Source organism: Felis catus, chromosome A2, assembly GCF_018350175.1.
Source record: "Felis catus isolate Fca126 chromosome A2, F.catus_Fca126_mat1.0, whole genome shotgun sequence".
NCBI classification, from domain to species: Eukaryota; Metazoa; Chordata; class Mammalia; order Carnivora; family Felidae; genus Felis; species Felis catus.
In genome coordinates, this window is record NC_058369.1 from 45,645,024 (window position 1) to 45,717,112 (window position 72,089).

Consider the following 72,089-nt stretch of genomic DNA (forward strand, 5'->3'; position numbering starts at 1 on the left):
TGTATGTAGTCAATGTGCAGAGACGTTTACTGAATCAAATACAGATGAAATCAGTCCCTAACAAATGGCAAGAGCAATCTTAAATAGTTAAAGACGACTCAGGGAAGTAGGGACGATCCATCTCTATGTCTTGGTGATGGTGGACGATGGTGGGTTGATTGCACATTTATGAATATCATGTCTCTCTTCTCTGGAAAATCAACTGGTGGAACTGCTTTTCCTCTCCTTGGGCCACAGCCTCCCCAAATCACTGCTTGGCTGCCAACACCAGTTGAGCTTGCAAAGGACAAAAAACCAGTGTATGTGTCTTGATGACTATACTAGACAACATTTCTTATATCCCAGGGAACATGCCGGTAGGTTATCACACATTATCCCATTTAATACCTGCAACATGATGCAGTTACTATCATTATTCTTATCCTGTAAGTAAGTGGAAGCCCCTAAAGGGGCTGAAAGCAGAGCCCAAGCTCTTGGGCACAGAGACATAGTACATCTTTAGTTACCATGCACTTGATGAATATACCATGTCTAATAATATGGTATCTCACTGATTTCAGATGTCTTTAGAGTGCCTTGATGATAACAAGAATGTTATTTTCTGGTCATTGAGAGATGTTACATTGCAACAATTATGTAAACAGATATCTGTACAATTTAAGGCAGCTTAAGTTTGCTTGCTCTCTTCTGATTATTGCAACTTTGTGCTTAGATTCTGTAAATCTGAACTTATGCCAACACTGTAAGCGTTTTCCCTACAACTGCATCTGCAAGTACTCCCAACTTAAAAATGCTTCCCTTGAAAGTCTCAAAATACACCCTTCTGAAAAGAAATCTTACATATCTTTGTCAAATATTCTCCTTTTTTTTCCTCTTACTGTTTCCTTTCCTTTTGTGTGAATTGGATGTTCTTAATCCAATGGATGGATGGATTGGATGTTCAAATATACCTAACTGAGGAATTCAATGAAAATGCAAATGTACATGAAGCTATACTCTCTGGGTATAATATTCTTAACTACTAATAATTACAGAGAGTATCTTGGAATTAGCCAAGCCCTATAGGAAAATACTTCTTTAAGCACCTCTACTTTAATTTAATCTTGGAAATGAATAGAATCAAGGAATTTTAGCACTAGAGAGAATCCTAGAAAAATCTAGTTTGGTGGTTTTCTAACTTCAGTCTACAGAGAGCTGGAAGCCTATTTAGTGAATGATTAGCCAACCTGGCCCCATTATCATCAAGGAACAGGGACAAATGAAGGTTGACTGGGAGTTCTGGCCATCTTAAAGGAGCACTGATGGCACTCACTGATACTGTGAGTTGGCCCACTCAGCACCCAGTCCAACCCCTTTCTCAAGATGGCTTCCTGTTCAACACAAGGCCTAGGTTCAGTCAAGCAACACATAGGTACAAGTCAGCTACATGAAAAGGCAGCCACAGGCTGGGGGTTGAAATCTGGCAAGAACTAAGGCAGCATCTAAGAGAGGGCTGTATAGAGTTTCTAGATTCCAAACCATAGTGTGGTAGGTATTAAGTGATGGACAACAGTGACAATGGTGCTTCCTTCTACTAGAATAGGTGCATGGTGGTAGGGCATGTTCTCTAGCTGCTTTGTTCTTGGTTATGCAACATGCATGCCCGTCCTTCCAGCTCTTCCAGAGGCTCAAAGACTAAGTAGTACTTTTTAATACTACCCAAACTACCTAAAGTAGATTTGGTTGTTGTAACCAAGAACTCAGACAAATTTGCTTTTATGTCTTCATGTGGTATTTCCTCAAGATCTAATTTAACTAAAGAATTCTGAGGGGAATAAAATGTATGAAAACCACACATTTTATCAGCAACCTCATTTTCCACATAAAGAAATTACACATAAAGAAATGGTACCTAATAGGTAATAGATACCTTTACCTATTAATGGTAAAGCTTAGACTAGAATCCATTCTCTCTATAAGCTCACTAAGTGATCTTCCAGGAAGTGACCATGACCCATCCTTGGCAAACTATATCCCATATGATTGCTCAGCCCTTCAGAATCAACTAGGTGGCCCATGCTGGCCCTTCATACATACCTGTCCAAAAGCTCCAGTGTTACAAATTGAAATTTCATTGCTTTTTACATTTCAATGATTTTCAAATCCCTTGCTATGGACTTTCAACTCTTATTTTGTGAATGTCATTGTTATTCTAACAAAATCTGAGTAGTGTTCCTCATATTCTTACTTTCTGAAATATTAAGATATTTGGAGACAGTTCCTGGGATACTACTTCAGTCTGTTTTTTTTTTTAATTTAAAAAAATTTTCCCAATAGGTGTGTTTATGTCAATATGATGAAATGATATAAGCCTTTCAGATTATACTATTATAGCATAGATAGGATTGGACACTATGGATTATACTATAGCTAAGAGCAAGAGCTCTGGTGTCTGGGGCAAGAAATCTACCTTTGTTAATATCACAATTACTTTACAAAAACAAGAGTGATAATCATACCTCCCTATCTCGTGGTATTGTTGTAAGAATTACATGAAATTCATGCAAAAATTGTACCATGTAGCTACATTTGTGGTGAGAATAGCATAATGCATAGAGTTGTTGAATTACTATGTTGTACATCTGAAATTAATATAACATTGCATGTTAACAATACTTCAATAAAAAAATAATAAAACCAGCCTAGCATATAATACCTGTTTAATAAGAATTAGCTGCTATATTTATTATTATTATTGTTTCCTGACTTCCAATGCCAGACTCTTTAGAGGCATCAAGAGAAACTTTTCGGTAGGACATTTAGCCAATGTCTCAAAGTCTACTGGTACCCTGTTTTCTGCCCAGAAATGAGGGGGATGTTAGCAAGTACAGGTGGTCAGTGTACTCTACATTACACAGCACTCACATCATAACGGCTGTCACAATCTGTGGGACCTTCATTCTGGAAACCCATCTCTCAGAGAGCGTTTCCCTATCATACCATCATGAAAACATGGTCTACATCATAGCTTGCAAATTACTTCCTTGAATAGTCAATTTGATCCAGAAAACAACTCTATGAGGAGGCAAGTAAAGGAGGCAAAGTAAAATGTCTTTACTCCGAATTTTCAGGGAGTACATTAAAGAGAAGGGGCAGCCGATGGCACACTGAGAGGCACATGAGTAGGCAATGGTACACTCATATCTTCTGACTTTGGTCCGGGGCTCTGTACAGATTTGTACACATATAATGCATGACTCACATATATGAATAGCCAATGTTGAATCAATTTATTAATCAGAGGTTGCACATTCAAAATCATACAGATAGGTAGCATAAGTGTGTGAATCAAGCTGGGTATAAGGCAAATAGGCAGGGTGTGACTGAATCATCTAAAATTCCTTACCTCCCTAAAGGCATTTACCTTCAAGAGTTTTTAATGTGCAAGCCAACTGGTACACTAACACACTGTTGGTAGGAATGAAAAACGGTACCAACTGCTTTGGAAAGCAGTTTGGCAGTTTCTTAAGAAGTAAAACATATACCTACCATATGATCCAGTCATTTCATGCTTGGATATTTACCCAAGAGAAATGAAAGCAAATATCGAGGCAAAGACTTGAACACAAATACCCAAAGCAGCTTTATATGTAATAGACAAGATCTGGAAACAGCCCACATGGCCATAAATGGTGAATGAATAAACATATGGTGATAAAGATATACAATGGAGTTCTAGTTAGAAATAAAAAACAATTAGTATGCACAACAACATGGATGAATCTCTAACAATCATGCTGAATGAAAGAAACTCTAAAAAATACATATTAATCTATAATTACAGAAAGCAGGAAAGTTTACTGAGTCTAATGATGGACAGAAAAGAAAAGGGCATGGCAGGTAAGAAGGAATTAAGTACAAAAAGGCACATAAAACCCTTTAAGGATCATGGATATGTTCATTATTTTTATTGCAATGATGGTTTCACAGCTATATACAATCAAAATTGCATATTTTGTAGTATGTGTAGATATGTGTAATTTATTCTATAGCAATTATAAAAGTTTACTGCAGCAGCTATAACAGAGTACTTCAAAGTGAGAAGCTTAAACAACAGATATTTCTCACTGTCTTGAAAACTAAGTTGGAGATCAAGGTGTCTGAGGGCTGGTTCCTTCTGAGGGCCACGAGGAAGAATCTGCTCCATGCCTCTCTGCTAGCTTCTGGCAGTGGACCAGCAATCTTAGGTTTGGTCCTTGCTTTGTAGAGCTTCACCCTGATTTCTGCCTGTGATTTCACATGGTGTTCTCCCTTCAGATGTATGTCTGTGTTCTAAATTTCCCCTTTTTTATAAAGATAGCTGTTATATTAGATTAGGGCCCACCCTACTCCAGTAGGACTCAACTAATTACATCTGCAAAGACCCCATTTCCAAGTAAAGTCACATTCTGAAGTACCGGGGCTAAGACTTCATCATATGAATTTGTGGGAGACACAATTCAACTCATACTGGCAATTACACTTAAATAAAACTATTTATGAAAAAAAAAAACCTACCAAACCAATTAAGCCCAAGTTCAATGGTCAATTTCATGTAATAGTTGAATATTTTTCTTTCTTTTTTCTAAAATTAAGTCATCTCTTGGGATGCCTGGGTGGCTCAGTCGGTTAAGGATCCGACTTCAGCTCAGGTTATTATCTCACTGCTTATGACTTCGAGCCCTGCATAGGGCTCTGTGCTGACAGCTTGGAGCCTGGAGCCTGCAGCCTGCTTCAGATTTTGTGTCTTCCTTTCTCTCTGCCTCTCTCCTGCTCGTACTCTGTCTCTCTCTCTCTCTCTCTCTCTCTCTCAAAAATAAACATTAAAAAAAATTAAAAAGAACAAATATAAATTTCTTATAGCAACCCACCAGACTCTTTTTTTTTTTAATGTTTATTTATGTTTAAAAGAGAGAGAGACAAGGTACTAACAGGGGAGGGGTAGAGAGAGAGGAAGACACAGAATCTGAAGCAGGCTTGAGGCTCTGAGCTCCAAGCCGTCAGCACAGACCCCCATGTGGGGCTCGAACTACAAACTGTGAGATCATGACCTGAGCCAAAGTCAGATGCTTAACTGACTGAGCCACACAGGTGCCCCAACCCACAAAACTCTTGAGAGTATATCCACAAACTTCTGGAAGATCTGAGGATCCCAGGGAAGGTTACACAAATATTAGAGAAAGATTCCTGATCTGAAAATCAAGAGAACTAGATTTTAGGCTTGGTTCTCCTATTAACAGGCAGTATGACCTTGAGTAAAGGTTTAAATCTATGCAAATTTCCCAGATACTTTCAAGTACATGGAAGTGTTAGTGTTTTTGAGACTTGGATTTGCTCATCTGTAAAATGAAAGAGTTGAGTCAGATTATCTCTAAGGTTTTTTCAGTCCTCAACTCTGATGGTACTTGCTAAATTGAATTGCAATATGGACTTGCTTCTAGTGATTAGCATAAGTCACCATTTAGATATCACATATCTTTCTGCAGCTTTTCTTTCTCTGAAAGTCACAAAACTCAAAAGCTAAGTCCTTTTTCCAAAAGACAGCGTGCATCCAGTGCAAGGTTTTGGCCAGGGACAGAGTCAAGGGCACAATGTGAATCAAATTTAAGAGAATAAGGATTCCAACAGATGATCAGTCTGGTAGATGGGTACTTAGTTATCCATGAAAATGGAATTTGGGCAATGCTTCACTTAGAAGAGACTGTTAACATGCTCAGAGATAAAAAATAAAAGTGTGAGTGTCTCCATTATAAAAATAAAATGAAATGAGGGCAGAATGCAGACAAACCTGACAGAGGAAGGTGTTAGATGAAATGCAGGGAAAATTCTGTGAGCTTCAGTGTTTCTGCAGAACGTATATAAATCAGTTGTATCTACTCTACCTGCCAATCTTTGTTTTATAGCCTGTTAGGCCCCTAGGACCAAAAGTAAATGTGGATATTAAATTTATGATAATAGGGGCACTGAATTCCAGTGCACTAGTCTCTAAGCATTTTCTTATGAGGAAAGATTCTGAACTACCTTAAAGTTTTATGATTACTGAAAGAAAAAGGGTATTACTGAGAGAAAAAGGAGTAAGCTGCTGATGGGGCAGCTAATGGTCTTCCTCTCCCTCCTTGAGGTCTTTGGGAACTTTAGGAAGGTAATGTGTGATGGTATTCAGGTTGGCAATCACCCAGGGACAGTTTTAAAAGGAAGTGATCATTGGAAAGCCCCGCCGGGTAGTTGTTTCAAGCATATTTTGTTTGCTATAATGATAGCCTCTTACTTGCCGTATGACTCTGATCCAGTCATTTCCTTCTGCCTACCTTATCAGACTTATGATTAGGATGAAGGAAGATGAGAGCCACAGAGGAGAGATAGGCATATTTCTTACGTATGTACCTGTATTTTTACTATAGATCATAATACATCGCAAGATTTCCTCCTCTCCCTTTCAGGCATACACATGGTCTACATTTCCCATGTTCCCTTGCTCTTAGATGCAGCTATTTCTCTGAGTTCTTGCCAGTAAAATGTGGATGGAGGCAATGTAAGCCATTTCCTAGCCTAGTCCATAAAATTTTCCCATTTGGTCCCTTATTTCTCTTTCCCCAGCCTCTGTGTGAATGGAAAGAAAGTCTGGAAATAGAGGAGGAAGAACCAACAGATGGAAGCAGCCATGGCCCTGAATGATCATGAGGAGTCCACCCAGCCAGGAACACACTCCTTTACATGAGTGCAAAATAAACTTGCCATATTTAAACCACCAGGGTTCTTTGGTTGATTTGTTCCAGCAGCTAGCATTCTAGTAACTAATTCGTTAATATCTAGTGAATGCTTGCTATATGCTGGGAGAATACCCATCTCTTTAATTCTCACAAACCCCATGGTATAGATATGTTACAAACACAGAATTTAACTTGTTAAAATTCACACAGCTGTGTCAAGCTGGCATATAAACCTCAGAAGCACGAATCAAGGGCCCTAGCTCATTACCATTGTACTGTACTGCCTATCTCAACATAAGAAACATTACTTAGTACCCAGTACAAAGTACTTAATTTATGTTAGCTATTATTATACAGAGAAAAGAGAAATCAAAATGGAGAGCAAATAACTGAAAAGAAAGAAACTTGACTCTAAAATTTTATCAACTAAAATCTTTATAAGAGCAAAAAACCCAAATGACCTTTTATTTTTTATTAAGGTCTGCCTGTCTAACTATAAATAGTAAGAAAAATAGAAAAAATTGAATGTTAAATCGCTAATCCAAACTATTGTTTATGTATCTATAGTTCAATAATTAAAATAGACATTTCCTACATGTATGTTTATTATAATGTGTTATAGCAAATAATTGATAAAGCTCTTATTTCTCACCAACAGAAGATTGTGGAATTATACGGTCATTAAGCATTATAGTTTCAAAGACTTTAATGATATGAAGAAAATGCTTATGATATAATGAGCTCCAATCACATAAAGACATTCATTTATTTAATTTATTAAATTCAGTGATTGAAAAATGTTTAATGAGTACTTAATACATGCTGAATGCTGGGCTAGGAGTTAGCCATCTGGTCTCTGCCTTCAAACAGTATACAGTCTAGCTTTCTAGTGTAGGCTTTGTCAGCAGACTGGCAGAGCTCTTTCTAGAGCTTAGTTTCCTTATCTATAAAATAAGGAGGTTGAATTAGATAATTGTAATGGGCTCTATAGCAATTAAGTTCTACAAGTGGAAACAGGATTCTTGATCTCATCCCTCTTACTGATGCTAGAACATCATTTGTTGTATCTGCAAGGTTATAATTCAACTAAGATTGCAACAGTACCATATACTTCCTAATGTGAGTTCCATTTAGGACAAAGAACCATCTTGGTTTGCCTGGAATGAGCTGTTTCCTGAGATGTGAGACTTATAGGCCTATTTCCTAGATAGTCCCAGGCAAACTAAGATGACCGGTCACCTTAGTTCCATACCAAATTATTAGACTTAAATGCAAAAAAAAAAAAAAAAAATTACAGAAACCTCAGTTTTGTGGTGTGTTGGAATGATATTGTGTTGGAATGAATTGGTATGAAGAACAAAACTGGAAGAATAGGAATTATATATAGTAAACCTACTCAGTTGTCAAAAATTCTTAGGGAAACAACACATTTGGTATGAAATTTAACAATAATCACAGCAGTCACATAATTATGAGCTGTAGAGTCATCATTCTCTAAGAGCTTGGTGGTGTTTGTTTTAAAACTATAATATTAACTCAGAGCCTTGACTCCAGCACTCTATTGATATTTCAATTAGAGAGAAACATATTTTCAACTTTTAAAAATTGTGGTTTTAAATGGCTTATTATTACTTTATTCTCAAAATACAGATGTTCTTTTAAAGATTATTCTAATATGATCACCATCTAAAGTCCCATCTTTCTTTTTTTCCCCCTCATTTACCACATAGATCAGTGCAATTAGGCTAATACCAATTATAATGTTTCTTGAAACCAAAGCTAAAGAACCTCAAGGGGAGCTTGGGGGGAGCCCAGAGGGATCTGTAGGGTCCCAACATGGCCAGCTCCAGGGGCAAGAACTCCTCCTTATAACAGTAGAAGGATCTGGCTCTCTTGGGAACTCTTAGGCCCTTCTATCCATTTCTACTGTCCTTCAAAGCCTCCAAGTTCTTCTACAATGGCCCAAATAAATGAGTATTATGATAAGTCCTTTTCCACTAATAAATTTAGAACCCCAGGACTGGGTGAGCTCACTAGGAGTAATCCAGACAGACTTCTAAAAAATAAACAAGTGAGTTTGGTTTAGTTATCCTGGGCCATTGAGTAGCTGCTTCCTCTTCATTCATCCCTACAGGTAAAGAGTCACAAAATGACAGTTTCTAAAATTTGGACCAGTTAGCCATCCAGGCAATTTATTAAATTTTCCAACCACTAGACCAAATTTCAGATTTCTTGGTAATTGCTCTGCCTACATTTGTCCTCTTCTGTCCCACAGCAATCTTCCCCAAACCAAACAATCCCTGTCCTCCTGCTCAAGTCCCCTTCCCATTTCTTCCTACTGACAATTCTCCTTCTGCCTGGAGCCAAGTAACTGCACTGGTCAAGTAGAAACTGGCAGAGCTTCCATTCTTACTCTTGCCTTGGGGAAGAGGGAAATACGTTTAAATAAAAGATACTGTTTTTAAAAGAAATGAATTGAAGAGTTGGGAGACAGTCTGTTTCTCTCATTGGAAGTGCTAATGCCTTTAAGATATTCTGTCACCTGTGTGACAGTTTTGTGAATTAATTATCCCATCTGTCTGAACTGATGTTTGGCTTTCGTCTTCACTACCTGGATAATAATGCCTACTGCTTCCATTTGCTGACTGCTTACTATATACCAAGAACTGCACCAAGAAATTTTTGTGCTTACACTTTCTCATCAGCACAACCCTTTGGGACAGGTACTGTTATTAACCCCACTTTATAGCCAAGGAAACTAAGGCTTAGAGAGGTAAAGTGACTTGCTCCCAGAGGGACATATCTCATAAATTGCAGTGTTGGGATTTAAAGCAATGTTGGCCTCACACACTCATGCCTGAATTGGTTTCTTCTTAGCTGGGCTTCATACCATTCTCATGAAGTCTCTTCCCAAACCTGGAGGCTGTTATCCATCCTGCCTCCCAGAAAGAATAATTCCCCATCATCATTAATCGCTTCAACTGCCCCCCTCCCATGACACATCTCTGTAAAGCCCCACAATGCAGGGTTCAGCATCAACTCCCCTCCTCTCCCAGAAAGACAGCTGGAAAACCTAAGGGAGACTCCCTAAGAAACCTGTGTTCTATCTTTCCCTGATGATTCACCAGAGCCCTGCCTTCTTTCAGACAAACTCTAACCTGCGTATAACCAGTATCAGAAGGGGGGAAAGAGACAAAAATGTGAATCTTGAGAAAGACTCAACTTGCTTGGAAAGTTCTTAAATCTTATTCACTTAGAGGCAGTACTCTCCCACCCTAGTTGCAATGAGCCTTTTTGCATAGCTCTTCTATTCTTTACCTCCCTTCTGCCCACAATCCTAATATCTTCTTTCCCTAAAGGTTCTAAGGCACACTGTGACCCACTGGAAACTACATGATAGTTTCAGGATAACATAAAGGGGATGGACATATAGGAGCATTGTATTTATCAGACATCTAGGAAAGACATCAAGAAATGCAATAAAGACCAAGATATACGATTATTATTAAATTTACACTATGTCTTCACGGAATTCAAAAGATAGATTCTGTAATAATGTGTCCTTCCAAATTCCCCACAAATTCTAAGCTTGAGCATGATGAGGAAATGTTACCACATTCGCACCCAAAGCTGTTCAGTAATGAGGGGTTAATAATTGCCTAGCTTAAAGCAGATTCCTCAGCAACAAGTACCAAAGGCTTTTCTGGAGCCTGGTTCTAAACCGGACTCGGGAAGTTGAGATTCAGGTTCACGTGCAGTTTCCAAAGACCCATTTCCACCTCTTGCTCTCAGACACCCCCCACTCCGAATACACTGCATTCCCAATCGGTTTCACACGTAACAAATCAAAAGGCTGTAATTAGAAAGTTTCAGAATCATTTTTTCTGGAGCCTCCTTAAATCGGAAGTGGCTTCACCATTCATTTAAGTGTCCGCAAATACTACTTCCCGCGACAAGGGCACCAGCCAGTTGCACAGCCACCTAGGTAGGCAAACACACAGCCCAAGTAATCACCATGCATTTTAAGACGAAGGTCAGATTTCATACTTTAACTTGGCTCTCTCTCGGGTTGAATTTTGTCTGCTTCTCTGTCTCTGAGCCCAAGTTCTATGTTGCGCAGAGATTGGGCCCCATTGTACCTAACTGGTCTCCCAGCAAGTGCTTTTTTTTTTTTTTTCTTTTTCTTTTTTTGGTGTTTCTTTTGCTAAGAAACGGCACTATGCTTTGCCTCCCTAACCCAGCCGCAGCCTGCCGTCCCTCAGACAAAAAGCGGCGGCCCACTGCTCCCTGCAGCGGCCGCGGCGGCGGCGCAGGGCGGCCGGGCCACCCGAGACCGGTGGCGCTGCGCCTTTGTTGGGCGGGCTACAGATGGTGCCCCAGCAAGGGGCTGAGCCGGAGGCTGGAGGCCAGGAGGGGGAGGCTAGGAAGGGGGTCGGGCGGGAGGGGAGGAGACCGCGGAGCAGCCAATAGGCGTGCAGCCCATCAGCTGACCGCTTTTGCTTACACCAGGTGCACGCCGGCTGCGGGGAGCACAAAGCGGGGCGCACCGAGGGCGCCGGCAGCGAGCCGGAGAGCTAGGCGAGGCCCGTGCGCCCGCGCCTGCAGCGCCCTCCGCGTGGGGAGAGGGGCTGGTGGCGTTAGCCCAGGCGGCGGCATCCGCGCGGTGGCATCTCTAGTTGCCCCGGGCGCCTTCTTCGGGACCTGGCCTCTCTCTGCCTCGCCCTCTGCACCCCACTTCTCCTGCCCTCCTTCCCAATCCTGCCTGCTTCTGCCCCGACCCCCGAGAGTCGGATTGAGCCCAGGCCCGCGCAGCAGCTGTTGCTCGTGTCGTTGCCTCGCCTCCTGTCTTGGTGCTCTGCTGGGAGCCCCCCAAGGAGCCAGTACGCGCTGCGGGTTGGGAGGGAGGCGCCGCTCAGCCGGCAGTCCTCCTCCTCCTCCTGCTGCCGCGGCGGGTCCGTGCGCACCCCACAACCCCGCCAGCCGGGCCTCGGGGTAAGTGCGCTCGCCTAGCCGGGCGGTGGCGGAAGGTTTGGGCGGCTGCAAAGGGGAAGTCGAGGCAAACTTGGCGGCGTGGCGGGCCCCACAGGGTATGGGGAACTGCGGGATAAGATCGCGGGCCTACGGGGGATCAGGGGGCGCGGCTCATGGAGCTGGAGAAAATGACCAAGTCGGGGAAATGGCAATCTAGTAACCCTTTTCGCATCTTCCCACCAGCCCCCCTCCCCAAAATACCCCACAGGGATGGGGGAGAGTAATAGTTTGGAATGAAGGCGAGGCAGAAATGGGCAAAAGGCAGTGACAGGAGGCGAGCCCGCTGAATTTCAGGGACCAGCGCGGGGGAGGGTGTCGCCCGGCGATCCACAGGAAGGAGGACTGCTGGGATGTGAACGGGTAAGACAGCTGGGGCTGGAGAAGAGCGCGTAAAGGGGGTCTGGGGAGTTGGAAAGAGAAAGGAAGAGATGGGAAGGAAGGTGGCAGGTAGTGGGAAGAGCTAAGAGGAAGCATGTCTTGGTGGTGGCCTTGTTGTTAAAGGGGCAAGGGACACAATTCACAAAGCACTGAAGTGTAATGAAGCCCGAGCATTCGGAAGGACCTACCCAGTTGTCGGGCAGTATAATTGGGGGAAAGACCTTACCCTACATATTTTGAGTCCAGAAGGGGTAGCAGCCTCAGGAGGCTTGTCAGGGATGCTAAAATGTCAGGGAACCTCGGTCCGTTACAGGAACCAAATAGGTGCTGGGTTCCCGCTCGGCCGGGGTCAGAGCAAGGAAAGTTTGCCAGCGAGTATCCTCTGTGCTGCGTGGAGAGGGGTGTGGGCAGCCCCCCACTCGGCGTTTCCAAGGGACCTGCTGCGACCGCCTCCCGCGCTGGGAGTCCCTGCCTGGCAGGCTGGGGTGGTGAAGAAAGATCCAACCGCGGGAACGGCGCCACGCGCCCAGGACTGGTGGAAAACCCGTCCCGGGACCCTTTCGAAGGGGTCGAGGTAGATATGCGGAGTGAGAAACTCGGAGGTGGTACCTGTTCTGGGTGAGGGGGATCTTACCTGCTACGTTCACCGCTGTATCCCCATGGCCAAATACAGTGCCTGGGAATGAAAGAATGAATGCATGAATGGCCAGGGTGTGAATAGTTTTGAGGCATTTGAACTACACAGGCAAAAGCCAAGAGTCCGAGAAAATGGATCCTTCCCTAAATCTCACGTCACCATTAGCATTTTCATTTCCAGACCTACATAGTAAAGGAAAGGCTAGATTCAATGCGGGAACAGGTATTGCTGATTTGGGCTTTTGCTTGTAGGATTTTCTGAAAGACGGTGTGTTGTTTTGTTTGGCAGTGTGCTTTGGCACGATAGTCTAAATAACATTACTCAAATATGCTTATTACTTCATTTTTAAGAGCTAGAACTAGAGATGTTGAAAGTTCAGGAAGGCACTTTGATCAGTATAAATCTAGAGTAAAAGTGGTGTTGTTGGCTTCTTGGCCATGTGTGTCCCGAAGTCTCTGATTTGCATGCAAATGTGAGCGAATCCTGGCAGATGTCTGGCCTCATCCATTCACATGAAGGAATTTGAAAAGACAAGGAGTCTTTAGTTAACAATAGACCTTAAGAAAATGGAATAAAGGCGCAGTGTGAGTTTTTCTGTTTAGGAATTCCATATCTTGCTGACACCTTCAAGAGCCAAATTCTCTGAGTGCTATTGTGTTGAAAGCTCAAAGTACTTCTGGCTCTTTACCTGGCTGTGTATTTTTGTGCAACATTGAAGCTGCATGTTCTGAGTTGGATAGTGAGGAAAATATTTATATGAAGTAGGCTGTAACTTTAATCCACTTCTGGTGGTTTGAGGTGATTACTGAACTGCCCTTTCAACTTTTAGAGTTTCTTTTCTTTTCCTTTTAGTCATTTTATCTCCAGCTCACATTTGCTCTCCATCCTCAGAGCTAAAACAATTAGGAAGAGACAGTTGTAATTGACATTCACTAGAATGTTCACTGTTCAAGCAAAATTATTTTAGTTCTTAAGGCATCAAACTTGTAGAAGTGAAGGTGATGAAACCGGCATGATCCTAGTCACCTGATGGGTTTTCGGGCCACAGGACAAAACCATGAGTGGAAGGCAGTCCAAACTAGGGGAATCTCTGCCTTGTTTAACATTAGCTAATAGACCACTGCTTGCTCACCTCCTAGAGTAGTGCGACTACTGAACAAAAGGCCAGCGGTGTGGGCTGCACGTGAGCCCTGGGATTATACCTACTGACAAGCCAGCCTCCTTGGCCTCTTCTTTTGTCAGTCTGAAACATTGTTGAAGAGAAAAAAGAACCTATTCACTAAACAGTGCTTGCCCAGTATTCTGTATATTCACTGAAAGGGACATTAAAATCCACCCCCCACCCCAAGACAACATTGTTTTCAGGGCTCAGTGTTTGTGGGGGAGGGGTGCACAACAGATGTTAGTCTGCTATTTTACATGTTTCCTTTAAGTTATTTTTGCTGGTTCAGTGACTTTTACACATAAGGCAGTTTTTTTCCCAGGAGGGGAAAACTGAATTGAGTCAAATTTAAGTAAGAAAATGTTAAAGCCAAGATTTCATTTTATGTCTTAATGCTATCAAGAAGTCAGAAAGTAACAAATCATTAGAATACACACATATGTGACTTAAGCCTGAGATTCGGTCTTCATTATGGACTTGAGAGTTAACTATAAAATACAGTTGACTTTTCTAAATTAAGCTGTAAACTATTTTACTGTAAATTATCTAGGTATTTTTGAAACAAACCTGGTAACTTTAAACTGACCACAGCCTCACATTCGTAAGAAATTCTCTTTGGTTATTATCCTGCCTATGTGAAATCTTTGCCAGTCTAATGAAAGGGGAGACTAGAGCATAGTCCTTGGCAAATAAAAGTAATAAAGTACTTATTATTGTAAAAAAATCACTGTGCTAAATAAAATCTTAGACCAGATCTAACTGCAGACTCTGCCGCTGAACAATAACACACGGAGCTCTGGATAGTGTCTGGAATTCAAAAACAGCAAGAAAAAACTCACCCATTGATCTCTCTCTGGTTGGGGCCTGCTAAGGCTAGCTTCTTGACCTGAATTGCTAGAGCAATTACCACATATCCTAAAGCAGTGACACTCATGGCAACAAACTGGTAGGTACTAAAGAAAATCTGCCTCCACAGAGTTATAGTGCTACTTTCTAAGCCAGTTGGGTATGACTATAAATAAACAGAATGGTGGGCTTTTTATGCCACCATAAATAATCATATATCATAAATAAAATATGGTAAATTGCAGGATCTGCATGTCACTTTTTGCTAGACTTTCATAATGCTTTCTTAAAATTTATTTTAGGCTACAAAATAATAGTTCTTTGAATGATTCACTTGAGCACTAATGTAAGGTTGCTTAACTATTATATTTAATTTTTCAAAATTATTATGCTGAATATCTACTTGGGGTTAAGCCAATCTGGAGATAAAGCAAATTCCATTTTAGAATCATATTTTGGTTTCTGGGAACAATGGAAGTTTCTTTGACTCATGAATATAGCTTTGATTAATATTTTATTCAGGGTGAAAATATAATTATATAGATGAAGTCAGGAAAACCCATATTCTCTCTTGTTTTTGGCTTAAAATATAGGATAGAAACAAAAGTTAAACCCTATATGTAAAATTCAATAGTTACTGTCCAAGGGAACCCTTTGCTCTAGAAGTCTTCTCAAATGAAATTTGTTTTTTTAATTTTTTCCTTTAGGATATTACCGTTCACCTATTTTATAGATCTGTTACAGACTGTGGCCTCCAAGTGTTAAACCATAGACAGACATGTAATAAATAGTTCATTGACATTGCATTTACAACACGTGATAAAATATTATAGTATATGTTTCCAGAGCCATGGCACCTACAGAACTGGTATCCATATTATTTAATAATTAAAGTCTATACTATTTTGTGGTACACTGCTTTTTGAAAAAGAAACATGTAGGCTTACATCTTTTTTACTTTTTGAATATTCTCCAAAGGTCTAGCAAAGGTAGAATGTTATCAGCAATTTTATTAGTTATTTAGCTGGGAAACAAGCTACTGTCTAGTCACAGCTAGGTTATCTTAGCTGTTTCTTAACCCTGCCAATCCTGTAACGTGATAATGTTGAGTGAATAGCTCTGGAAGGACTAACTTTCAGTGAAACTGCTAAAGGATTTGAGGAAGCTGTGCTTCAAATGCCATAACTAACAAACATTGAACTTGGATCGAACCACTGTACTTACCAGACTGACCGTCATCCCTGACATGCAGAGAAACTCAGCTTAAACTTTCAGTGATACACACTGAAGTTCCATCATTTTGCACTTAGGATGCTGGTGCATCTACTTACAACACTTAGTTTTGAAAGCTATGGGATGAAACTGCTTTTATGAGGCTTATTGCCTTCCATTTACACTCTTTATAGCAAAGGGTTTGGAATGTTATTTGAAAGCTTCGATTAATATAAATGAGTCGTAATTTTCCGACCCAGGCCATCCTGCCTCTCATCTATTATACCACTGGCAGACATGTGGACTCCACAGCTGTCCCCTCATTTGTGTATGAAACAGACACACTGGTGGCATTTTTTGGTTCCCATAGTTACAGTAACAATATACATGTGACATGACGCCCTTCTACGGGAAAGGTTTTTGTGTTTTGTAGAACTGGGAGTAAAGGACAACGAAGTAAAGTTTGGGGGATACATAAATTAATCTGCCATTGTTTTCTGGAGCCACTTGTTTCAATCACGGGAGGAGAGCTGTCCCTCAGTGGTGTCCAGAAAAGGGCAATTGCGAGACTTCGGCTAACAAAGATTTCCAAGGGAGGCATTTCCAACAATGCCTAACCTCTATAGGAGAATGTCCATTAAATATTCATTTCAAAATATTTGCTCTTCCTATTTATGACTGCCCTTTGTGAGATAATGTATTAGCGTAGTCATTTTCAATTCATACAGGAAAAAAAGACAGCACCAGTATTAGCATCCATCTCAGTAAGACCTAAGAGACAAAAAATCAGTTTGCACTATTAAGCAGTAAGCACAAAGAGAGAATCTTCATTTAGGAACACTAAAAAGCTTTACAAAGAAAGAAAGGTTGCTTAATTGGTTTCATGCCTATAATTTTCCCCTCTAGAAAAAAATGTTAGTGTGGCAATAAAGAATATCATTAACCTGCATTGTTATTTCACAATAGTAATAAGTCTTAATTTGCATCCATAATAATCACTGTAATCAAGTACTGTCCAGGGAGTCAGGAAGGCGCAGGCTCATTTCCCAGCTCTGACACTAATGCCTGAATGTGTGACCTTCTAGATGTCCTGCAACCCGCCTGGTACTTCATGTCCCTAACTGAGTTGTTGCAAAGGATGCAGAAATGCTAGAAGTGTCTAGTATTAGCACTGCAAAGAGTTTTATTTCTGCCCTAAATGCCACGATTGGACGGAGAGCTAAAGGTGTGGGGAACATAGCCATGATGCTCTTTTCTGCAAGGTATTTTTTCTGGCTTCTAATCTCACAGCTAAGAGATTTTTTTGTTGTTCTTTTAAAAATTTTCTCCTCCTAATGTGATAATTCCCTATCACCTCACCTGGGTCTTCTTGAGGGAAATAATTTTACCTGGGATACAGGAAGCTGTTTATGTTCTTGGAACACTCGTTCACCCAGTGAATATATCCTGAGCCCCAGCTGTGTGCCAGGCATTATAGGAGGTACTAAAACCAAAAGAAATTAGCTTGATTTTTCTGCAGCTTGTACATTAAATCCATCAGAAGCAGTTTGTTTCCATCAGTCACGTATTCTTCTACAAATAGTTATAGAGTGAAGAAGGCACTTTGCTAGATCTAGCACAGGGGTTTTTAACTGGGGGTGATTTGACCTCCCCACCCCACCCATCCCTACCTCCAGGAGGAACTTGGCAATATTTGGAGACATCTTTGGCAGTTGTCACAACTAAAGGTGGGGGATGCTACTGGCATCTAATGTGTAGAAGCCAGGGATGCCGGTAAACATCCTAAAATGTATAGGATGGTCTCCCCACGACAAAGAATTATTTGGTCCAGTGTCAATCGTACCAAAGTTTTGACAAACCCTGTTCTAACAGACATTGACTCTGCCCTGAGTTAATGTCTATTTGGTGTTATAGAAAGGAGAATGACAAGTACAATAAAGTATGCTGTGATGGCAAAAGTGTGAGCTACAAAAGTACAGAAGCAGGAGCGTTAATTCAGATTTTGGCCATTGGGAAAGGCTTTAAGAAACCTTCTGGTTAATTTACAGAACAGGCTATCACCTGCAACACAAGTATTTGGCAGGAGACCATTTTAAATCTAGTCTCACTGAACACCAGTGAGTGGGATGGTTGCTTTAGAGAGGGTAGACGCCTCTGAATTGGTTAGAATTCAGAGTGTCTTGAGCAAGCAGAAGAGGAGGCTAGAAACAGAATCAAAGTCAGTTGCAAGAAACATATAACAGCACATGCTGCATAAAAAGAAGATGGGCTGCACTGACAAAATGAATAGTGCCTCATGTTTTACAACTTCACATTTTGCAGAGTCCTTAAATATGTATCTCATTTGACCTCTACTATTCTGAGACACCAAATATCATTCTTTCTCTCTTTTTTCAATAACTAAGGGACCAGAGCCATGGAGCAGTTTAGTGTGACCTTGGACAAGTCACTTAATACATTTCTAAGTTGTAAAAGAAAAAGGGGTGCAATTTTCTTTTTCCTAGCTTAAGTTGAACTTGTGTAAGATCATACATCTAGGGTAAGACTGGATCTGGGATAAGACCTGAGGCTCCTTGCTTGTACCAAGCCTGTTTCCTGAACTGTGGTGACAGAACAGGTAATATGACAGTGACTCAGCACTTTAGCTCTTGGGTTACCAAGGAGAGCAAGGACCTGGGATGTATCAGTTAAAATGTATCATGCAGGGAAATTTAAGCTGGGTTTCCCAGACACCTAAGAACTAATCAGACTTTCTCTCTAATGTCTTACCTTAAACTGACCTTAGAGGCTTAAAAAAATAACTTGTGACAAGCTGGGAAGAAAGGTTCATAGGCTAAAGATGGCTAGGATAAGAAAATGAGATAGCCCAGAAGATGAAAGAGAACTGAGGGTGTTCTGCCTACAAAAGAAAAGTGATAGTGGCATGGTTTTCTGGTTTTGTTTGGCAGGGGTATTTTAACTTTGTATATACATACACACATGTGCACACACATACACACAAACAGAGGAGACATACTTGATTTCATACTGAGAAGCGTATGTTTTTGTTTCAATAATAAGACTTGTTCATCAAAATGAGCTTTGTAAAGAGCCTTCTCTCAAGTTCTTAAAGATGTAACTTCTCACTTCTCTAGGATAGTGTAACGTGCTCTTGTGAGAAGCTACATGACCATTTAAGGTCCTTTTCACCTTCATAATTCTGTGATTTCCATGAGTGCTATAGTTATATAGGACTTCAGCTCATGTCTCCAGAACACTGATGGAATCTATAGTAACTCATCCAACCATGGTAGAACCACTGAAGACATTGGAGTGGCAATTAACTGGATTTCTCTGCTTGTTCTTCCAGCTCATTATGGTTCTGTGCAGTAAGGACTGCATGTAAAGTTTAACACTCCCAAAGGACTAGTTAGTTCTGCTATGTCCTGTGGGGACAACCTGTCTCTGGAATCCCAGCCAACCTCCTCACATACTCACAAACTCATCATTTCTCACCTGGGAGACCAGGTGAAAAACTTGAGTGTCTTCAAAGCCATCTGAAGGAAAAAACACAAAGTACATGAGCAAATGCAGGTGAGATATTTTTCCCTTCATGCATGAAGGATAGCACTGTCAAAATAGAACCCTTGTAAATAAGCTTACAAGCAGCTTCACCCTCAGGAGTGACAATGGAGTGAGAGATTCACTCCATACACAAGAGATGCTTTAGTAATTAGGAGGAAAATATTACATAGGGCTCCTGAATTATATCCCCAGAGCCCCACTAGATTACCTAACACGGAGTGTAGTAACAGTAGGAGAAAAGTAATGATACCCAACATTGTGTGTGCCTTTCCACTGTGCCGGGAACTATCCCGTGCACCTTCTATGCATTAACTCATTTAATCCTTGCAAAAACTGTATAATGGGGATACCCACTTTACAGCTCAGGAATAAGGCACAAAACAAGTAACTTGCCCAAGGTCATGGTAGTGTGTACTCAGTAAATATTTGTCAAATGAATGAATGAATAAGCATCTGCTTTAGACGTGAAAGTCTTTTATTTGAATTCTCAGTTTACAGCAGCCCTGCTTCCTAGGCAAGGTGCTTTCAAGAACTGGCTCTGTGACTGTGGATGACAGACAGTCTCAGAGCTGGTAAGTGGCAGAGCAAGAATGTGAACTTGGGCCTGTCTGACTCTGAACCTGCACTGTTAAAGCACTGGGCTGTGTTTCTTCATCTTTATTTGCAACTATAAAACAAAAGGATTGGATTGGACTAGCTCTCATAGCCCATTTGGCCCTAATAATCTGTAATTCCATTATTAAAGTAGAGTTTCTATAAAATAAAACATGATGTATTTTATTATTTAAGTTTCTTTTTAATTTTTTTTTACATTTATTTATTTTTGAGAGACACAGAGACAGAGCACAAGTGGGGGAGGGGCAGAGAGAGAAGGAGACAGAATCCGAAGCAGGCTCCAGGCTCTGAGCTGTCAGCATAGAGCCCAACGCAGGGCTCGAACTCACAAACCGTGAGATCATGACCTGAGCCGAAGTTGGACTCTCAACCAACTGAGCCACCCAGGTGCCCCTATTTTATTATTTAAGTTTTGAGTCAACTTTGGTATTTTTATTTAGCCAATCACTGAATTATTCTTTAAAATTATATTGGTGTTATTAACAGCATATTTTAAAGTCATATTTAAGTTAAAAAAATTTTTAATGAGCCGAAATACCTAAAGATTGCATTCTCCTAACCATTACCATCACACTGCGTATTGTTATATCATCAGTGTCTGAATTTAGAGGGTTTCTGAAAACCAAAAAGCATCTTTTTGTTACACGGAAAAAAGACAGAAGTAAAATGATTAATTTTGAGGAAAGTTACTGTCTTGGATATTTGCAGATTGCTGAATCTTATGAAAAGTATTGAATGACTTTTTACAAGAGCTTAAAACTGCTAGCAATAATGAAAACTATTTAAGATTTGCTTCTAAAGAGTGTTTTGCTTTAAGGGATCTTTCTGACATGCAGGTGATACATCAGAACAATGTGAGTCACTACCATAAGTGTTATAGGATGTATAGCCCAAAGCAGGGCAAAGAGAGTGGATAACTAGACAGGACTTAGAGTTGAGAGGAATTACTTCCAAAACTGCATCTTAGCTCTGTGGTCTGGAGTCATTTCAGTGAACCTCAGTATCTTCATCTATAAAATGGAAATAATAACAGACCCTGCCTTACAGAATCACTGGACTTATTCCATGAAATCATGCATATATAGCCTTTTGCACAGTTCCTGGACCCCAAGGTAAATAAACAGTAATAATGGGTAGGAGTGGTATTATATTGAAATCTAACATTTCTGACTAAATGGTGTAGGCATTCCAAGGATCCTTACTCAGAGGCAAGTGAACGGACTTTAAGAGACAACAAGATTCAGACCAGATGTTTGGAAAGTCAGTAGTTCATAAGTAGTCTACCTTTGTGGTAGACCCCAAGAGAGATTTATATTTGCCCAGACATTCAAGAAATCTTATATCAGCTTATGTGCTTTAGAAGAAAAGGCAGACAGATGAATACATTAGAGCCTTTTTTGTTTGTTTCCAAATTATGTTCTGTATCCACTCTTTTCTCACTCTGAAAATATTACAATGCCCCAAAGTCATAATTCATATAATCACATTTTCTAACCAGAAAGAACAGATTCAGTTCAGAGCCACCATTCTCCAAAGAGGAACTGAATTCAAGACATTCCCAGAACTAACAGACCCATAAGCTTCAACTCTGAGGGATCCAGTGTTATATGATAAAGTTGGGGGCACGTAAAACTCTTAAAACAATGGCTAGCATCTTGTAAGTGCTCGATAAATCATGCTGCTACCATTGATATTATTGATGTTTGGTATCATCATCTACATAACATCACTTTCTTGCTTCTTGACCAAACTGCAAGGCTCCTGTTTGGGACAAGATGAGAACCCAATGCGGCATAACCAAGAGTCCTCTTGGCTGCTGGGTTAGTCACAAAGCAAGAAAAAATCACCAGGCAAGCCAAATCAGGTAACCCTTAAGGAGACCCCTGGTAGGCTGACAACAGGGACAGGTTGCTATGACTTAGCCTCTACCCTGTTACAGCTAGCAAATTGTCATATGCACTTGAAGGACAAAGTTGAGAGTATGCATTAACTGCCTCATTATTCTTTGAATGCTTTGGGAGCTGGAAATAATAATTTTAACAAAGAACCTCACGTTCACTGTCCTGTTTAACCTTCCTAATCAAAGTTTCCCAATTGATAGGTGACTGCATTTAGGGGTAACTGAAGATATCTGTACTCTTACTTCTGGGGGATAGCTAGAACCACCACCTCACTAGTCACCTCCAGCAACCCTTGTACGCCAATAAATAGCATGTTTTTAGTGTGCTTAGAGGAGTACACAGCAACTCTGGGAGGTATTATCCCCACTTTAAAAGAGAAAAACAAAAAAACCCTGAGACAAGGAATTGACCCAATACCTTAAAACTAGAAAGTATATAGGACCAGGTACTCACTCTGGTTTTCCCCCAGGCTAAGTTCGTCACACTGGCCTTGATTTTCACACGTTTGCTTGTCCTCACTTCAAGTATATACTTTAGGATTATTTATTTTCACTCTTTAATAACACCATCAACAGCAGCTCCTTGAGGGAAAAGACTCTGACTTACTTAGACTTGGATCCCTGGCACCTATAAGAGCACTTGGCACATGGAAAATGCACTTAGCAAATAGTCCATGAATGAAAGAGGAAAGGGATTTCCATATATCTATTTCACTTTGTCATACTGCTTTGTCTAAAAATTTTTTACAAAATTACTTCCTATGCAGTTTGGTAGAAATGAGTAGACTATAAACCTGTATTATATCAGAGATGTACTGCCTTACTATTTTAGAGAGGTTATTACAGAAAGTTGAACTCATTTGGGGATGCTTTTATGATATTAATGCCAAGGAAGTGTTATTAATCAAAAAGTATTCATTAAATGCATGTAGAATATCAAGTGCTATTAGAAGGGTGATGTGGGGGATGAAAAAAAAATGTACATGGTGTTAACTTCCATCCCAAGTGAGTTTTGAGACTCACTGGGGAGAGAGAATGAATAGAAACAAGACAGAAAATGATTAAGTGATCATCTGTGGAAATTCCACAAGAAAACAGAGCTTAGATGAGATGGTCCCGGGTATGAATCTCAACTCTATCACATACTGGCTGTGTGATCTTGGTTAAAGGATTCAAATTTATTTGACCCCCAAGCTCTCTCATCTACACCATGGAGGAATAATATGAATCCACAGGGTTGCTATAAGAATGTGTGGGAAAGCTTGTTACAGTGCTTAGAACATGACGGTTACTAACTTCAGTCATTTGGCAAATATCAACAGCACCACCTCTGTGCAGGTCTTCTGTGAGCTGGTGATACAGTTGTGAGCAAGACAGATGAAATGTGGTCCATTCCCACGTGGGGCTTGCCATCTGATAGAGGTAACAGCATTAATCCATTAATCCACAAGTACCTGTGGGAGTATGGCTGTATTAAGTTCAGTGAAAGAGAAGTGCACAAGGCCAAAAGCGAATATTACATGGCGGATTCTAAGAGGAGTCCTTCGTAAAGAAGTGACATTTCAACCAAAATCTCAAGGGTGAGTGAAAGTTATGGAGGCACAGGGAGTGCAAGGGAAGAGCTTTGGAAGCCAAAGCCCAGAGGTTTGAAGGACCTTGATGGGTCTGAAGAACAGAGAAAACCAGTGTGGCTTAGAAAAGAAAAAAAGGGGGGGAGATCATAAATCTCAGACTTTCATTTGCCCATTCCTCCAAAGTACACTTGGAGTTTGGAGAAAACAGAATTACTAGTTAATATGAAGTTCGACAAAAGGAGACTGTGCATTATGCACGGAAGGGATGAGATGTGTTGAATTTAGTCAAGGAAGGGGGATGATGACAGAAGGCTTTGAATATCTGGAGAGAAATCACATAAGCAGGGACTCAGGAGTGGCTGAATTGAATGGCCTGCTAGTGCATGGCATGTTTGGACTGGCACACACCAAGCTCCAAGAGCTAAAGGGCACACAGGAAAGAAAGTCTCTACTTCATTTCTGTGTGACTCTTGGTTAAAGATATAATGTATGTGAAAGTGGCACATAATGTCTCGTAATTTAGTTTACCTTCTTTTATTTTCTGCTTTCTATTGCTTATTTTTCCCTTGTACTACAATCCCCTTTCATTATAGATGAACTCTTGATTAGGGCACTAGCTAATTGATAGCACATCACCTGTGTTGCCCACAGACGGAATTTTTTTTTAATACTAGTTTGGGGATGCCTTTAAAAATCCCTCTTGCTTGGAATGCAAATGCTTCATGTATGAAATATTTTTGTTCATGATCTCCATTATGTACAGCCACATCTGGCTGGTGTTAACATGAAAGAGGTGACGGATGTTGAGTGTTCAAGATCCTCCAAGAGATTTAGATGGTAAGTAATTTCATTAGTGCATAATGACCATAAAACCTAGTTGTTATTGATTTGTCCTCCATGGAGAGATCTACTTTTCTGCCTCATCTCAATCATTATGGTTCATAATGCAGAGATCATTTCAACACTGAGTTGCTAATGCATGCCCTTATAATAATTTGTGTTAGTTCCATCTTTGTATTGACATATAACTAAATTCAGACACTATCACCAAGTAGTTATCAAGGAGATGATAGTGGAGATAGTCACTTATTTTTCAGTAAGATGCAGAGTTAACCTTCCATTTGTACTGTGTTTTATGGTAGTACATCTCTGGCTCCACTGAGCCCTTTCATTTCATTTTGTCTCTATGCCTCTTGAGATCTTAAGTCTTCTATACTAGACTTTATGAGACAAACATCCAGCTTCTCTCTGGTTATAACTTTACTCCAAAACTCCAAATGCCTGCTGGCTATTTTCACCCTAAAAATCACATCCCAGAAAGCTCAAAGGGAGGCACTGGTTTTTAGGATACAGAATGAGCTGTGGCTGTATAAGAGTATCCCGTAGCCTTGTGCAGAGGAACAAAGCCTCCACAAACTGGCCCAGCAGAGAGAGAACTGGTAGAGAGTGCTGTCACCTTTCTCTTCCCACCCAATCACATAAATGGAGAAAGTCAACCCACTTTCAAAGTGAGGTCTTGCTCTTGCATGCCCGTCTTACTTTGGCAATCACTAGCATCAGAGTCAAACAGGCTCAGTGCCTTGATATTATTTTTAACTCTTCCTCCCCCATTTTTACATCTAGTCAGCTGTATATCTAATAGTTACCTCTCCACTTGTCAGTCTCTATTGTTTCCTAAACATGGCCCTTCTCTGTTCTTACCACCATGATCGCAGTTCCATTGCCTCTTCTTTAGCTTAATGCGAGTGCTTCTTAATGGGTTTCCCTACATCCATTATGTACCCTCTCCAGTCTGTCTTACACACAGTTGATGGATCAGTGTTTCTGAATTATAGACATGATTCCCTAGTTCCCATTACAAGACATTTAGTGGTACCCACTTGCTGTGGGATTGTGCTGGATATTTTCTATACCCTTCCAGATCCACCCTACCCTTCTCCACTTTGCTTTGTACTCTGGGAATCAGACTCAGATGGACTGCATCAATGGGTCCTTTGCCATCTGGCTTCTTGTTGGCTTTTGCTTCTTGCAGCAGCTAGCCGAGGGGTGTGAGTCAGTACCTTAACCTTATCCCCCTGTAAATGGTCCCTTTTCAAAACTCCCTTTTCAAAAACTCCTTTTTGAATGCACCATCTGTTTTCTGCTAGGTCTTAGACAAGGATAATAGATGAAAGAAAACTCCTTAGTGAAGCATGAAAGGCCCTCCATATCTAGGTACCATCCAACCTTTCTATTTTGGTTTCTTTTCCTAGCTTGGCAGACCTTAAATCCCATTCAAAATGAAATAGTTCCCATTCCACGTACCTATTCAAGCTCTGCTGCTTTGGTGCCTTTACATCCAGGGTGTGCTGGTAAAAGTTTGACAGCCAGCTTTCCAAAAAGATAAGTTCTGATTTGTAGTGTTCACCAATTCCTGTGGTGTAAATACACCCAACCAGGACCAGTTTTTAAGTGACTAACACGATGTTTCTGAACATGGATTTGGAAAGAAATGCTCACAATTGACTCAGGACACCACTGCTTTGCACACACCTTCCCCTTCAGCAAGGATGCCCTGTTTCCTACCCCATGACCCCCCAGGCCTTACACAGAATTGCTGCTCAGTAAGCCATTCTGGTTGATTTCTGTCACTCCTGTGGGCATTTGGAATGGTACTGAATCACGAGCCATGCTGATGGTAATAATTCTTAATCTTGAGGGCTGACATGGGTGCTAGTTAGATTTTTGAGACTTAAAAGCCCTGAAGCAAAAATAAGCTGTATATTTTATGCCAAGTTGCCAAAGCTTACTACTTAAAGTTGCTTAATGCTCCAAGAAATTGATTCTCATTTGCTGGTCTTGTTTTCAAATGTGGTCTTCATTATCCTCATTTAAATATAATTTGAAGTAATAAACCACCATTTAAATAGATTTCCTTTCTATTATAACAATTTGAACATTCCACAATTTAAATTGTGTCCTCTTAAAGCTAAAACTCTACAGAAAACTTTTAAGGTGCATGTTAGTCCTAGATGGAAAAGATTGCATTGCAATTTATTGAAATTGTATTTTCTTAAAAAATAGGCTTTTTGTGTAATCTACCTTTCTAAGAGATAACTTTAATTTTATTTCATTAGCAAGATGATTCCTGTAGTTAAAGTTTTAAAAAAATAACTGCAATTTCTATTAGAAAACTAGGAGGTAAAATAATAAAGATGATCTTTTAATATGTGTTATGTTAATCATTTATGTTTTAATGGTTATAAATGCCAATATGGATATTCAACAAAAATCATTCTATTTTTACTTTCAATTTAACAAAACACGTGAATTGAAGAAAGACTATAGAAAGCGTTATGATTTATAATGCCTGCTGGCATTTTAATGTTCTCAGCTGTTCTTTTGCACCATTTGATTACACAAAGCCTAAACTGTGTAATTAAGGACCATCCCACTAATGTGCTCTGGTGGATTTATGGCGTCCAGGTCATGAACGATCTGAGCACTTTGAATATTGGACCATTAGTTTCAAATGCATACTAACATAGGGGAACATGCTGGCATCAAGAAGAACCTATAATAAGAAGCAATTTCAAATTCAGGGAGGTAGCTTTCACCTGATTTTCATTTACCAAAACAATTGAAAAACCTTGATTACCAGAAATTCTAATTAACTGGAATTTTTTCCTCTGGAGTGCACTTCTAGGAGAAAAGGGAAAATTGTAAGAAAATAAGTTAATAATCAAGACTTTACACTTGGGGGAAAAAAAAGGATTTCCAATAGGAGTTCATTATCAGGGTTTAAAGGAAAATGCCTTAAAGAAACCTAAAGCACAACTACCTTTATCAAAGACAAGAAAATGGATACTAAAGATTGAAACTAAAAGATTTCTAGGAAACCTTCAGCTACCCAGAAAATTAAATGTGCAAATTCCCTGAGCTTAATCTTCCAGCTAACCCAGGTTTTACTCTTCAGGTTAGTTTTCTTGTGTGTACTTAAGAGAATGCTGTATGCACTCACAATCTTTCTGGAGATCCAATAAAACAATTGAAGCAGGTAGTATCACAGAAAAGGCTCTGACTTCAGCACACAACAAACTGGCATTTAATCTCTGCTCTTTGACCAGTTAGCTGTGGGAATTTTGATAGGCACTTAATCTCTGAGCCCTGAAGTCATGTGTAAAATCAGAATATTCACATCTACCTCCATTGGGTGCTGTGAGGACATAAAGCACTTTGTCTGGCACTGCCCCTTTTGTTAGTATTCTCTCTATCCCTGTCTTTTGGCAATTGTGACACTCTCTCAGAGAACGACTGCAGCCCCAAGCTTTCAGAGAGAAGGTTTAAATAGGCAGGCACACTTTTTACTATGTTCATTCTCTCCCGATGATGAAAAAAAATCAAGTTCTTTAACTCCTTTATTAGAACAGTCATATAAAAAGAATTGAGAGAAGCAACTTGACACCAAGTTTATTTTCAGAGTTCAGGGACAGATGGCTTTATTTTCCTTCTTTAAAAGAGATGACATTCAGTAGAGATACAACATACTTGAGGTCTATCAAGTCTAAGGGCAAATACTGTCATTTACCCGAACAGGGCTGTCTTTAACCTTGAGTAGCAAGAACTTTAAAGCTAAATATATGTACATTTCCATGTATCAGTCTCCACATTTTAAAAGAACATTTTAATGTGGAAGGAATATGTTTTTGACATTTTCTTAGTCTAACGCTTGAAGAGCGCCTAGTCTCCTAATTGGCAAATACTAAGCAGTCAGACTCTTCAGAGAAATACCAATAGATCAGAGCTAAAAGTATAGCCTCCCATCTTAAGGACACTGGATATTTTATTTTTTTAAGTAAAAATTTCATTAAAATATCAGATAGTTAATAAAGATTATTAGTGGATTAAAAAATATAACAAAAGATGGTATAGAACTCTTTCTGAGCAAAGAAAAACCATAAATATTCTGAAAATGATGTGAACATGTTTGCCATTTTCTTGATGAGAAGTTATTTTCAGTATTATGAACTAAACTTTAATTTGGTCTGGAAGCAAAAGCAAATCTAGTATAATTTAATGGAACTGCTTTGCTGGGTTAGCATCCAAAACTCTTTGGTATTGGTATTAGCAGGCTACAGATTGGCACTTTGAGTACCAACTAGGACAAGTCTGGTTTTTCACGGGTCTATCTGTAGTTCTGAATGTATAATCAAGAAGCATTGTAGCAACTGGCTCCTTATGACACGTTTATTAACGTGGCATGGTGAAATCTATGTCTGCAGTGAAAATACTAAGCAATATACTGTGAAGTAGTTAAAAAGAAGTAATGAAACTGAGCCTTCTAGGCATATTAAGGCTGCCAAACTGAAGATTTTACATTTATTTAACATTTAATCATGTCGGTAATTACAAAGCAATTATTTCATATAGACCTATTATGGGAGGAGAATTAAAATAATTTGTAAAAAGAATAAAAGTAATTGATTTCATGGTAGTTTTTATATCACTACACTTGCTGGTACTAAAAAGGAGCAATAAAAATAGCCCAGTTGTTCGTTCATGTTTTGTTCTGTTTAGCCTTCTGTCACTTTCTCAGTTCAATAATGTTAAATTGCTACTTTACGATTCCAGCTATGCAAATAGCTAATTTCTTACAAAGAAAGAAAACGATTCAAACTTTCTTGATCCTACAAGTGATTTGAACACAAAACAAAATTTTTCTCCCGGTCCTACTTTGCCTGACATAGAATCTCAGGTATGTTTTGTTTTATTTTATTTTATTTTATTTTATTTTATTTTATTTTATTTTATTTTATTTCATTTCATTTCATTTATTTCATTTCATCTCATTTCATTTCATTTATTTTTTGAATCTTGGGTTTTTTTAAAGGGATTTGAAAGACCATAGGTTCAAGAATCTTTTAAACTGTATCTGGTGCATGACTTTTTTAATGTTTATTTATTTTTGAGAGAGAGAGAGAGACAGAGAGAGAGAGAAAGAAAACATGAGTGGAGACGGGCAGAGAGAGAGGGAGAAAGAGGATCTTTGACAGTAGAGAGCCCAATGAGGGACTCACACTATGAACCGCAAGATCATGACTTGAGCCAAAGTTGGTCGCTTAACTGACTGAGCCACCGAGACACTCCAGGTGTGTATGACTTTTAAAATATTGAAGGAAAAATTATTTTGGCAAAGAGCTGAGACAGTTCATAAAAAGTATTAGTCTTGCTTGCTAAGTCCTAAAAGAAGAAGCTGCAAAGATCATTAACTGCTTTTAAAATTAAGAAAAGCGTATGTTACTATCCATAAGATTACAGGCAATGGTAGAAAACATCTCCTTTCATAATCAATTCTTACGTGTAGTAGGTATGCAGTAGGGAGAAAAAGGATAAGGAGAGTCAGCACCTTAAGTACATAAGCATTAATACAGTAAGCATTCAAATAAAAAATAATTGCAGTAGTTGATACAGAGCACTGTATTGCTTTCCTAGAAGTACTGCAACAAAGTACCAAAAATTGGTTGGCTTAAACAAGAGAAATATATTGTTTCACAGCCCAAAAGTTTTAAATTCCATTTCTGATTCACACCAGCCACATTTCAAGTACTCAGTTGCTTCAGTAACTACCCTGTAGGGCGATGTCAACACAGAACATTTCTTTCTTCGCAGTGTTGTAGTGGCAAATGCTGATGGAGCCAGCTCAGGTTGGCAACTCTCTGCTCTCCTTCCCAAGGATCCACACATCTGCTCACTCACCCCTCCCTTTTGACATGTACCTTCCTTTATGGAGTCGCTTGGGTAGTTGTCTTCTTGTCTCCCTACACGATTATAAACTCTTCAGTGACAGGGTCTGGTCTTTCTGGCCCTGTGACACCGTAAACACGCAATCAGTATTTAATTACTCTAATTAAATTAGGCACTAGTTTATGGGATCTATTTTGCATTTAGTCTGAATCTAGATTTCATCAGAGTGTGGAGAAAAGAATGAATGAGAGAGCAGGTTTTTCCCAAGTCACAAGGATTAGGATGTATGGGGAGCAGATATGTTCTAAATGGTAAGGGTTTTGGTTTTGTTTTATTTTTGTCTTGTTTTGTTTTGTATCACCCCGGATATAGAAGAGACCCAGTAGGACTTTATTTGCAAGCTTAAAATTACTGTTATGTTTAGGTACCTGGAAAGCACATTTTCACTGATTCAGTTATTTTATTTATTTATTTATTGAGTGCCTGCGAGGTAGATGCCAAGCCAGTGCCTGGCCCTGGATGACTCATTGTGAACAAAACAGAAACAGGGCCTGCCCTGTGATACTTATTCTAGTTCTAGCAGATTAACATTTTGGCAAGGACTCCCCCTGCCCAGACAGGCTGGGATGGGAGGAGTATGATCTAGGCTCTGGCCTCAGATGCCTGCCATCACATATAACCTCCACCACTGTCCTGGCTCAAAGACCTTCATTATTCATTATTCCTACGTCTCCATCTCATCATTGGGGAAAATGGGGGGGAAATGGTTCCCACCTCGTGGGGTTGTGAGCATTAAGTAATTTATGTGAAGTGCTCCATGCAGTGCACGTTGCATAGTAAGAGCTAAGTGCTGTTAGTAAGTACTAACTGCTGTTATTCTCATGACTACTACCCAGCCAGAATGACCCCGCAATGAACATTAAATATAAAAGAGAGAGAGAGAGAGAAGTGTTTATATGGCTAGAAAATACTTCATTATTTGGAAAGGATGTTTCCTGTCTTTCTTGGCCTAACAATATAATTCCCTTTGCTTACTATTTATATTTTGTACCCAGAGTAACTAAGATTGAAATGTGTTGCTAAATGCCCATTGTTTCTTGGTGAAAGATCTTATTCATTTGGGACACTTCTTTCCAAGACAGTCAGGAACAGAAATGCTTTAGGGGTCATTCAACCTCTTAGTGAGAGAGGTATGCACTTTTTAACATAGTTGCAAAGGAGAATCCTTTAAAGAGGCTTACCATTAAACTGCAAAATTGAAATCCTAAGTAACTAGCATGCAAAGATTTAATTAGCATGGTCTCATTAAAATAAATGTGTGACTTTTCTCTTCCAAAAATGACATTGCCTTTGAAAATACTTCCTGGAAATGAGTTAGGAAAAGGGGGGGATTAAAGTTTGAAGGCAGTCATGTGATTCTTGGGGAGTTTGTAGTTACAGGTCTTTCTGAGCCCTACCCATTGTTGCTGGAGGACACCTGCTTATGTACCTGAATATCATATTCAAACAAAATAAAATAAAAATCTTGGACCTACCAGATTCTCCCATAAAATTCAATGTAGACCAAACTGCAGAAATCTTCTTGTGCTTTTGCTTTCTCATTTCTCATATTATAGAACTCTATTCTATTATTACCTGAAGGATAGAGGATGTCTCAGTGGTAACCAAGCTATTTGACAGAGAGGAACCATCCCTAAATGTTCACTATGATTTGTTAAACTCCATCATTCGGGAAGACTCTGCATTGCTTTCAAGAGCTATAAATGCTCCCAGCCACACAGCCTATACTATACTTCTGATACTTCATTGACAGTCCCATTTATCGATTCAAAATTGGGGGTTCTTTGGGAGCCTGGGTAACATGTGGGAGATAGTGTTTAGGGCACAGGCTTTAAAGCCAGGCTGTCTCTGAGTCCTGTTCCATCACTGTCTAGCTATATGTCTTGGGCAAGTTACTATTTCAATGCATGGTTTCCTCCGTGTGGAAGGGACAAACAGCTTACCTCTCAGGGATGTTATGAGGAAAGCACCAAATGAGGGTTGGGTTTGGAAAGAAAGAAGGAAGGACGGAAGGAAGGAAGGATGAAAGGAAGGAAGGAAGGGAGGAAGGGAGGAAGGGAGGGGCAAATGGAGTGAGAGAGAGAAAGGGAGGAAAGAAGGAAGGAAAGAGAAGGAAAGGTTAGGGGTAAAAAGAGAAAGAATGGAAGGGAGGAAGGAAAGAAAGTATGATGGAAGGGAGGGAGGGAGGTAAGGAAATCTGTTCCAGATAGTTCTCAAGAAAACCATTAATTTCTTTGTTGGAAGAGCAAACATTAACTTACATTTTTAGCACATGACTCTAGTTTTCTAAGTTGAGAACTCCAAAGGAAATTTATGATTGTTGAGATTCTACTATGTATCAGCTGCAGCTCAAGACTTGTACTCTCATCTAATCTGCACAACACCCACATGAGGCAGGTATATAACCATGTCCTTCTAACAGATGAGGAAACCAAGACTCCGAGGGGTGGACAGTTTATCCAAGGCACCATAGGTAGTACCAGGATATGGACTTAGCTCTGTCTGCCTCTTGAGACCATAACTTTTCTTAAAAAAAAAAAAATACTAAACATAGAATTTTTTTTTAAGCCATGATCAAGTGTCTTGCTCTCAACCATAAGGAGTGCTGCCTACATGGGCGCCTTTAAAAGTAGAAATGCAGAAAAGAATCATCAAATGCCTAAAATCCTGGAGCTGGAGAAGCCCTAAGATATCATCTAGATTTAGCCCAACCTCAACACTTACAGGTAGGGAAGATAGACAGCATGATCTGAGTTGGTGGGAAATGAGGACCCCCTAACTCTTGGTTCATTACTTCAGTCTCTCTACCATATTGCTTCTCAAACTACCTGACAATCAGATAGGGGTTCTGAGCTAGATAGCTTTAGGGCATGAGCCCTATGTCCTTGACTTGCTATCTTATTCAAGATCTTGGAACAAAGTGAAAAGCAGGGATGATACACTTTACACCATACACATATAGTCACTCACTATAGCTATTAATACATAGTAAATCTTTCATTAAGTAAGTCTGTTACTAAAGTTAGCTACATTTATACTCATGAGGCCTCTTCTATCTTGAATGCCCATTTCCAATTCCTACTAATTGTTCAAATACACTTTACATTTCCTACACTTGAATTTCTATGCCCTTACAGAGTGTGCAAAACATCCATTATCAAATTAAGAGAAGTTTAATATATGCATTCTAAAAATTATACTTGTGATTTGGCCATGCTTATGTAGAATAGGTCAACTATGATCAATTCACTGCCACGTTAAAAAAAAAAAAATCAATGAACATGATTAAGCTGACCTGACTTAATTTTTTGAAATAAGTTAGGCATCAGCATGATTGATTGAGCTATCCCTGATCTACCTAATCAAAGGTCAAGATGGAGGTTATTAAACAAGCTATTTCACTCTCCCTAAATCGAATGATGTTTTCTTATGCTTCTAATAAATGATAATTGATTATGGAGCAGTAGAGGCTAACATCCTTCAAAGAGTTTTAGTTCCTGCCCAAGTGATCAAGAATATAAATTTCAACTAACCCTACACTAAGTGAAGCAGTGTGGGGTTCTGTAGTGTAAAGGATTGTGTATTTGGAGAGTAGAAATGGAGTCAAGTTGGCTTCGGAATATGTGACCTCACCTCTCTGAGGTACCTTCTATAAAATGAGAAGTTGTTTTAGATGTGCTAGGTGATCTCTAAGGCCTTTTCTAACTTTCACAGCTTGTATTTCTCTTATTTCACAGGGAGGCTAGCTTGTTTGCCTTTGATCAGTTGAAGCCAATTAAGAATCTGGAGTAGATGTTCTTCCCAAGGCTTCTTCCACAAGCACCTTTCCTTACCATGCCAAGCCACCAACTTGGATTTGGATTCATGCCTGCTGGCTGTGTCTGGGCTTTTGGCTTTTTGATTTCCTTCCTTCCTCCCTTCCTCCCTCCCTCCCTTCCTTCCTTCCTTCCTTCCTTCCTTCCTTCCTTCCTTCCTCTCTTCCTTCCTTCCTTTCCTTTCCTTTCTTTTCGTTTCCTTTCCTCCCTCCCTCCCTCCCTCCCTCCTTTCTTTCTCTCTCTTTTCTTTTCTTTCTTTTCTTTCTTTCTCTTTCTTTCTTTCTTTCTTTCTTTCTTTCTTTCTTTCTTTCCTTCCTTCCTGTCTCCCTTCCTTCCTGTCTCTCTTCCTTTCCTTTCCTTTCCTTTCCTCCCTCCTTTCTCTCTCTTTTCTTTCTTTCTTTCTTTCTTTCTTTCTTTCTTTCTTTCTTTCTTTCTTTCTTTCTTTCCTTCCTTCCTTCCTTCCTTCCTTCCTTTCTTCCTTTCTTCCTTCCTTCCTTCCTTCTAAACTTTCTTTTGTAATTTTTCAGTCCATCTAGTCCAGCCTTGCTCTGTTTACCATGCCTGGCCAAACCTCCTGCAAGGGCTAATGTGCTGTCCATGCCTAGTCCTCTTAGGAGCTGAATGAATTGTGACCCCAGCTTCAATGCTTAGCTTGGAGACCAGCTGCGCCTTTGGGTTTTTCCCAGAGATGTTGGCCGACACTGCACCTGCAGTGTGATGGATTTGCCCTGGCCCAAAAGAGGAAGGAAAATGAGGGGGAATCAAAAGATCACTTGTGTACATCCTCTTCTTTGCACAGTAGTGCATTTGTACCACCCAAGTGTACCAGAGAATTTTTGAGACTTTATTAAGTAATAATAATAATAAATACAAGAAAGGAAAGAAAAATAAAATAAAATAAAACTAGAGAAAGGACAATCAAACTTTTCTCTGGGGACCAGGGAAACCATAAATATTTAAAGTGGTCAGATTAGGAAATGCTGAATTAGGGATCAAGGGGTTTGGGTTTTATTTTGTTTCTCTGCCAATTAACTAGGTCATCTTGGATCACTTAGGGGACCTTTAAGGTTCTGCCTTCCTTTAAAAGTAGGTCTTCCAAAAGAAAGGAGTATAAAATGAATTTTTCTAAATGCCATCCTTTTTTTTAAACTGCTCAAGTTTTCTTCAGAGCAAAGATTCACACTGTAATATAGTGAATCTCTAATTATAGGCTTTCACATGTGGAGTATTTGCCAGTAATATTTTAAAGTTGATATTTAATCATCTACTTATCAAATACTCCTATTAGCTTAGCATTATAACTGATATGATGCTTATTATATTAATATGTATTTCAGAGGTTGCAAACTGGCCACAGGCCACAAAAGGCCTTGGAAAGCAGATGGTTTTTGTTTGGCCTGCATAGTTAACATTTTTGGATGCCTTTGGAGTGCAGGCACACTCCAGCTTTTTACATGAATGTGTTAGATTCAGTTGACTTCACCTACCTAGCCCCTGAAAGCACTGGAGTTTGAGAGCCTTGGCATAATCAAACTTGCTGCATCTCAGAAAATGGCTAGAAGGAATTTTCCATGACATCAGGAGAATGGGTTGGTAAGATGACTTCTTGAGGTGTTTCTTAGCCTGGGAAGCTGTGACTTCCTTTCCTCTCAACCTACTTACTGTAAGATAAATAAAATAGAACACAAAGTTACTAGACTCTTTCAAGGTCACCTAGGAAATTGGTGGTGAAGCCAAAATTAAGAATCTCTTCCCTGGTGTCCTCATTCTGTTGCTTGGCCCACTCAGACATGCTGCTGCACTGCTTGCTGATGAATAATGTGGACTCTCAGGAACAGTTCCTTATGCAAAAGAGCTTCACCAAGCTCCATTATGTCCTTGCAAGGGGATAGACTTTATTGTTTCCTTAATGCATTATGGAGACTATTATAGCTCTTCCTCCCATACGAACCCTCCATCTGTGATCACTAACACACACTACAGGGTGTTTTGCTTGGGATAATGTGTGAACAAGGAACACGATTTTGGGAAATGGTTGGAGAAAGAAATCTAAGATTCAGAAAGGGCCAGGGACCAGACAAAAGTCCAAGAAACTAATGTCTTTAAAAATAGTTCATGCAGGGATGCCTGGCTGGCTTAGTCAGTAGAGCACACAGCTCTTGATCTCAGATTCATGTGTTCAAGCCCCATACTGAGTGTAGAGATTACTTTTAAAAAATGATTAAAAACATTAAAAATAGTCCATGCAGTTTCAATATTCAGAATGTATTTGCAATGCCTTATTTCCTTCCCAAGGAAGATGAAATATACCCTCCATAAAGAATTTGCTGTGATCATTCTGTCTCTCTTTCTCTGTCTCTCTCTCACTCTCTCTCTCTCTCTGTCTCTCTCTCTCTCTCTCTCTTTCTCTTTCTCTCTCTCTCTTTCTCTCTCTCTCTTTCTCTCTCTCTCTGGCCAGGCTGTTTTCAGAACTCGTAGTTGCTGATGTTACAAAAGGTACCCTGTATTGATTTCAACTACCTACTCCTTTCTTTCATACTCAAACCCATTACAAAGACTCAGATCCAATGAGACATCAAACCTGTAAATAGTAATGTGTAACATCTATCAGGCACTCGCTATGTGGCAGGCCCTCTGCCAAAAGCTTTACATTTAACTTGTCATTCTAATTCTCTCACCACCCTTGCAAAGTAGGTTTTATGATCTTCATTTTCTAAAAAAAAAGTTAACTGAGACTCAGAAAGAAAGCTTCAATAACTTGCCCAAGGTCACAGAACTGAATTTGAAACCAGGTTTGTCTCCAGAAGCCACACTCTTAACTCTATTGCTAAACTCCTCTTTCAAAAAGCTAATATAGCCTTTTGAGCCTAACAATCAGCCATGTGCACCTGAAGCAAAGTCATGCTGGCCTTCCACACAGGGAAATTACCTTTGGGAGGTCAATCCAGTGAATGGAGTCTACCTAGCTCTACCTTGCTCCCCTCCCCCCACAAGAGTGACTACAGGGAGAATTTATAAGGAGACAATGTATTTTTTTAACCAGAAGGAAAGCTTCATTGAACAAAAATCCCATTGTCCTATTATTAAGCCATGCCCAAAAGAAGATAAGCAAATTTGAATGCTGCATTAGCTCTGGATCTATTTGGGGACCAATAGAGCTAAAAAATGATTTCTTTAAACATTACATATACAGGGTGAATTTGACCACCAAAGAAAGTGTACATAAATGCACATGTCCTAAGAGGGCATTTTCATTTTCTAGGGGATCAAAAATTAAGCTTTTTATTGCTGTGACTACTGTCTATAAAAGGATGTTAATTTCTAGGTTGGAGGTTTGTATTTCATAATTTGCTTGCTTACATAGGGTTTTAATTTAGCACAGGGCCATATTTGGTCTCTGAATTTCTAACACTTAATTCCAATAATACTGGTTGGAAATATAACGGAAATGGTAAAAAGAAACAATGACTTTTTTCCAAACACCTGTCATGCCCAAAGGTCTTAAAGAGATTTGCTTATTCATTACCTCCCAGTAGCCCTGCAGAGTGAGAATGAAATTTAATGGCAGACTTGATGAGGTTCCAGAGATTCAAATAAGTATCTGAGGGCTCACTTTGTGCTGGACTCTTTCCCAGGCTCTTTAGTTATCATAATTTTCATATATGAAGTATGTATAATTAGCCTTAATTTAGGCATAGAAAGTGAGACAGAATTCTCATAGTTGACACAGGGTAATACATCTAATAAGTGAATAAGTCAGAATCTGAATACAGATCACTGGATCCCCCAACACAGAATTATGTCTACAAACAGAGAGCTATCTGGGTTTTAATATAACTAGAATTAACTTAATCATCATGTTATTGTGATTGCTTCTTTCTTTCACCCAACTTTGTAAGAATTTAATGCATAAGGAACCAAACCCAAGTTATACTAAATACTGTGATTTTGTTAAACTGACATCCCATCTCATATGATTCTATGGGAAAATAGGGATCAGTGTCAAATTCACCTGATGGTTATGACCATGCTCTCCATTTCCCTTGGAATTTTATATTCAGTGCAGAGTGTCCCAAACATATCTTATTGGAAAAAGAAGTATCAAATGTAATTATGTAATTGTTTGTTTGAAATGCATCCCTTGCCAATACTGGGCCTTTAAAACCATGGTTTCTCACTTAAGGAATTGTTTCTTTAAACTGCCAGACTTCTTTGTGGAACATCATTCTGGTAATTAGTAGGACATTTTCTTCTCACATTTGACCGACTTAGTCCAGTAAGCCCTAGAACAAAACAATTCCACTAAAAAAATCTATACTGGCCATTTTTCAATTTGTTGCAGAATTTAAGATAATTAATTGGTATATATGTGACAAAGTAGGCCTGAAGTATAATGGTTTTACATTTTTTAATGATAAAAAATGACATTAAATTTGCCATCTTCCATTTTTAAGTATACAGTTCAGTAGTGCTAAATATATTCACATTGTTGTCTAGCAAAGTTCTCAAGCTTTTTCATTTTATAAAACTTAAATACCCAGTAAGTACAAATACCCCCACTCCTTCCCACAACCCTCGGCAACCACATTCTACTTTCTGTTTCTATAATTTTGACTACTTTAGATACTTCATATGAGTGGAATCATATGGTATTGGTCTTTTTGTGATGGACTTATTTCATCCAGGATACTGTCCTTGAAGTTCACCCACATCATAGATGTGATAAAATTTCCTTTTTTTAAGGTTGCATGATACTCCATTTTGTGTATATGTCACATTTTCTTTTTCCATACATCCACTAGTAGACATATGGATTGCTTCCATCTCTTTGCTATTGTGAACAGTGCTGCATTGAATGTTGGTGTGTGAATATCTCTTCAAGATCTTGCTTTGAATTCTTTTGGATATATACCCAGAAGTGGGGTTGTTGGATCATATGGTAATTATATTTTTAATTTATTGCAGAACAGCCATTCTACATTCTATAGTGGATGCATCATTTTACTTGTTATTTTCTGTTCTTTTAATGGTAGTCATCCTCATGGGTATGAAGTAATATATCACTGTAGTTTTGATTTGTATTTCTCTTATGATTAGTGATGTTAAGCGTCTTTTCATGTGCTTATTGTCCACTTGGATATCTTTGGAGAATTGTCTGTTGTTACAGAGTTATAGGAGTTCCTTATGTATTCTGGACATTAGTCCCTTATCAGATATATGATTTGCAGATATTTTCTCCTATTTTGTTGATTGCCTTTTCACTCTGTTGATTTTTTCCTATGATGTGCAGAAGTTTTTAAGTTTGATTTAGTCATATTTGCTATTTTTGCTTTTATTGCTTGTTTTTGGTGTTTAAGAAATCAGTGTTCTGAAGCTTTTCCCCTCTGTCTTTTCCTAGGCGTTTTCCAGTTTTAGGTCTCACATTTAGGTCTTTAATTCATTTTGAGTTAATTTTTGTATATGATGGAGGGTAAGGGTTCAACTTCATTCTTTTGCATGTGGATATCCAATAACAGTTGGCGAAAGTATCCTTACCTCATTGTGTAGGCTTGGCACAAAATTCCAAGGTCATTTGATCATGTCCAGGAGAATTTATTTCTGTGCTCTCTTCTATATGTCTGCCTTTATGCCAGTACCATGCCATCTTGATTACTGTTGACTTATTGTATGTTTTGAACTCATGAAGGATGAGGCCTCCAACTTTGTTCTTTTTCAGGACTGTTTTGGCTCTATTCAGGGTCTCATGAATTTCCATATGAATTTTAAGATTTTTTTTTTCTATTTCTGCTAAAACTGCTGTTGGGCTTTTGACACAGCTTACATTCAATCTGTAGATCACTTTAGGTAGGATAGACATATTAACAATATTAAGTCTTCCAATCCATGAACATGGGATATATTTCTATTCATTTGTATGTTTTATTCTTTTATGCTTTGTAGTTTTCAGTGCACAAATCATCCCCTTGGTTAAATTTATTCCCAAGTGTTTTATTCTTTTTGATGCTATTGTAGGTTGAATTATTAATTTCCTTTTTGGATTGGTCATTAATAGTATACAAAAACACAACTGATTTTTATGTATTTATTTTGTGTCCTGCAACTTCACTGAAATTGTTTATTATAACAGTTTAGAGGGGTTTTGTGACATCTTTAGGATTTTCTTCATGTGAAATCATACCATCTGCAGACAATTTTACTTCTTCATTTCCAATTTGGATGCTTTATTTTTTTTTCTTGCTTAATTGTTTTGACTCAAACTTCCAATACTAAGTTGAATAGAAATGGTTAAAGTGGTCATCCTTACTTTGTTCTTGATCTTGGAGGAAAAGCTTATACTCTTTCAACATTGAATATGATTTTAGCTGTGGGCTTTTAATATATGTTTTTAGCATATTGAGGCAGTTTTCTTTCATTCCTAGTTTGTTGAGTGTTTTCACCATGAAAGGGTGTTGAATTTTGCCAAATGCATTTTCTGCCTCAACTGAGATGATCATATGGGTTTTGTCATTCATTCTATTAATATGGTCTATTACTTTGAATTATTTTCATATATTGAACCATGCTTACATTCTGGGTATAAATCCAACTCAGTCATGGTGTATAATCCTTTTAATATACTGTTGAATTCAATCTGCTAGTATTGTTGACGAGTTTTGCATCAATATTCATCAGGGACATTGGTCTGTAGTTTTCTTCTCTTGTGATAATGGATTTACTTTTAAACACCATTAGTGAATAATTCCTGAGACATGCCTTATGTTTTAAACATATAAAATGGTTTAAGCATTCTTTTAAGCTTTGTTCTCTGGCTAATGTCATGTTCAAAAATTAGGCTGGAAAATATGTTAAAAAGAATTCAGAATGGTACACAACTAGAAACATCTTAAAACACCTCCTTTTATGTCAAGGAAGTTTCATTCTCCATTCTCAAAGAAGCCAAATGCAGGTTTGGGGAAGGAAAAAGTCTTCCCTCTATGTTTGATATGGTATTTAACATTCTCAACTTGTGTGGTTTGTTTATTTATTTGTTTGTTTGTTTAAAGAGGTATGTGTATGTCAAATAGATTTGAGTACTGCAATGCAATTACTTCAAACCATGTAATTTAAACTAAAATGGAGACATTACTTGTGACAATATGCGAAGTATAGCCCCATTAAAGATATTTTTCAGTAGCAACAGATGGTTTTGGGAGACTCACACAACTTCAGCACATATTTACTTTTAGCTATGTTTCCTTAAGTTCAGTCAAAACATAAATGTTAATTGAAATTCCATCTCAGAGTTATGAAAAGTAGATTTATTCTTTGGGTTTTCTATTTTGAATTAAGATTAAGCAATAACATGTGGCAGAAATTTACTTAACAGAAAACTTACTGTGGTCATTGTACCTCTTTTAGGATTACTCTGAATGGAAACAAAAAGAGGACTAAATTTGTGGAGGCAATGATATTTGGAAAATTATTGCTCTCTGAGGTATGTTTTTATTTTATGGATTTTCCTGATAAAAGTCAGAATCAGGTAATTTTATAATGTTGAAAAGTTTTGTACATATATAATATATGGTAAAGGAACCAGATTAGGGTGAGGAGAATGCCAGTGTTGCCTCTCCACACGGAAGAGAAAGTATCCAGCATCAGCATTATGCAACACATCCATTTCCTTCTCCTACCTCCAAATGCCAAATATGGATCAGGTGATTTTTTTTCTAAATACCATCTTGTTAGACCAGTAACTTGGTTTGCATATTTTCTAAAACAACAACAAAAATATAGCACTTTGCTTTCTTTCTACTAAAATATGACAAATACAGAACTTTTAGGACTGGCTATTTGTATTAGTTTGCTTCTTGGTCAATCACAAAGAAAACTGTATTTTGCAAAGTTCAAAGATAATAGCACCAAATACAAATCGAAAGCTTGCTATGTGTTGGACACCAGGCTTCAAGTACATTATGTGCTGTATTTTATTGAATCCTTACAGTAATTTTAGGAGGCTAAAGAAAACACCAGCCACTAAAGTTCTTCAATACTTAAAGCTGAAGTTCAATATAGAAAAACAAATGTAAGGAAACATGTAACTGTACATTTAATATCTTAGTAAGTAACTGCCTAGTTTTGAGAAAGCAAGATAGACCATGGATCCTCAGTGGCTTTTTATACCTGATTGGAATCCAGAAAACTAGAACCATTAACTGCTAATATTATCTGTTATAAGCAGGTAAGCAATACATACTTGACCTCAGAAGACCTCATTCAAACCATTAGATTATGACAGAATAAGAAGCTGAGGCTTCAATGTATTAAAGAACATATCCCCTCCACTAAAAGAAACATATCCAGTATATCCATGCTTTATAACTCCTAAGTGGCTAGTGACATTCCCATGAGATTGGTGAAATTAAATGTGTAAATACATTTGTGTTTTTCATGAAGACCAGTGGTAATAGTGGGGTAAAGTCCTTTGACTATTTTATTCAGTCCAAGATTAGCTGTGACCATTAGAATATAAGAAAAACTGACATTTTCTTTTTTTATGTTTATTTATTTTTGAGAGAGAGAGAGACAGAGTGTGAGTGAGGGAGGGGCAGAGAGGGAGGGAGACACAGATTCCAAAGCTGACTCCAGGCTCTGTACTATTAGCACAGAGCCTGATGTGGGACTCGAACCCAAGAGGTGTGAAATCATAACCTGAGCCGAAGTTGGACACTTAACCAACTGAGCCACCTGGGTGCCCCTGATATTTTCTTTTTGTAGTTAAGTTAGATTAATTTTTTGCATAAGAATAATTGAGCTAGAAAAGCATTGACTGAATAGGTCTTCAGAGTATACCATTTGGAAAAGAAAAACTTTTGAAAACAAATAAAAACAACTATTAAAATATAAAAAACTAAAAATGAACTTTGAGTGTTTTATAAACTGCCTTTCATGTTTTGCTTTTGACCTTTTGATTCTTCTTGGAGGCTTAAATAGGCAATTTCTCAAGTCAACTTTTTTTTTAAAGAAATGATATCTGTGTGTTTTTCTGAGTGTCCTTGGTGTGTGTGTGTGTGTGTTTGAGGGTTTTACCCAATTAAATTGTAAAAGTGGTAACTAGTTTTAGTGTAAGAAGGAAAATATAGGAAAGTATACTGTAATTTAAAAGCTTGTGTAGTTATTTTGAACATTCTGTTAATAGATTTGTGATTATGCCTTTTTAGTAGACAAAAGAAAGGCTGTAATGTAGCAAGTATATGGAAAAAATATAACATCTGTCCTAATCTAATTTTCAGGCACATCTCCAGACTTTGATTTGGCTGAAGTAACTTCTACCACAGAGCTGTGGGCATGCCTGGGATTGAGAAACACAGTTAAAAGACTCCCAGTTGCTTCTTGCCTTTTGAAAACTTCTGAAAACCATCCCTTCAGACCCCAGAATTGTACCCATCTCAACCAAGACTTTGCTTGAATGTTTACATTTTCTGCTTCCTATTCTACCTATCGCTATTTAGCATTCACCTTTTGTTAAAATTTAGGAGTGTCGGGATTGAGCTTGCTCAGCAAGCCAGCATGGCTAGAATGAGCTTTGTGTTAGCAGCTTGCCAATTGGTGCTGGGCTTGCTAATGACTTCATTAACTGGGTACTCCCTACAAAATAGTGAGTGTCCACAACTTTGCGTATGTGAAATTAGGCCCTGGTTCACCCCGCAATCCACATACAGAGAAGCCACCACTGTTGATTGCAATGATCTCCGCTTAACAAGGATTCCCAGCAACCTTTCTAGTGATACTCAAGTGCTTCTCTTACAGAGCAATAACATTGCAAAGACCGTGGATGAGCTCCAGCAGCTTTTCAACTTGACTGAGCTAGATTTCTCCCAAAACAACTTCACAAATATTAAGGAGGTCGGGCTAGCAAACCTGACCCAGCTCACTACTCTACATTTGGAGGAAAATCAGATTACGGAAATGACTGATTACTGTCTGCAGGACCTCAGCAACCTTCAAGAACTCTATATCAACCATAACCAGATTAGCACTATTTCTGCTAATGCTTTTTCAGGCTTAAAAAATCTTTTAAGGCTCCACTTGAACTCCAATAAATTGAAAATTATTGATAGCCGCTGGTTTGATTCAACACCCAACCTGGAAATTCTCATGATTGGGGAAAACCCTGTGATTGGAATTCTGGATATGAACTTTAAACCCCTCTCAAATTTGAGAAGCCTGGTTTTGGCAGGAATGTATCTCACTGATATTCCTGGAAATGCCTTGGTGGGCTTGGATAGCCTTGAAAGCCTGTCTTTTTATGATAACAAACTGGTCAAGGTCCCCCAACTTGCCCTGCAAAAGGTTCCAAATTTAAAATTCTTAGACCTCAACAAAAACCCTATCCACAAAATCCAAGAAGGGGACTTCAAAAATATGCTTCGGCTAAAAGAACTAGGAATCAACAATATGGGGGAACTTGTTTCTGTGGATCGCTATGCCCTTGATAACTTGCCTGAACTCACAAAGTTAGAAGCCACCAATAACCCCAAATTATCTTATATCCACCGCTTGGCTTTTCGAAGTGTTCCTGCCCTGGAAAGCTTGATGTTGAACAACAATGCCTTGAATGCTGTTTACCAAAAGACAGTAGAATCCCTTCCCAATCTTCGTGAGATCAGTATCCATAGCAACCCCCTGAGGTGTGACTGTGTCATCCACTGGATTAACTCCAACAAAACAAACATCCGCTTCATGGAGCCTTTGTCCATGTTCTGTGCCATGCCACCTGAATATAGAGGGCAGCAGGTAAAGGAAGTTTTAATCCAAGATTCAAGTGAACAGTGCCTCCCAATGATAGCTCATGACACATTCCCAAATCATTTAAACATGGATATTGGCACAACAGTTTTCCTAGATTGTCGGGCCATGGCTGAGCCAGAACCCGAAATTTATTGGGTCACTCCTCTTGGAAATAAGATAACTGTGGATACACTTTCAGATAAATATAAGCTAAGTAGCGAAGGTACTTTAGAAATATCTAACATACAAATTGAAGACTCAGGAAGATATACTTGTGTCGCCCAGAATGTTGAAGGGGCTGACACACGTGTAGTGACAATTAAGGTTAATGGAACCCTTCTGGATGGTACCCAGGTGCTGAAAATATATGTCAAGCAGACAGAATCTCATTCCATCTTAGTGTCCTGGAAAGTCAATTCCAATGTCATGACATCAAACTTAAAATGGTCATCTGCCACCATGAAGATTGACAATCCTCACATAACCTATACTGCCAGGGTCCCGGTAGATGTTCATGAGTACAACCTAACACATCTGCAGCCTTCTACAGATTATGAAGTGTGTCTCACAGTGTCTAATATTCATCAGCAGACTCAGAAGTCATGTGTGAATGTCACAACTAAAAATGCCGCCTTTGCACTGGACATTTCTGATCAAGAAACAAGTACAGCCCTTGCTGCAGTAATGGGGTCCATGTTTGCCGTCATTAGCCTTGCATCTATTGCTGTGTACATTGCCAAAAGGTTTAAGAGAAAAAACTACCACCACTCATTAAAAAAGTATATGCAAAAAACTTCTTCAATCCCACTAAATGAGCTGTACCCACCACTCATTAATCTCTGGGAAGGTGACAGTGAGAAAGACAAAGATGGTTCTGCAGACACCAAGCCAACCCAGGTTGACACATCCAGAAGCTATTACATGTGGTAACTCAGTGGATATTTTGCTTCTGGTAGTAAGGAGCACAAAGACGTTTTTGCTTTATTCTGCAAAAGTAACAAGTTGAAGACTTTTGTATTTTTGACTTTGCTAGTTTGTGGCAGAGTGGAGAGGACGGGTGGATATTTCAAATTTTTTTAGTATAGCGTATCGCAAGGGTTTGACACGGCTGGCAGCATCTCTAGGCTTCCAGTTTGTGTTTGGTTTTTATTCTTATCATTATTATGATTATTATTATATTATTATTATATTATTATTATTATTATTTTGTTTTAGTTGTTGTGCTAAACTCAATAATGCTGTTCTAACTACAATGCTCAATAAAATGATTAATGACAGGTTGGGGTTCCCTGTGCTTTTACCAATAGCATGACCCCTTCTGAAGCCATCAGTAGAAAGTACAAAGTCCTCCAAAAAGCTAACACAGTTGTGAAGCAGCATTGAACATTTTGTAGCAATCTGGTCTACAGACTTTTTAACTCAAGAAGCTAAGGCTAGACTTGTTACCTTCGTTGAATGATGTTAGTTGACTGTACTGTAATGTTGTATCAACTGAATTGAATGTTTGCCTTTGAACAATGACTTTTCCTTTTTTGTAATAGTTAAAGAGGCTTAGAACAAGCTAACAGGCAATAGAAATATGTATATCAGATTTTTTATGTAACAATCTACATGTTAATTGTTACCTTATTCTTTTTATCTTTAGTAGACACTTTTAAAAGAAAAGACAATTTTGTTGTGTTTAACTCACCAACATGTGGTGTATAATGAAGACAGAACTATAATAAATTAGTTTTGTTCTGATTTTTTTAGAACACTTGCAATAATGTATCATTTATAGTTCTTGCTAGTGGCAGTGGTGATTATTTTTCACATCCCTAATACAAACAACCAAAATAAATCAACCATAGTGTGATGCTTTTTAAAACTAGGCCCTAAAAGTTTTGAATTCTTTTTCTAAGGGAAGAAATATCTATTTTAGTGAAGATATTTTAATGAAAAGGATTTCTATATCTTGAATATTACTGATCAGAACTAATGGAGGGAAGCATTCTTATGAACAAAAAGTCATATTACTGTATCCCATACGTAACTAAACGTGATTTGAAAAACTAGAGATATACACATTGATGAAGTGATAGATATGTCACATTTTTTTCTGTAAGGGTTTTGTTAAAATCCAAATTTTTTTACTGTTTTCCATGCTCTCCATCAAAGTCTAAAATATGCAGCTATGCAGTATTTCAAAATGTATTACATGCTATTCCTTTTTTCATGGCTATCTATATGCTTAGACCCATATTAAAACCCATATATCCAGTGGAAAAATCTGCTGAGACAAGTAAATGATTACTAGAAAACAGAACAATTTCTGTACATTTGGCATTTTTCAGCCAACTAACATAGACAGTTTGGCAGAATTAAGTGTTTCTGGAAAACGTGTGTGTGAATTGTAGGACAGAAAAAGCTAGATTTAGGTAAAAGGTCAGTTCCACAAAGTGTGTGTGTTGGAGGCGGGGGGTGGGGGCGGGAATTGAAGGTATAGTTAGAGAAAGAAACCATTTGAGAATGCAGATTAATAATGCAGAGAAATAAAGAGAAGCTTCTCCAGATGGCACCTGCTTCCAGGACACGCCATCACACCAGGAATGATAAGATTGTGAAAAGGGACAGAGAGCCAGCAGGTGCCAGCTGAGCAAAAGCAAGAAGGGAGCAGAAAAATACACGCAAGTGAAGCAAGCTGAAAGGATTTCTTTCTTTGTACCATTCCTTGTTTCATGAATCATTTAGAAAAAAAGATCATCATTTTTTTCCCCCATTTCTAAAGGGGGGGGGGAATTTTTTCATATGCTGTAGCAAGTGAGCTGTAGCAGAAAAACGAGTGTCTGAGCTACAAGCATCTCTTCCCACGGCCTTTGCTTCTTGGTGAGAAAAATCTATGCCCACAGAACTGTAACTTGCCCTGGTCAGACTCTCCTGCCCCCCTGAGAACTCTACTGCTCTGGGTCCAGCAGCTTTCCAGATTCCTCTGCAGAGCTCATCGCTTACAGTTCTCAACAACCTCTGGTGCTATATGGCTTCAAAAATGCACTATATCCTCAAGTTCTCATTTACTCAGGACAAAATTCAGCACAAGGGCAGAACGAGGAGGTCCAGAAAGCTTCTACATTGTTGTTATTACCAAGTACACGTAGGAGACAGAGAAGTGAAGTTGCTAGGGATGCAACCAAAGTTGGGGAGTTTCCTGTTGGGGGAATCTTGTTTTCAAATATCTATAGAGAGTAGTACACCATCTAACAAATTCTCCGGTACTTCTGCAAACAATGAAGGGAGAGGCACTAAAGCATTAGGCCTAGAGCAGGGAGGAAAGAGGAGGCATAATTGGTCCTATAAAGCAATGATTTGAACCTGGCACGTAATCAGCACTCAAATATTAGTGGAATATATGAAGGAAAACAACCATCTCTCTACTCTGAATATATACCAAGCACCAGGGAATCCAAGTGTTTTGGTCAACTATGTTTTGCCAGGCCAGTTTGGGGGAAATAATCCCTTTTAACTTTTCCTCCTCCAATAAAATATTTTTGAGCTTATTTTTCCTTGTCTGTGCTAATTGGGTTGGTTTTCAGATGAGAAAAAGCAAAATGGCATGGTACTTTTTTCCCTAGCCAAGTATTTCTTCATTTGTGCTTAATTTAATTTGATAAGTTAGACAGCCGGTGAAATTAGGCATCCAAGTAGTTCCTAATTGATAATGGAGGTTATATCACCTCCAGTGAAGTGACTATTACAGGTCACTTTCTAATTTCATATTTTCCTTTTTGCTTCCTGTTGCCCTCAGGACATTTAATATATCTCTAACCTGATTTTACAAGGTTATTTTTGGAGTTTCTTAAAACAGACATTCTCAAATTTGCCTGTTTAATTAATGACAAATGGAACTGATGCCATGAATATAAGAACAAATGCAATGTTTGAATATCAGTTTTTCTAATTTGGCTGTGTGTTTAGCAAAAAGGAATCCTCTCCATCCATTTTTTAGCAAAATGAATACTACCAAGGTCCATTATTTTCTCATGTGGTTTTCTATTTATTCATTTATTCATTTGCTAAAAACACCACAATCAACTGTACTTGCTGCTTGCTTTCTATCTCTGCATTCATCTTCCAAAGCATTTTCTTTGCTTCATTACTGTTTTTATTAGTGGGGGGACAAAAACATTTTTTATCTCCAGGAAAACCATACTTTCTGCCTTACTCGCCATTGAAAAGGGGAATTTACTTCTGACGCATCCTAACTATAAGTGACAATGCTTTCTCCACCTCAATTCTTTCACCTCCTACCCAGGTTGCAAATATTAACTTTATTAACTAGGATTAACTGGAGGGAAAATGTTTCTTTAAAGATGAATTTTAGGATCACCCTCCAGAGCTGTGGGATGATCTTGGCCAAAAATCTCGGCTTTCATCTGAGATGGGCAGGGTTCCTACTGCCCCCCATATGCACTCGTCAACTCCTCTCTGAACTGTAAGTCGGGAACTTAGGACCTATGGTAAAAATAAGGAGATGCTAATGGAACTCATTATTTTTGTACTTGCTGGTTCAGCATTGCCCAGCACAGGTTAACAGAACTAAATGGGTTTTTTTGTATTGTGGAATTCCTCTGAGACTTGATGGCACTAATATAAAGTACATAGCATTTCCCACAGCCATTTACCACTGGCATATCTCAGGGTACTATTCTGTCTTAAAGACCCTGAGAAGTTGAGGATTTAACTTAATCCCCAAAATCATTCAGGTGAATTGGGTATTATTCTTTCCAATTTACAGATGAGGAAACTAAGGCCCACTGGCGTAGTCATTTGTGTGACACCATAAAGTGGATGATCATGATGGGGCTCTTTGCTTCTTGTTTCCTCTTCCCCTGTCCAACCCCCTTCTAAAGTGGGGAGAGGAGCATCTGAAAGGGCAGAGACCAGAGGTCACAGGGCACATGGTGAGTAAGGCAGAGAAAGAAAGCAAAGGAGAGCTAATGAGAGAGGACACTGAAAGCTTTATGTCTTAAAGTGCTTCTCTGCTTCCTGCTTCCTTCCTTGTCTCTTCTCCCTTAACAAGCTTTATGTGCTGGAGATCTGTGAACTACACATCAAAACTGTTTGCAGCAGGCTAAATTTTAATTCTAATCTTCATTTCTCCCTATACTCTCCTCTCTGTTACCTGCGCACATAATTAAAGTTTTAAACATTTTTGTACAGGACATTCGAAGCTCGTTCCTCAGCAGTAAACCATAGAAGGCTAATGTAAAATCAACGACAAATTCATTGTTTAGCTCAAAAGCTCATGTGGGGAAATGTAAAGTTCATGTAATTGGGCAGTTGTAAGGGTGGTGTCTGACATACCTAGAAACACATGGCTTTTGTATAATCCCCAAGTTTCTGGAATTTGTGGGATATTTATATCCAGGAAACTTCCCTCAAATAGTCCATCTGGAAACTATAAAGCCTTAAAAAGTTGTCTTTTCCATTTCTTGTTTTAATAAATGCAATAGCCTTCCCAACATGTCCCATTGTTCGTTATATACTACTTTTTTATGAACCAAAACCAGTCTCATGCTCCTCACTAAAGTAGCTCTGGGCACAAGATGGGTCAGACATCGCCACTTTTCTCCTTTCTTCCTTGGCCTCATTCTCCCAGAGGATTAAAATGACAAGGTAAATTTCATCCTGGGCCCTGAGAGAATGGTCATGAGTTCCCAATAAGGGGGATGCCCTGAATTAAGTAGTATTTTAATGCATCAGTCTTCATGTTAGCATGTCTCACTGATATAAGCAGAAAACAGGATATTCATAAGGAAAGGAAAACAAACCATTTACAATAGTGACTTCTGAAGGAATAAGGAGAAAAATCACTGTGCATATAGGTCTCCTTTAAGAACTTCACATAGATCATTTACTTTTAATCCTCTTAATTGGTCCAGGAGGTGAGTACTATTGTCCTTAGAGATGATAAAAATGTATACTCAACCTTAGAGACACAAGCAACTTAATTAACTGAAATCAGCTGGTATGAAGAATTTAAATTCCAGGTCTTTATGACTAAAATTTGTGGAATTTCACTTATAAAATGGTCTGCAAGCTAAATATGGATCAGGAGTGTAGAACAGAGAGCCCAAAAATCAATTTGGCCTTGAGACAGAAGGGAAAAAAGGAGCAAAGGGAGGTAATGCCCAGCAGTGAGGCCTCAGAGTCACAGGGGTCTAATTTAAGGCCCAAACCTGAGATCAATACATGGAAATAACAGCAAGCCAAAGAAAGGAAAAGATAAAGGACAACTATTTAAAGTGTGTGACAATATGTGCATACAAATAAAATGCAGTATCTGCATAAAAATGGTGGAGTGGGTTAGAAGTGTGAGTAGGTATCATAAGTTGCTACCATAAGTGTTAAACACTTGGTATGTTCCACATAGGCTAAGCACTTGGCCTATATCATCTCATGTAACATTTAATAACTTTATGAGTAGGTATATTTTTCATGTAGAGAAACTGAGCCTCAGTTCATCAATCATTAGTGATGAAGTCAAGGTTTCAACCCTGGCTGTCAGATTCCAAGGCCCCAGATTAAACACTAGACTACTGTCTAGTTAATAGGCACTCAAACTACTAGGCTGGTCATCTCATTTGCTTTATTGATTTATTTCTTCTAGGAGAGTTAGGAGCAAGAAGAATAGGTTTCCTGACCTGTCTAGGAGCTTTCATGGACCTTCCTACAAAATGTGTTTTGTTTTTTGGGTTTGTTTTTTTTCTTAAAATGTTTGTTAACATAGAATTAATGCCACAGAGTTAGGTAAGAGGTAAAATCCTTACTCAATCCTTTTCCTTTGTAACCTGTAAAGTTAGTCACATTTTAATCATCTCTCTGATCTGTTTTTTAAAGCTATAGCACAGTATTCAGAGCAAAGACTTGTTGACGCCCAGGGTTATCTAATCTTAACTTTCCTGTAAATCATTCCAGGGCATGGGGTGCAGGGAGGATACCCTCCCTAGAGAACTGTTAAAGTGACGAGCTTTACACCTAATCCCATATCTTTGTGATCTTTATAGCCCTTAATTAGAAAATATATTACTCTCTGGGGCTCCGGGGTGGCTCAGTCAGTTAAGCCTCTGACTTCAGCTCAGGTCATGACCTCATGGTTTGTGGGTTCAAGCCCTGCATCAGGCCTTGTGCTGACAGCTCGAGCCTGGACCCTGCTTCAGATTCTGTGTTTCCTTCTCTCTCTGTCCCTCCCCCATCACACTCTGTCTCTCTCTCTCAAAAATAAATAAAAATTTTTAAAAACTAAAAAAAAAAAAAAGAAAATATATTACTCTCTATCTTCTAAGAGGCAAACTGTTTTAAATATCCCCCATTCTATTGATGAAATTGTGCCAAGAAGGCCACTGTGACTGTTAACTAAAAAACACTCTCCCATGTTATTTTCCTTCTTGTTAAAACATCACACACTTAAAACGATGCTTGATTTCACCTAATTTTATTTTAACCGGGTTAGGTGTATTCCCCTCCTCCACATCAGAAAATAGGTCCTATCTGCCATTCATTTTGAAATGGTAGTTTTCTACTCTAATTATAAGGGTGATATATGTTCACTATAGAGAATCTGGAGAAAAATATGTATGAAAAAACCAGCATATAATTCCACAATTCCAAACAAAACAAGTGAGATTTTGGTGTACTTTCTTCTACTCTTTTACCCATCTGCACATATATTCATATATGAATACATACCTATAATTATAAATATACCCATCTTTATGAATATAGAATTAGAATCGTGATATATATAATTTGTATACTGGGTTCTTTTTCTATCACACAAAGAAGTAAACATTTTTCCATATTATTAAAATTTTCTGGAAAGCATGATGTTAGAATCTGTATAATGATCTATTATATAACTATCCAGTAATTGAACAATTCCTTCTTTTTGGGGGCATTCCACCTCTTCTATGTCAAGCCCCAGAGGCACGAAAATGAGCCTACTGTGCTCTTGCTTTCCAAGGCACAGTCACAGAGGAAGATGGACATCTCTATAAATGACTACCCAGGATGAGGACTACCACCAAAAGGATGAAATGATGGCACAAAAGCACAAGGAAGAAGAGCCTCAGTCAGGCTGGGAACTCAAACGTCAAATCTCACAATTTACGCTCAAACTTAGAAGATGAGGTGAGTGTTTAACAAGCCAGCCTGCAAAGGGAGGGCATCTCAGGCAGAGGGGGCAGATCCCCCTGACTGCAGAGTGTCTGAGGACATGGCAGAAAGCTTCCAGAGAAACTGGTGATTCTGAAAGCATTCTAGTGATGGGGAAGAGCCTACCAAAAACTTAGAGTAACTAAATAGGATGCTGAGGTAGGAGAGAAGAGATAGCAAGGTTTTGTGCAAAGGTGAGAGGAAGAGGCTGAGTAATACAAGGATGCTATGGGCCCCAGAAAGAGCTTTGTTTCTGATTTAATTTTTTGTAGCCATTCCATGTCATCCCTGGGGAGGTACTTTCCTGGTGAGATAAAAGAAACTTACAAGAGCAGCTTGATAAACCTCCCATGCCCCGGGGCCTCAATGTGGAATCTGAGTTGTGGTAATATGTAAAACCCAAGTTTTAAACAAATGAGAGATAGCACAAATTTCTTACCTCATCCCAGTCAGTGGCCTGCAGTCAGTACAGGTTTCCTTTGGTGTCTGTGATGTCAAAGAAATAGGAAGTGTGTGGTTAGAAAATGGAAACTGATTATGTGGGGTTTTAAAGTACAAATTAATCCTCTGTTTAACTTGCTCCTTGCCCACTAAATACAGATATTTCTGATTCACTTGCTTAGAAAAAAAAAAAGCTGAGTTTTTAGTGTTATAACAAGATCTCATGCTGGGAATAGCAATAAAGGACAAGCCATAGTTTGATACATCTACTCTGAAATTCACACACCTCACCCTCTTTGTTCCCAAAAGTAAAAAAGGTGAGAGACATTGTAATGTAACCTAACACAAAATAGTTATGAATGTAGAATCTATTCCTACAGGATTTCCTTTGGATTCTTAATTTAGTTAATTCCTGAGAATAGAAATTCATGATAACAAGAAGGATTAGCACAAATGTTTCTTTTCCCTAATTCTGCTTTTAACAAGTATATTTGTGGACACAATACTTAATGGTGTTTTTATCATTGGGAGATTTGTCCAGGCTGCTTTCAGAATCCATCAACCCACCCTGTGAATTATTGGTCTCTCTCTGGACAAAGATTCAAATAACCACTCTACAGATAGCTTCATTCCATTCCTTTTCCCCAGACAGACAATGTAAGTTATAGTTAGCTTCCCATTAGAAGCATATATTGAGACAAGCAGTGTTGTAGACAATGAAAAACACTGGACAATCCAAAAGTCAATAGAGGTTTATTGAATGAATGAAGTCATTCATAACTTTGACTGTGGAGTGAATAACAAGTTTTTGCTAGAAGCAGATTCATCTTCGTAGTTAGATTTTGTTTTGTCTAGTAATAGATTTTTAGACTGCTGCAGACAGCAAGCTGGCGTTTGGTTGATTTGGGAAACAGCATTTCTTTCTTTCTTTCTTTCTTTCTTTCTTTCTTTCTTTCTTTCTTTCTTTCTTTCTTTCTTTCTTTCTTTCTTTCTTTCTTTCTTTCTTTCTTTCTTTCTTTCTTTCTTTCTTTCTTTCTTTCTTTCTTTCTTTCTTTCTTTCTTTCTTTCTTTCTTTCTTTCTTTCTTTCTTTCTTTCTTTCTTTCTTTCTTTCTTTCTTTCTTTCTTTCTTTCTTTCTTTCTTTCTTTCTTTCTTTCTTTCTTTCTTTCTTTCTTTCTTTCTTCTTCTGTATCGAGGCCTGGGAATTTTTCCCCTAACGTCATTCCAAATTTGTGGAAATCATGCAACTCAAGGACATCTGCTTACGCTGAGCTACTTGTGGTGACCCAGGATTGTTGGGATTTGTGTTTAACCCCCAAGCTGCCATCCTGAACACACAACAAAACAGCTCACATTCTTCTGGTTATATAACAATTGTCATTGGGTTTAGTAGCTTCAAATACTCCCTATGCAGATGAGTATGTGTTCTTTATAGTTTAGTGAAATATACTTTCCCAATCCCTAAACTCTGAAAGCTTTATTCAAAACAGCACAGCCATCCTTTTTGTTTTATTTTTTTCCCAGAAAAACTTGCACTTTAAAGACTAGCAGGAATTGGTAAGCACTCTTCCTCATGTTCCATAACTACCAATGACTCCACTGAGGAGGTGTTTGGGAAAGAGTACTGACACTTTTTTCCAAAAGAGGAATAAAAAAAAAAAAAGAAGTCACACAGCCATCACAGAAATGTTAGACACTGGGGACAGTATAGACTGAAAACCGCTTAGGTGCAGAGTGCACAGACATCTGCCTCCCTCCCTAAAAGCTCTGTACAATGTAACCATGCCAGGAGTGGAGAAAGGACAAATCAAAGTTTGCTAATAGAAGAGCCTTTTAAACTGCTCTTTTCCCTCTCCATTTCTCATTTCCTCTAAGCAAAGCTTCTGACACTGCTGCAATTACTCCAAACCCGTCTCATTTGGGTTCCCTTCCTCACAGGTAACATATATTCTGGGGAGTCAAGAGAACTCCAGGTTAGACCTAGAAGAGTGGAGGCAGGTTTTCTTTTAAATTGTCCCAGTCAGTTCCCCGGGGAATATGAAAAGGAAAATTCAGAGCAAAAGTTCTTTCCATGAATTCAAAAAAATTGCACGTGGTTGGCTTAAGTATCCCTTGGCTATTCCTCTCGGAGATCAGAAAATGAATGACAGGGTCTAGTATAGCCCGCAGTCACAGCCAAATGGGTTGAATGATTCAATCCCACCCCTAGTCTTGGGATGCTTCCTCTATGAAAAGCATTAAGTTCTTATGTTTTCTAACTCACAACCTTCAATTTTTACATCCTTGCTTCCTCTCAGCACTGTGGCCACACTACAATGCTTTTCAGATCCTTGATCATACCTTTCCACCTTCCCTTCCCTAGAACACCTCCTCTTCTTTCCTTACCTAATCCTCACTCTCTCCTTGCAGCTTCCTTAGAAAAGGCTCCCCCAAACCCTCAGATTAAGTTAGTTCAGCCTGTTATACCTTCTCTCATAAGCCTGTTTTTCCCTTCTTAGCAATTGTGAAGGCTGTTGACCTCAACCACCAAGAGAAAATACCAGGAGAGGAACCATATCCTTATTCACTAATGCATCTCCAGAATCTTAACTGTTATTTTCTCCTTTCCTCCCCAACCAAATAATGAGTAAATATATGTCCAACTTTTGCCCCAAGGACTGAGCACTTAGGAAACAAAATTTTATGAGTAGCCTTTCAAACTCTTTCCTCTTATTCCAGTTCTTCTAAAATTCTGCCCCCACCCCACCCCCTAATAGGATTTCTATTTTTCTTTGGAGAGCACAGAGAGTCTTTGTACTAGTTTTCCATGAAAGACATAACAAAGAACCACAGACTGGGTGGCTTCAGCGGAAATTTATTTCCACAAAGGTCTGGAGACTAGACATCTGAGATAAGGTGTCAGCAAGGTTGGTTTCCTGTGAGGCTTCTCTCCTTGGCTTGTAGATGGCTGTCTTTTCCCTGTGTCTTTTTCATGGTCTTCCCTCTGTGTCTGTGTCCCAAATTCCTCTTTTCATATGGACACCAGTCATACTTGCTTAGGGCTCACCCTAAATTACCTCTTTAGAGGCCCTAAGTCCAAATACAGCCACATTTTGAGGGACTGGGGGTTAGGTTCCAATATTCGAATTTCGGGGATATACAATTCAGCCCACAACAGTCCTCCTTGGGAGGCTTGCTTGGATGGATAAATACAATTAGCCAGCTGTCACTGTGAACTCTAGGTAGAGCACATTCTTCACACTGACATACAAAGTGAGTTTTGCTTTCCTCATTCATCAGGTGGGTGCCTCTGACCTGATGGCATCTCCTAGAGGCTTAGTGAGAAATGAACGTTGGAGGAACCTTCACAGATCATTTAGCTTAACACTCTTACAGATGGATAAACTGAAAAAGATATCAACCTGGCCAAGATCTCCCAAGCAGTGAGTGTAGAAACTGAAACTGACTTTCAGAAATAGGAAAACTTAAGCTTTGCCCCCAGACTTTCCTACCTTGCATTACCAGGATAATTGCCTCAGGTTTATTTCATTTAGTCCGTTGAGGATGAATAATCTGTGGTCCTATTTAGTTCTGATTATGAAAATCTTACTTTTAGCTCCTATAATTATGTGGAAAATTCCTTTCTGTTTTTATCCCCCAACATCTTACCCAAATAAAGTATGTGGAGAAAAAACACAGGCAGCACCTCCCCAAGGCCATATCTATTCTTCTTAAAAAGAGACATTTATTCAAAATATAGGAACTTAATTTTTTCCTGCCATCTTGTGAAGCAAAACAATGGCAAGACAGAAATAATCCATCATAATCTTTTCAAATACCAACACCCTCCGCTTCCCATGCAGTCATTTTTAACCTGGGCCATGACTGGAAATGAGAGCTGTCATAGAGAAAAGAACTATTAATCCAAAAAGACTCAGCTCTTACATATAGAATCGTCAAAATCAACTTAAATTCGTGAATCATAAAATGTATCTAACATGTCACCAAATATTCCCAGGCTCAAAGCTCCAAGGCTCTTAGAATCTCACTATAAACACTTCCTGAGAAATCTCAATTTAGGCTGAAACAAGGTCTTCTGATAGAGTGACATAGGTGGTCGTCACGGAAAGTTCCTTTCACCTCCTAAGATCCTTTCCCTGGACAAATACTGAGCATCTACAGTACGTTGTCCATGGTCACAGAGTGGTTGTGTTTATTAGTTAGGGTCAGGTAGCATGCGACAGAGGATTGATATTACCTCATTCCAGAGATGCATGAAAAGGAAGAAATTTGCTCCAGATCTCAACTACCTAAGTGAGAGTCCAGAAGAGCATCCTTGAGTCAAGTGGCTGCCACTTTCACACTCAGAAAAAAATGTCAAGGGAATTTAAAGAAAGGAGAGATCACTTAAAACTGCCTAGAGCAGGAAAGTAGGAATTACTTCTATGGAAGCATTTAGAGATGAGACAACAACACTGTGACAGGGCATCAGAGAATGAAGAACACTTGAACTTGGGAAAGTGGGGAAGGAGTAAGAAAAAGCACAGGCAAAAGACATCTGAAAGAAAATGTAAATTATGGGGTACTGACAATACTGTTTGCGGCAGTAATTAGTTCAGTTGCTGGATCAGGAGAGAGAGGTGGCAAAAATAACTTTTTATTGAGCCTTTGTAGTGTTCTAGGCACAAAAGTGAACATTCTATGTGCATAATTTAATTTAATCTTCAAAACAACCCCAGGAGCTAGATTCCATTATTTTCTCCATGAGAAAATGGGAAGGCTTAGAAAGGTTAAGCAATACGCTCAAGGTCCCCCAAGAGGCAGAATCAAGATACTTAATTCCAGAATCTATGCTCATAACCACAATACTATCCTAGAATTTGATTAGGAGGAAAACTGAGTGCCAGAATAAAAGCCTGAGATCTTATTCTGCAAGTGTTGGGGAGCCAGTGAAAGGTTTTGAATAATAAGAATGACATAATCAACATCATTCTTCAGGAATGCAAAGGGATCTATGGTCATAGATCATGTGTCCAAAATATACACAAAAATTTATATAGAATTTATATAGAGAGTAGAATTTATATAGAGAGTAAAAAAAAGAAGCACAGCTTTCAAGAACAAAGGCTATTTCCTAATCTCAACTACCATTAAGGAATTGATGCAGTCCTTCCTCACCCCCATTTTATGCATGGCTTCAGGTCATCAAGCTTTGGTCACCAGAAGAAAGAAAGCTATGGGGACAGATGACTCAGATCCTCACAGGTGGTTGTTGAAAGGTTAAATACACAAACAGTCTCATCTTTTAAAACCGTATAGAAACAAAAATCAATCACGCATAGAAAAACGATACAGGTTTGGAATTATCCAGGGCAAGTGATTAAACCCAATGTGTATCCCTACCGCTCTCTCACCACCTTTCTGCTTTTAGTGGTGTTAGTTATTTAGCTTTTCAAAACTAACATAAAACTGATGTACTTTTTACAGCAACTTAACAAAATAAAATGTGAGAGGTTCTTCACCAGAAAAATAAAAAAAAATAATACAAATTACTTTCCAAACAAAAAAAGAATCCACATTCTGAATTATCTATTTCACTACTACCAGGTATATAGGCTTAGGCTCCTTAAGAAGTCCCCATTGATATAGGAGAGACCCACATAGTAGGTATCATGTGTCACCTTGTTGATCTGTTGTCCACAGCTGGTATCTTTAAAACCACATAAATGGGAAACTGCCTATTTGGTTATTGGAATTTGAAACCTCAAATCTGGTCATACAGGAATAGAGAGATCAAATCATGAATTACATAATTCTTTCATTTACCACTAAATAAGACTTTATTGAGCCTCTACTATTTGTCAGGCACCATGCTGGGTACTGGGGACACAAGGAGAACAAAGCCAACTGGAATCAATAAGTTAAAGAATTAGCTACTTGATTATACCTATGATAAGTGCAATAAAGAAAATAAAAGTACTGAGATAAGAATAACTGGTGTGGAGAGAGGGCAGCCCATTACTTTTCCCCTGCGTGGCTATCTACAATACATTCTAGATCATGCTAATATGAAAAATCTCTTGGCGTTGGCTTTGTAGTGAGACCTAACTGTATTCTGATGAGGATGCCTTGTTACTCAAATATCTCCCTAGCAGAGGATTCATAGCAGTTTGCAAATGGCATGCTCATTCATCACTGCAGCATTCCTGAGAGCCAAGGAGAGGTTCAAGCCTCATTACCTCTATTTGAGAAAGAGGAAGGGCAATGACTAGAGAATTACCCCCAGCCAAATATCAAGGAGCAAAGCAACTGTGGGGTTGATGCTGTAGCTGAGCTCAGATCCCCCTGTTCCTAGATTTTTCCACTAGACCATTCATTCTATCTTTCAGCATAAGTTGGCAACTCATGCTTGCCTGGAGGTTCTGGAAGCAAACCAGCTTAATCCCAACTCAGCAAAACGGCTTATTTGTTACACCAAGAAAATTGTTCCCAATAGTCATTAATATGAAGTTTGCTTACCTAAACTTATAAAATTTCCTACCTGTGAGAAATCTAGTATATGGAATCACAAACTGCATACTTTTGTTGAGTGTTTCAGCTAGCTTTATCCTCTTTGCAACAAACAAATAACCCTACATTGGAAATTTCTTTCATGGAAATTCTAGTAGTCACATCAAGTGGAATTTATTTTAAGAGTCATCATGAACCACATCCAGAAGAATACATTCAGCTACTTAAATAATCAAAGGACATGAGACAATCATAAATGATTGTTCTGGAAGAGATGAAGAAGAATCACTTAATTCAAACCTTTACCATTCCAGACATGGTTTAAAGCCAAGAAAATTAAAATGACTTTTCTAAGGTCTCACAACTTCTGAGCCAGAACTCAAATTACAGTTTCTTGATCCTAAATCCTGTGCTCTGCTAAGGTATCAGAAACTCTACTCAGTAGTCAACACATCCTTGGGACACAGGAAAGACATGGACATTGTGGCTTCAGAATGGTAAGGACAGGGGCACCAGGGTGATTCAGTCAGTTGAGTGTCTGACTCATGGTTTCCAGCTTGGATCATGGTCTAGTGGTTTCTAGGTTCAAGCCCTGCATCGAGCTCTACACTGACAATGCAGAGCCTGCTTGGGATTCCCTCTCTCTCTACCCCTCCGCCATTCTCTCTCTCTCTCTCTCTCTCTCTCTCTCTCTCTCTCTCTCTCTCTCTCAAAATGAATAAATAAACTTTTCAGTTACAAGAAGCAGACTTGAAAGCAAGTATTTGAATTTGGGAGATTATTCCAGGAAATAGGGGAGCAGTAAAACAAGAATGGGAAGGAAACCAGAAAAGGGTTTGTCATCAAGCTAGTAACCAATGTGGATAGCTAAAGCTAAATCTCACTGGGAATACCTGGGCACTGTGTAGAACATATGCTCAGAGTTCTCACACTCAAAAAGTGAGGGAACTGGGGTGTTTACACACTGAGGTAAACAATGACCTCCAAAGACATCCACATACTAATTCCCAGAGTCTGTATACCTTGCAAGGCAAATGGGACTTTGCTGTTGTGATTAGATTAAGGATATTGAGATGGGGAGATTATCCTGGGTTATAGGCAGACCCAAAGTAACCATTAGGGCATTATCAGAGGGAAGCACGGGGATCAGAGTTAGAGAAGAAAATGTGACCTTAGGAGCAGAAGTCAAAGTGATATAGCACCACAGCCAAACAATCTCAGAAGCTGGAAAAACCAAGGGCACAGATTTTCCCTTAGATCCTCTAGAAGGAACATTGCTTTACTGATACCTTAACTTTAGCCCCATGGGACCAGTGTTGAACTTAGGATGTCCAGAAGTATAAAATAATAAATCTGTGTTGTTTTAACTGCTGAGTTTGTAGTAATTTGTTACAGCGGCAAGAGGAAACTAATACACAACACCAACTCTTATCAGTCATTGGTTAGGGACTGTTCCTTAAGTGTTAACTCTCTGGTATTTCTGGCCTGCAGTATACTAAGGTAGGAAAAGCCTCAGGCAAAGAGACACAGGTGTAGGCATCTACACCTTGGGCTGGTGTGCATCTGACAACATAAGGACAGAATACTGACGGCCTCTACTATATCTCCAAACTGCAACCTATTTCCTAATCTCCTCCCAGAGCAGCAAACACCCTCTATTCTGCCAAAGCAATTCAATCATTTAAATAAGCAATGAGGAGTATTATTGAAAGAGACAAAGTCATACCTTGACATGTCTCTGTGAATCTCATCTTAGAATGTTACTTTCTTGCTATGGATTCTTGGCAATTTGGGAACATAGCCTTGTCTATTATCACTGAAAAGGCCCCCCAGATAAAGACAGAGGCTTATAATACAGTGGTGTCATTGGTAAAACTTAGCTTCACGATATCTTCTTGCAATGTTTAATATCCAAGTATCATAGATAAGACAAAAGGTCAATTTACAAACATCTATGGGGCAAGCCGAAGAAAAGCAAAGAATCTCAATTTATACTGTAACCCAGAAGAAGTCTATCAAAGTATTCTTAAAAAATCTTTGGAGAATGTTATTATATTGCACTATCTATGGAAGGGAATGTAGGATATAAGCAATATATAAGGAAATAACCCAAAGAGAAATGAAGGACAAGATGAGTTTTAAATATCCACTGTCACCCTCTGATAATTAAATGCTCAGTATGTATCCCTCAAGTTCCTTTTGAGCATCTTCCACTAATTAGTCCATGCTGCCTCTTTCTACATTTCTACTTCATATACGTGCATGTATGTAGGGCAGTATTATAGTGAGATTCTGGTGTTCGTGCCCAATGGAGAACGACTGCACATGAAGAAAGGATAAATTAATAACAAGTGTTACAAAGAATATGGACAAAGGGAAGCTTTGTATATTGCCGGTGGAAATGTAAGATGATACAGATGATGTGTAAAATTGTTCCTTGAAAGGTTAAACACAGAGTTACCATACGATCCTGGAATTCTACCCTTAGGCATACACCCAAGGGAACTGAAAACATAAGTCCACACAAAAACTTATACACAGATGTGATGTTATTCATAATAGCCAAAAAGTGAAAACAACTCAAATTTCCATTAATTGAAGGGTGGATGGGGCACCTGGGTGGCTCAGTCGAAGCATCCGACTTTGGCTCAGGTCATGATCTCGCAGTTCATGAGTTTGAGCTCCGCACTGGGCTCTATGCTGACAGTTTAGAGCCTGGAGCCTGCTTCAGATTCTGTGTTTCCCTCTCTTTCTGTACCTCCGCTGCTTGCACTCTGTCTCTCTTCCTCTCAAAAATAAATACACATTAAATTTTTTTTTAGTTGATGAGTGGATAAACAAAATGTGGTATGTGTGGGTATACATACATAGATGCATGCATACATACATACACGGGTGGCCCTTGAACAATGCGGGTTAGGGGCACTGACCCCTCCCACAGTAAGAAATTCATGTATAACTTTTGGTACTCCAAAACTTAACCACTAATAGCTTGATGTTGACTGGAAGCTTTACTGATAACATAAACATTAACAAAATTTTGTATGTTACATGTATTATATACTGTATTCTTCTCAAAAAGTAAGCTAGAAAAGAGAAAATGTTATTACAAAAATCGTAAGAAAAAATACATTTAGTGCCATACCGTAAAAAAAAGGATGGATATGCACACTCACACAGTTCAAACTTACGTTGTTTGGGGGTCAGCTACACATACACACACAAACACACACACACACACACACACACACACACACACACACACACAAGCACAAGTGAATATTATTCTGCCATAAAAAGGAACGAATTACTGATACATGCTCCTACATGGCTGGACCTTGACACATTAATGCTAAGTGAATGAAGCCATTCACCAAGACTACATATTGTGTAATTCTATTTATATGAAGGTCCAGAATAAGCTAACTTTTAGAAAAAAGTCCACAGACTTTTAGTGATAGTCAGGAGATAGAAAGAGGGAGCAGAGAACAGGAAGGGATGGCTAAATGGGTACAAGGTTTCTTTTGGGGTGAATAAATGTTCCGGAATTAGTGGTGATGTATGCACAGCTTTATGAATATACCAAAATAAGAACCAATGAAGTATACAGTTTAAAAGGGTGAATTTTATGGTATTGAATTACATCTCAATAAAAACATGCAAAAAAAAAAGAGACAGAATATATGGGCTATGCCTTTTATTTAATTAGTTTATTTTTTTACTTGTTTAATTTTGAGAGAGAAAGTGCTAGCAGAGGAGGTGCAGAGAGAGAGGGAGGACAGAGGATCTGAAATGGGCTCTGTGCCAACAGCAGAGAATCTGATGTAGGGATCGAACTCGCAAACTGTGAAATCATGACCTGGGGCTGAAGTAGGATGCTCAACGGACTGAGCCACCCAGGTACCCCTTAAAGGCTGTGACTTTTACAGCAACCACCACATGTATAAAGCATTATAGTTGTCCAACACACTGCTAAATTTTAATGAAGTATGCAATTTTCCAGAAATTCCTGAAAGTCCATATGTGATTGAAACTTATCACTGAATCTAATATCTGTTTTAAGTTAATTGGCCACCTCAATACATTATACTTCTTAAAAAAAAGCTAATTGGTCTCATGGTTTTTTTAAAGTTTATTTATTTATTTTGAAATGGTGGGGAGGGTTAGAGAGAAAGAAATAGACAGACTCCCAAGTAGGCTCTGCACTGTTAGCACAGAGGCTGATGTGGGGCTCAAACTCACGAACTGTGAGATCATGACTGGAGCCAAAATCAAGAGCTGGATGCTTAACCGACGGAGCCACCCAGGCATCCCAGCTTCATGTTTTTATATTTCCAGCACCAACCTGAGTCTGTGTGGGGATTTCAGAAACAGTAGATGGAATATTACCTGATCATATTTTCCTGCTTAAAACCCAGCAGTAATTTGCCAAGAGGATAAAGGCTGTCCTTCAGGGTATACCATATTAAGCCCCTCACAGGTTGGACCTTGTCCACAGTTCTCAGCCTCTTCATCCACCACTCCCCAAGCACCTGCCTCCTTCCAGGTGGCCCACTTCATCCTCACAGCATCCTCTCAGTCAGCAGTCACTGTTAAAGCCCATCCCTCTGAAGTGTTCTCTTCACCTCCCACTGTATCTGGGAAACTCCTGCCCAGGGAGTCATCTGGGCACACAGAGAGGCCCTGGGAGCATTCTCTACACATCTCTGTTCCTGCTCACCAACTATGAGGGTGTGTTTTCAGACAATTTTTTTGTCTCTATGCCTGAATTCTTTGAGGTGGGACCACAGCTTATTCTTTGTACCTCAATATCTACTGCATTCACAGCACATAGGAGGCATTCTATAAATGTCTGTTAGCTAAGTGCAATAATAAATATTGTCAGAGATGTTTAAAAATCCAATGTAAAGGGCAAGAGGCGGTTTGATCTGGTGGCTATACTCCTAATCTAAACTCAAGCAGACCAGCCTTCCAATTCTAGCCCTGTCACTTGCCTGCTTTGTGACCTTAGGCAAGTCATTTACATTCTCTGAGACTCTGGAAAATCTTAGAATTTTAGAACATTTTGCAGTTAAGAAACATCTACACAATACAAAGTCAAATACTAAATTGCATAATCTAGATTCCTACATCAGGAGTTCAAAGAAGGAGAGAATGGATGGGAAAATTTCTCAGAAAGGCAAAGAAAACATCAAGATCTATGACCCACTAAGATCTGCTCCATACCAAACTGCGCCCATAGAAATAGGCCCAGCCACACATCACTCGGTCTAATTACCCTATTCTTCTAATTCCTCTTTCATACGTTGCTCTTTTTGCCTGACTCTCCAGAAACACAGAACTTCTGGGAGTTGAAAATTAAGTTTTCAAGAAGATATTAAAACAAGTGACTTAATTTTGCCAATAGAAATAAAGTTGAGAGGCCGCAATAACTGTGCCATGTAAGAGAAGACAGCAAGCAGCCTTCTGTGCTATATGGTTTCGGCAAATCCTGTTTTTCACAAAAATGATGTGTAAGGTTGGCAGTTGAAACATGAACTTGAGATGCTCAAGACAAGAGTGCTGTATTTAAAACCCTCATTTTAATTGCAAAGTTCTCAGAAGTAGAGGCTCCAGAGTCAAACTGTCTAAGGTCAAATACAGGCTCTGCCACTTACTAACCGAGACCTTGGACAAGAACTTAACCTCTTCGAGTTTTTTCATTCATTTTTAAAATGAAGATAATAATAGTAATTACCCCCACAGGAAACTACTGTAAAAATGTAAAAAAAAGAAATACATTTAAAATAGTCGGGGCGCCTGGGTGGCTCAGTCGGTTGGGCGTCCAACTTCGGTTCAGGTCATGATCTCGTGGTCCGTGGGTTCGAGCCCCGCGTCGGGCTCTGTGCTGACCGCTCGGAGCCTGGAGCCTGTTTCAGATTCTGTCTCCCTCTCTCTCTGGCCCTCCCCCGTTCATGCTGTCTCTCTCTGTCTCAAAAATAAAATAAAAGTTAAAAAAAATTAAAAAAAATAGTCAACACAGAGCCTACTTGCAACCTATATACCTAGCAACTATTTCTCAGACATATACTACTTTTGAATACTTTTGAGGCTGCAGTAGCCATTGGGAATATAATTATAATGAGATTCATCTTTGCCTATAAAGAACAATGAAAATGCTTATTCCCTGCCCCCCTCCATGATATGACATATGGTTAATATAAACCTAACTGCATGTTCAGAATACCTTGGAGAGAGAAAGTAAGGAGTGAACAACTTTTAATAAAGACAATGGAGAATGTTTCAAAATGAAGATTAATCCTATGACTACCATTTCTTGTTCTAAATACCATAGTCCCCACCTCTACCCATTATTTAATTAGGAAATTCTTTAATTTTTTCTTCCATTAGGTACTGCACAATTTCAACATAAATTCTTTAACTATGATAGTTGCAATAAAATAACAAGCCAATCTCTTAAAGATTCTGAGCAGCAATCAGGCCCCACAATTTGGATCTGATAACATTTGTCTTATTTCTTCCTGCCCCTGTTACTTTCCTCTCCAGGGGCAGTGAGTGTTTGTCTATAAATTTGAAGAGGTCAATGTACCAAGTTTCCCTTCAAAGAAATGCTAAAGAATAGACGGTGTTTTAATATCTTTGCTTTACAAAGTTTCAAACAAACATTTGTTCGTTAGATATTTAGTTCTTTGGTTTTCATTTTCATTCCCCACTTAGTGGAACAATCAATAATCCTGAAAGACTAACCTGCTAACCACATAGAGATACTATTTTACACCTCATTTCCCTCTGTAGCTTTTTGGATACAGTGGAAACTATACATAGTTTTCGTTGCTGTTGTTAAGTCTTGAAGTGTCTGAATAAATCCATCTCATTCCATAATACATTAAAAAAAATGTTATTTTGTGATTGGTCCTTGAAGCAAAGTAGAATTTTGCCATTTGGAAAAGCAGGGGTAAAATTCCAGTTGACAGAGCAATGTAAGCAAAGTACAGAAGTGTAAAAGTAAATGATATGTCCTTGGAAATGCAAATAGTCTGGCCTGACAAGAGCATGAATTTGCAAATGAGGAACAGTTAGAAAGGAGGCAGGCTGAAAGGAGGTAGGTTTTCTTCAAGTACTGACCAACTGACTGATTGGTTTAGTGACTGATCGATTTAACAAATATTTATTAAGTACCTACTATGTGTCAGATATTCTGCTGAGCACTAAGAATAAAATGAGGAATAAGACAGCCATTGTCTCTGTTCTCATGGCACTTGCCTTCTAGTGAACTGTTAGCTACAAGGTTGCCATCAGAGATTTTGTCTATTTGAGATCTCTTTCACAAGAGAAAACTTTCACAAGAGGACAAGGGCAAAATTCGATGAGCCCAAGTTACAAAAACATGAGTTTAGGTAGATATTTGGGGGGAAATTCATGAAAAATGAGTGAAGGACTAGTGTTAGTAATAACACAAAGCTTTTATAATTACATAAACAATATGGTTTACATTGTAATTCACACTTGTTATTTGTTTCTTCATATGACCCTGTAGCAGGTAAAAGAAATGTTATTACCTCAATTTACAGACACAAAGACTAAGGTACAGTAGATTAAGTGGTTTGCTCAAAGTCACAAGTAAATTCTCAAATCTTGAATACAGGACATATAATCAGCTAGGCTAGCCTGGGGAGAAGGTCTATCTGGGAAATCTAACAGGCCCTCACTTCCTCTGATGGCTATACTGCTTACTATTTCTCCTTGTTAAATGCTTCTACAAACCCCTAGGTAACTCTATTATTCTTGGAGACTTTAGGTCCTGACTCGCTCGTCACTTTCTCCAATACAACTCCTCTCATAATTCCTGATGACTTTAATATCCATGTCGATAACTCTTTCAATCGCATAGCATCTTAATTCCTTGACTTCCTTCCTCTTGTCCAACAGCTTTGTGCCCCACATGACCTCAGCCATTCACCCCCACAGGCATACTCTGGATCTTGTCATTCCTAACAATCTCCATCCTCTCAATTTCAAATATCCCTCTCCCCACCTACCACCTCTTATCATTCCAGCTCACTCTGATTATTCTTTGTCCACAACCAGGACAAGCAATCCATTAATCCTAATGCTGTTCTCCTATCCCCTACAGCTCCCATGTTGTCATTTCCTCCGTACCCAGTTTGCATTCATGATATATCATTACATTCTTTGAGGTACAACAACACCCATTTCCTTGTCCTTTCTTCTTATTTTCATACTTTCTACCCAAACCCTACCCCAGCTAAGTCCAACTATTTACAACCCTGAATTTATACCTGTGTAGCTGAACACACCTGGGAAAAAAACTCTAACTTGTAGAAATCCTCTGCCTGTAAGTTCATGACCACTGTCTGAACCAGACTAATACCATCTTGGACATACCCTCCCTGATGACCACTCTGTGACCTAAAGCCTTCTTGAGCACACCCTGAAACCAACATTCTTTCTTTTGTTTAACCTCACCCTTAAGTACACCCTTGGGACATAATGTCCTTGATCTGCTCTGGATATATGACTGATTCTCAAACATTTCCTTGTGAATAGTTCCCTGAAATTTACCCCCCAGCATCTAGGGCTATAGATGGGAGGTGGGGTCATGGAGATCTATTGGTCTTGCAGCCACCCAAGATACGTGTCTTTCTGGACATCACTTTAATAAGCCATTTCTTGTCAAGCTGGACTTGTCAGCTTTTTTCATCAGTCTGATGCCCCCATAGGTCTTTGGAAGTCATTTGCATATTATACCTCCCTTTCACAGAAAAACTACTAATCTTAAAAAGGCCTTGGTGGTCATCTCTTTCCCCCACTCCCAAACTCCTCCTCCTCCTCCTCCTCCTCCTCCTCCTCCTCCTCCTCCTCCTCCTTCTTCTTCTTCTTCTTCTTCTTCTTCTTCTTCTTCTTCTTCTTCTTCTTCTCTCTCTCTCTCTCTCTCTCTCTCTCTCTCTCTCTCTCTCTCTCCCCCTCAGCTAATGTTCTTGCTCCCTATTTTGCTGGGATATCAGATCCAATCAGAAGAGAATCTCCATATGTTCTCATTACCACACCTACATATTCATCTGCATCTCTGTCCAGATGCCCTATTTTCTCTCCTGTTTCTCCTGCTTGCTTCCTGGAATAACTGTCTTTGCTCCTACCTAAATTCATTCCCCCTAACATACACTAGATCCCCTCTTGCCTACTTTTAGATATTTTCCTTGTAATTGCTCCCTCTTTTGTTCATGATGAGAATTCCCTCTCTACTGAATTATCATTGCTATAATTTCTTCCATCTCAACAAAATAAAACAATCTTGACCCACTTCTCCCCCTGAGAACCAACAGCCTCATTTCTGACTCAGCTGTCCTTTATAGCAAAACTCCTATCCACTTTCTCTCCTCTCATTCTGTTTGGAATCCACCTCCCTGAAATCAGTCCTGACAAAGACACCAATGGCCTCCATGCTGCTAAATCAGATGGTTGCTTTTAACGCCTCATCTTACCTGAACGGTGAGAGGCATTTGACACAGTCGATCACTATCGGAATTCTGACAATAGGGATGCCATCTTTGGCCTGGTGCCACATGATGTCCACATGATGACCACACGATGACCTCCCTTAGGACTACATGTTCCAGCTCCCTTGGAGGTTAGTGTATGCCCTGACTGGAATGCAGGGTGGCTTGCTCTTAAGTCTTCCCTAAATTTGCTCAGATAACTAGTAGAGATAATGTAGTTTCTGCTTCCTGCCCTCCTGACACACAGATGCACTACAAGGTCCATAAGTGTGAGCTATTAATTAAGTGTATGAAGACCCTTTGACCTCACCACAACAACTTCCTGTACATCTTCTTGCTGGATAAAATCTGTAGACCAAGGTTCAGGCTTTGCAGAGAACAACTGCACAGCTGTCTGGATCATCATGTGCCTGACCCTCTCTGTCAGTAAGCTACCCTGAAAAGAACTGTGTAAACTGTATGGAGTTGCCTGCTTCATTTTTCTATCTCAAAATAGCTCCTCAGTTTGGAAGATTCTTTACAGTCCCTCTCCCTCCACCTTCTAACAGTCAACTCCTCTTCCCGGAAATCGTTTCCTCCTTGGCTTCCATAGCACTAACCCTCTTGGTTTTCCACAACAAGTCCCCAAGTCCTTCTCAGTCTCTCCTGATGGTGTCTCCTTATCTCCCTGACCTCTTCACAGTAGACATCCCAACGGCTCATTTCTCACACCCCTTTACGTCCCCACTCTAGTCTCAGGGCTTAAATTGACATCTGCATGTTCATGGCTATAAAATTTCATCTCCTGTTCAGACCTCTGTCCTGAATTCCAGTCTTTAAGATGCAACTATTTACTTGACATCTTTATACTGATGCCTAACAGGCATTTTAAAGTTAACTTGTTCAAAACTGAACTCTTGATCTTTCCCCTAAACATGGTGTACCCCAAATCCTCTCCATATCAGTTCAGAGCAACTCCATCTTCCATTCATTCAAACCTCAAAACTTCAATCACCCCAAACTCCTCTTTTCCTCTCACACCACTTACATGTTCTACTGGAAAATCCTGTTGGTTTTACCTTTAATATAAAATCAGAATGCAATTACTTTTGCTACCTCTAATAATACAAACTCAATCCACATCACCATCACCTCTCATATGAATTATTGGTGAGTCCTATGAGGTCTATCTTAAAGATATTTAAAGTCTGACTGGTTCTCACCTGAATCAAAGAGCTATCATCTCTTTCTTGGTTGACTGCAAGAATCTGCTCATCAGCCTCCCTGCTCAAGAATTGCTCTAGCTATTCTTGAGAGAATAGCTAGAATGATCTCTCAAAATATAAAACTGAGCACCTAATTCCTTAGCTCCGTTTCCTCCAATGGCTTCCTCAATTTCACTCAGAGTGAAAAGCTGACAATTACCATTAAGACTCAACACGAGCTTCTATCACTGCCAACTACCACCATGACCTCCCCCAACTCCTACACTCATACTCAATCTTCTGCTTCTGCCACACCAGTCTTTTTGCTTATGTTCAAACACTCCAGACCCTCTCTTTCTTCTGAAAGTCTATACATGCAAATGAGTCCCTCTGTCTACCCAATAAAAGTTTCTGTGACGATGGAAATGTTCTAAACCTCTGTTTTCCACTATGGTAGTCACTGGACAAATGTAGCTACTGAGCACTGGAGATGTGGCCAGGACAATTGAGAAACTGAGCTTTTAATTATATTTATTTTAATCAATTTAATTGTAAACAGCCACCTGTAGTTAGTGCCTACTTTTAGAGTTTGTCTAATGTGTTCTTCTCTGACATTCTCACATGGCTCCTTCCATTACCTCTTTCAGGTACCTGCCCAAATGTCACTTTATCAGTGAGGCCTCTTTGATCAAGATACTTAATATAGTCACTCCACATCCAGTTACCCCCCTTTCCTGCTTTGTTTTTCTTAATTTCTCCATTTTCAAAAATACTATGTTTCATATACTCATTTATTTGTTGTCTATCTCCTCAAATAAAATTTAAGGTCCATCAACTTAGAGACTTCAGTCTGTTTTGTTTTCACTGTTATATCACTGGTGCCTAGAATAGTACCTGGTACATAGTAAAAGTTCAATAATTACTTAATCGATTCTACATTAACTTCTTGAGTGTGAGCCATTAACTTCTTGAGTGACCTAGAACAAGTCATGATCCACCTCTTGTGCTCAGGTTTTTTCTTCTTCCTAGTATTATCTTACACTGTTCTTGTTTGTTTTCTTTTTTGTAATTACAACAATTTATACATTCTTCATTTATTTGCTTGCTGCCTATCTCCTCACTAGACTAAAAACTCCCAAAGGTTAGAGCCTATGTCCATCTTATCAAATTAGCATCATGCTTGGAACATAGTTGCTGCTCAATAAATAGACAGCCTTTCTGAGTTATGACCAATTAAGTCTGACATTCAATAAAGT

The 72,089-nt window shown here is 39.0% G+C and overlaps 1 protein-coding gene across 6 annotated transcripts; it reads left to right on the forward strand.

The window, feature by feature from the left end:
• Window positions 1-11,246: 11,246 nt before the first annotated feature.
• LRRN1 (leucine rich repeat neuronal 1) lies at window positions 11,247-48,545 on the forward strand. Of its 6 annotated transcripts, none has more exons than XM_011280165.3 (5): window positions 11,247-11,720; window positions 23,396-23,495; window positions 24,411-24,484; window positions 41,644-41,719; window positions 43,515-48,545. In XM_011280165.3, the coding sequence occupies exon 5, from the start codon at window positions 43,792-43,794 to the stop codon at window positions 45,940-45,942; it is 2,151 nt and encodes a 716-aa protein (XP_011278467.1). In that variant the 5' UTR covers window positions 11,247-11,720; window positions 23,396-23,495; window positions 24,411-24,484; window positions 41,644-41,719; window positions 43,515-43,791; the 3' UTR covers window positions 45,943-48,545. The 6 variants fall into 6 exon arrangements, with proteins under 6 accessions (XP_011278467.1, XP_044907823.1, XP_044907824.1 ...); XM_045051888.1 differs by having other exon boundaries at window positions 23,412-23,495; XM_045051889.1 differs by lacking the exon at window positions 24,411-24,484.
• Window positions 48,546-72,089: the final 23,544 nt, after the last annotated feature.

What these genes read in the sequence shown, in the direction of transcription:
- LRRN1 (XM_011280165.3), top strand. Translation starts at nt 43,792, where the DNA reads ATGGCTAGAATGAGCTTTGTGTTAGCAGCTTGCCAATTGGTGCTGGGC.